The 60,948-nt window shown below is 34.6% G+C and overlaps 4 protein-coding genes across 6 annotated transcripts in view; 3 read left to right on the top strand and 1 right to left on the bottom strand.

Annotated features, from left to right (window-relative positions):
* The first annotated feature begins 526 nt into the window (after nt 1-526).
* LOC128999958 (ankyrin-1-like) lies at nt 527-14,007 on the top strand. Of its 2 annotated transcripts, none has more exons than XM_054426757.1 (8): nt 527-660; nt 2,827-2,944; nt 4,139-4,708; nt 7,685-8,011; nt 8,664-8,918; nt 9,811-9,954; nt 10,615-10,807; nt 12,524-14,006. In XM_054426757.1, the coding sequence occupies exons 2-8, from the start codon at nt 2,866-2,868 to the stop codon at nt 12,828-12,830; spliced, it is 1,875 nt and encodes a 624-aa protein (XP_054282732.1). In that variant the 5' UTR covers nt 527-660; nt 2,827-2,865; the 3' UTR covers nt 12,831-14,006. The 2 variants fall into 2 exon arrangements, with proteins under 2 accessions (XP_054282732.1, XP_054282733.1); XM_054426758.1 differs by having other exon boundaries at nt 589-610; nt 12,524-14,007.
* A 5,986-nt stretch (nt 14,008-19,993) lies between these two features.
* LOC128999817 (porphobilinogen deaminase-like) lies at nt 19,994-36,720 on the top strand. Its single transcript, XM_054426509.1, has 8 exons — nt 19,994-20,369; nt 23,129-23,201; nt 23,925-24,108; nt 24,789-24,874; nt 25,211-25,395; nt 28,831-28,990; nt 29,557-29,719; nt 36,329-36,720. The coding sequence occupies exons 1-8, from the start codon at nt 20,322-20,324 to the stop codon at nt 36,504-36,506; spliced, it is 1,077 nt and encodes a 358-aa protein (XP_054282484.1). The 5' UTR covers nt 19,994-20,321; the 3' UTR covers nt 36,507-36,720.
* A 2,445-nt stretch (nt 36,721-39,165) lies between these two features.
* Nucleotides 39,166-47,113, top strand: LOC128999816 (UDP-glycosyltransferase UGT5-like). 2 transcript variants are annotated; one of them, XM_054426508.1, is made up of 6 exons: nt 39,166-39,251; nt 41,727-41,974; nt 42,214-42,821; nt 44,905-45,127; nt 45,619-45,838; nt 46,811-47,113. In XM_054426508.1, exons 2-6 carry the CDS (start codon nt 41,737-41,739, stop codon nt 47,100-47,102), a joined length of 1,581 nt encoding a protein of 526 aa, XP_054282483.1. In that variant the 5' UTR covers nt 39,166-39,251; nt 41,727-41,736; the 3' UTR covers nt 47,103-47,113. The 2 variants fall into 2 exon arrangements, with proteins under 2 accessions (XP_054282483.1, XP_054282482.1); XM_054426507.1 differs by lacking the exon at nt 39,166-39,251 and adding an exon at nt 39,377-39,395.
* Nucleotides 47,114-48,332: 1,219 nt separating this feature from the next.
* LOC129000410 (tyrosine aminotransferase-like) overlaps nt 48,333-60,948 on the bottom strand; it is a 15,221-nt gene continuing 2,605 nt past the window's right edge. The window contains exons 2-11 of the mRNA XM_054427374.1: nt 54,265-54,369; nt 53,798-53,865; nt 53,142-53,300; nt 52,420-52,611; nt 51,847-51,929; nt 51,278-51,347; nt 50,415-50,543; nt 49,812-49,895; nt 49,336-49,434; nt 48,333-48,864 (exon numbers count right to left, since the gene is read on the bottom strand). Coding sequence (XP_054283349.1) covers nt 48,694-48,864; nt 49,336-49,434; nt 49,812-49,895; nt 50,415-50,543; nt 51,278-51,347; nt 51,847-51,929; nt 52,420-52,611; nt 53,142-53,300; nt 53,798-53,865; nt 54,265-54,369 — 1,160 coding nt within the window. The 3' untranslated portion in view covers nt 48,333-48,693. The remainder of the gene's footprint in view (nt 48,865-49,335; nt 49,435-49,811; nt 49,896-50,414; nt 50,544-51,277; nt 51,348-51,846; nt 51,930-52,419; nt 52,612-53,141; nt 53,301-53,797; nt 53,866-54,264; nt 54,370-60,948) is intronic.

The raw sequence follows: 60,948 nt of genomic DNA, 5'->3' as shown, positions 1-60,948 counted from the left end.
ACTGTACCATTGGGGGGGGGGGGGGCGAGCTGGTCTAGTTCTAGAGTGTGGGCCTCCAGTCCCAGGGGTCCCGGGTTAAAATACTGCCAAACTACCAATATGGATTTTATCTAAATGATAATACCGCTAAACAAGTTGGAGGTCGTTTTGAGAGGTTATCTTTACATGACAATTATTTTCTTAGGTCATATAAAATGACACCTAGCGATTATGTGATCGATTTTATCAGGAGAGAGAACTCAACATGTAATTATAGACTGAATAGCAACAATGCAGATGAAGTAATATAATATTCTATTATTAATTCATCTATATGGTTTAATCCATAGCATAGATAAAACATAGTTGAATAAAAAGGTATATAAGGTATATCTTTTAAAAGGTATAGGCCTATAAGGTTTCATGGCTTTTAATACAGCCTGCGACTTTGTTTTGTTTTCTACAGTATCTGAGTCTCTGTTTCTGCACTGCACTGCACTCTGCCTCTGCGTCTGTGGTCTGTCTAGTCTACTGTCAATGTCAAAATCACAAGCACAAGAAAGAGGTATACTGTTAGTTGTAGTGTAAACTTACAAACGAAAACAGAAAACTACAATAATGTAAAATTTTAGTGAGTGTGGTGTATAATGGAATCAATATCCAAACAGATGATATACTAAGGTAGATTATAACAATATTAAAAACTATCAGCATTAAACCTAAGGCCTAGGCCTAGCCCTATAATGTTTTGTTTATGGAGTTAAGTTTAGGAGATCAGTTGTTGGGAAGTACTAGATTTGTTTAAGCTATTATCAAATCAAAATTATTGCTTGATTTATGCAGGTTTATAGACATAATAACAAGTGCTGAATGTAAATTACAGTGTTATCTTGAACCTGGACTCATAGCCTTTAGGTAGGCTTAAATTAGTTTCTGTTAGGGGTACAGTTTCTTAACCGGGCTATGCTAATATCGATTGAAACTATCGAATTGAAAATATTGTATAATAATCGATATTTTTAAATATATCTAGGTACTATAAAATTACTATCATAACCTAACCTAACCAACCAAACTTGCTGATGGTGAAAAAATCGCATGAAAGTTTATTAATCGAATCAATAGTTTCAATCAATCAATAATCAATCAATAAATCAATAATCAATCATTAAGGTGCGTATTTTAACCCAAATATGAGCGAAGGATGAGTGTAGAATGGTGTGAGATGATCTGTGTAGCTTTGTTACTGACTAAGATCAGCTGTTTCATTAGCCAGGATCATTTATTTAAAGCCCAATGATCAGGAACAGCTGGGTCCAGTTTCGAACCATCAAAAAGCTACTGACTTTTCTCAGGATCTTTTAATCTTTTAACGATCTTTTAATTAGTAGGCGAGCACTATAACCACTCAGCTACCCAGCCAGTTCGATATTAGCATAGCCCAGTTAAGAAACTGTACCCTCTGTTAGTTGTAAACACTTGTTCCTAACTCTGTAGGGATGACCGATTGTCAATAGTCCCTTACAATCGATTGTCCCGATAGTATCTAGAATAACAATCGATAGTATCGATAGATAATCAACATTTTAAGTACAACCATTGAGTATACACGTATACTCGCATGAAGGTTTACTAATCGAATCGATAGTTTCAATCAATATTAGCGTAGCCCAGTTAAAAAACTGTACCCCGTGTATACTCAATGGTACTACTTTAAAATCAAACTTAAATCAAGGAAATTGCATGAATGAAACAAATGCTTAACTTAATAATAAGGAACTAACATTCTTTATTAATATGTATCATGGTAAAAATATTTTCGTTTAATTTATGTTTTTAAAAATCAGCATTAAGTTATAGAAATAAAAATTACAAATGCTTTGTCGCTTTGCGTAAGAAAAGAACCACTTGACTTATTTTTAGTCTTCTTATTTTATTTTCATTTCCTTACTCCTTTAATAAATGCTTTAGTTGTGTTGCTTCTTACTCATTATGTCTAGCTAATAAATTAGCTAACACTATTTTTATTCTCTCACTATTCCTAAAAATAATAATAAAAAAAAAAAAAAAATAAATAAATAAAAATAAAAAATAATAAATAATAATAAAATAAAATAAAAATAATAAAAATAGACCTTCCCAGCAGGAACACCGACACTCACCGCCCCCACGCCCCCACACTCACCCTTCACCGCGCCGGAATACAATAGATTGTTGAAAAAACTATCGATAGCTTATCGATTGTTGAAAAAACTATCGATAGCTTATCGATTGTTGAAAAAACTATCGATAGCTTATCGATTGTTGAAAAAACTATCGATAGCTTATCGATTGTTAAAAACAATCGATTCTATTGATTGTACAATCGATAATCGGCCATCCCTATAACTCCGTAGTAAACGCGACTTAAGTAGTTAAACAGATCGATTATATGGGCCACTATAGGCCTACCAAAATCACAAATAACTTAGGCTACTCCCCTAAAGATGAGTTTGGAAAATCTATAGTTTTTGAGACAAAAATCTGGAAATATTGTCCATCACGATGTTTCTGCTATGGCAGAAGATAATCATGGATTTAGCCACGATTAAAAGAGATCTGGCTTAATCACAATGTTGCTGTGTTCTGATTTTAACAAATTTGAAATCAAATCATTGGTTTTGTTCCTATAGGCTATTTTATTTATGATATTTTTCTTGAATTCAAGATTTTCAGCTTAATATTTGGATTTCAAACTTCCAGTCTTAACCATCCATACTTAACTCGCTTGTTCTGTTAAAATTTAGGAAAGACTACTCTACAAGTTTACTTCTTTAGTTGCTAAAACTAATTTGTTCTTTATTCCAGTGATGTTGTTGGCTCTCCTTTGTGGTCACTACTTAGACGATGGACTCCCTAGAAGCTCAGCTTATTGAAGCTGTTAGGTGCGGAAATATTGATGCTGTCCAAACACTACTTGACAAAGGTAACAAATAACATGTAAAAAACGTGTAGGCCCCTACCTTAGGCCTATTAAGTTTAATGGTAAGGCGTAGTTCTATAAACTGTACAATATTATAAAGTATTTGTTAATTTATCTTAATATTCAAAACAAAGTAGGCTTACTTAAATTGTATTTGACCTAGGCCTTATGATAGGCTACTGACTCTTAATGCTATTATTTTTTAACAGTGCATATGGGTTATGTGATTTTATGATTATCTCTGTTATGATTAGCTGCTCCTTTAAAGCCGAGTTAACACCGGAGTTAGGAACACGTGTTTACTACAGAAATTTTGTTTCCCACCAGAAGTTGGTAACGATCAAAAGGGTGTTCCAAACATGATGAAATATATGTTTGGAACACAATGTTTCTGCACTTCTATGCTGTTTACATAACTTCGCCGCTGCTCTCCGCCAATGAATACACAAACTATATACATATATATATGTGCTTTTTCATAATATTCAGTTACCCACGCTCTGCTCGGCACCTACCCTGGTCATCATACTTAGAGCAAGAGAGAGGGGACAATCACAGTGAATTCCATTCTCTCTCGCTCTTCACTGTGCCCCAAACTAGATGCCAGCGCTGCATGGTGGTTCAGTGCAGAACTACAACTCTATATCACGCCAAGTTTGAAAAAACCTGTTAGAATATTATCTGTAGGACCTGTTCTTCTTGATAGTTTGTGTATTCATGAGCCCCGTGCCTACCCCCATCAGGTGACTATGAGCTGCGCCCTCAGCTTCAGTTCTTCCCATGCTGACATTAGCTTGATTAAATTGTTTCCAACAAAGTCAAAGAAAAGTGCATTATCTGTTGTAAACTTTTGTTACAAACAAATTGTATATTGGAGTAAACTTAATAAAATTGATTCTGTATAGCATCCTTTTATAAAATATGTAAATTTTAGAATAATTCCAAGATAGGCTACCAGATATCTTATTAAGGGTATGGTCCAAATCACGGTGATGTTACTTTTAATTCTTCTCTTTTTAGCCCACTTCTAGTAGTGGAAGTCCAATGATTAAACAGTTGATGGATTTAATCATGACGGTGGTTTTTGACGTTTCTGTAGGAATTTTATTAAAAAATTCACCTAGACCTATATTTTTTGCTGATGTATTTTCAAAAAAGAAGTCAATATTCAGTTTCAGATCACATTATTTTTTCCAGGAGCGCGTGTAAATTACTTGCCAAGTAGGGGTAAATCAGCCCTTTCCACTGCTGCTGTATTGGGTAGTGTTCCCTTGATACAAGTCTTACTGGGTGCTGGGAAAACCGAGAAACCATTAAAAGACGATTGCCCACCTAGAATAAAACTAGAAAAAAAACCTAGCAGCTTTGACGATGATAAGGAAAACTGTAACGGTTGCTACCAAAGTGTTCGACCGAGTGAGAAACAGAATTTAGGATATTACATATTTGTCCATAATGACGACCACAGTCACGGAACGTACGACAGTGATAGAAACAAAAACGAAAATTTGGACGCTGAAACGCCTGACGGGATGGATGGTTTGGAATGGGACGTAGAAGTGGAAGGGTTTGAGGAGGATGATTCAGACGATGTGTGGTCTAATCAGTATCGGTGGTACGCGAACATTCTGGATAAAACTGGAGGCATTACGGCAGGTGAGGATCCAGAGTGTGATGTGAACCTGCAAGACTACATAGGACGCACTGCAGTACACTATGCTGTTGAGTATTGTCAAACAGACACACTGCGATTCCTCTTAGCATCAGGTATGATTACAAACAGACTTGTAACTCGTGTTTGTTGTTGTTGTTTGAATTGATTTGCTTTCACTTTTGGACTTGATAGAGTCTTGAGGCTAGGGCCACACTTGGCGACTTTGTCGCAGTGACATTTTTTGCGCAACTTTGTCGCGATGACAAAGTTGCTGGGGGTGGCCACACTAGGCGACAATTTCAACCTTTCAGTTGACTTTTTTACCATACCAGTAAATAGAGTTTTGTACCTCTGTATATTTCGTACTAGGGCGCAATAGTTTTAACCAATTACCTGCATTAAAAAACAAAAAACATTTTAACTAAATAAATTTGGTTAGGTTAAATTATGTTTCTAAAACCAATGTGGACGTCCAAATCGTCAAATGACAGTTTAATGCTTTCTGTTGCTATTAATTGGATATCTAAATACCCCCACCGCAACAAACCTGCCGAATAAGTGAATTGACATTTATCTGAGTAGATTTCCACTAAAATATTCCCTTAAAATTGTCGAGTGCTTAGGCTTGCTGCTACAGAGAAGATAATGAGGTGTGCTTTTTAATTTAAATTTTGATAGCTTTTGTAAGTAGTTAACAATATTGCCAAATTTTATTAAAATATATCCATAAACAAGCAAACTACAACAGTTTACTCTCCATAAAAATATCATGGGCACTTAAAATTTACAATTGTTTATGTTATCTCCGTAACCATTAAAAAGCATTAAAAAAACGCTTATTATTTTTTAGCTTGACAAAATAGTTTGGAAATATTATGTATTTAGGTTCAAAAATGGTGAAAACAAAATTTTTCACCCCATTAAAGCCCCTTAGGCCTAACCCCCCCCCCCCCCCGTTCCCATAGGCCGATCATACAAATTAACGTTGGTTTTAATATATCATTAAATTACAACTTTTTTTGTGTGTTCACCCTCGCCTTAATTTTGGACTAATTTTTATGATTAAAGTGTCAAATTACTGGATGTTTTCCATATTTAACAATTGCCAGTCCAAAACCGAACAATATAGCATGAACAACAAGCAGTAGTGGGTGTGTGAGCGAGCGACTTGTTGCCTAGTGTGGCTGGTGCCGTAAGATAACATGGGGAGCGTATTTGTCGCTGCGATAAAAAAACTCTTCCGGTCGTGTTTATTTTTCTGTTCGCAATTGTCACTGGTCGTGAGTTGCTTAGTGTGGCTGCCTCCGTTTAATTTAATGCTACGTACTTTCATTCATTGTCACCACGACAATGTCGCCAAGTGTGGCCCTAGCCTAAGAATGGAAATATTAGTAGAACAGATAGTATTTTTTTGTTTATGTGCATGCAGTTTCTTTTGATTCTAATTTCAATTCATTATCGTTTAATGGGTGATTCACGAGCTCGGGATCTTATAGACCATGGTTATTGATAATTGCGGACCTGATAGCCACCGGCAGATAAAAAATGACTTCACGAGACATAGCGTAATGATGTAAAAGCCAAAATTAAAAACAGCAATAGCTTAATAGCAGTCACTAGGAATGTTTAATGTTACCAACAGCAGCTTGGAAACACGTGTCAAGCCACTGCTACTGGCCAACACAATCCCAAATAATGAGATGGCAATGAAATATGTCTGAACCAAAGTAGGCTAATTATTATTACTCGCGTATTTTACTATTTACCTCAAAGTGCACTTATAACAGTTTACACTAGGTAAACCTTTATTAATAATACACACACGCACACATACAAAAAACACAACCTATAATTGGGGAATGTTTTTATGAAACCTGCAGGGCAATGGATGATTGCAGTATAACAATATAGGTATGTCTGTTCCCATTATTGTTATTCAATGTGGATTTGTATGATGTTAAATAGCCGGCTATTTATAACTGCATGAATATCCCTTTATCATAAATACATGGGGTATTTATTTAGTTTAGTTAATTTAGCTACACAAAAGTTTCAATTTAGTATTTCCTGTTTAGGGCCTAATCATTAAAATGTGTTTATTATCGTTCATCAAATTATTAGTCAGTACATTTTACAAACATTCTAGTATTATTTTGATATATGATCTGATATACTCTAATTCCCTAATACTTTTATAAATACCGTGCCCACACTTGTTTGTACTTGCCCAAGGCTCCAAGGAAATTACCCTTTTAGTACCCTACCCACTGGTTAACCAGCACAATTCCTAATCTGATATTGAGTGATATTCATATTTTTCTGGAGAGGTTTTATTAGGGTACATTTTTATAAACATTATTTTATGTTTTGCAATTAGGTTGTAAAGAATTCATGCTCAAAACCGGTGTCTAATTGTAATTGAACTCCTGAAACTAACTTTTAAAACTAGGGTTTACCCCTGTTCTAAAAGCATCTTATCAGTTTACTCTGCAGCTTTGGTAATCTTGAGCTCGTAAAGCCGGTTTTTTAAACTGTGGTTTTTGTATTTTAATCTCGGGTTACAATAAACTCGAGCTGATTAGCCCTAAATAATACAGTACCTTGAGACTTCTTAATGGATATAACAGTATATCCAGTATATAACAGTATCCAGTATATAACTGTATCTTATTCTTAGATGATACTTAATGAAAGTAACAAGACCAAGATATGGACCATTCCCATTTTACCCATTTGCATCGTCTTACCAAAAATCCCAGTATCACTGAAACATTAAAAAGAAACTAAATATATTAGACTTTTTTATGCTGTTTTATGTTATTTTATAACTGAAAATGATAATAAATGTATGTACTGTATATATAATTATTTATTTATTACCAAACAATTACTATGTCTTTTACGAATCCAAACATTTGTTTTTAAACATGTTTATTAATTTTATGGTGCCAGGTCTTAGAAGTAGATTTTACCAATTCTCATCAATTTACTCACTGATGAAGTCTCATACAAGTACCATATAACAGTGGTATACCATGTATAGTATAGTATATCTATATATCTATTAATAATGTGAATTTTAATTTAAGGCTGCAAACCTGATGTGGGAGATGCTGATAATGTTACTCCTCTTCACATCGCTGCGATGCGTGGCCATCGAGAGATTGCCAACCTACTGATCAGCAGGGGTGCCAACGTAAACAGCAAAACCACAGACAAGATGGCCGCTCTGCACTATGCAGCGGTGCGTGGCTTTGTCTTCATTGTGGAGCTACTGGTACAGGCTGGGGCTGCTGTTGATGCCTTAGACTCCAACGACCGGACACCACTCATGCTAGCCGTCACTAGGGACCATTACGAGGTTGTGGAATTGTTAATCTCATGTGGGGCGAAAGTCAACTTCGAGGAAATACATGGTAACTTATGTAGTTTCAGTTTGTCACTGTGTTAAAGCTGTAGTAAAATAATTTATAAAGAGAATAATGTAAAGATTCACTCAGTAACCTTGTATGCCATTAGATATGTGTCGTTATAATTGTCAGTGTATGGGCTTTTAAAACTTTTTGAGCAACCAGATAAGAAAATTAGTTAAATGAAATAGTAAAATAATCTTTTGAAAAGGTTAAGATCGTTTTATTTCCTGGGTAGTTTGTGTATATTTTGGCGTTCAATCTTCAGTTCATATTCCTACCTGCTTGTAATTTAAGAGCTGTTTCATTTTTGTATGAAAAAAAATAGATTGACCAAAGTGTGTGCAACGAACCTATGTTTTTGATTAAATAGGCTATGGTACATGTTACCTTTTGAGCGCATTGGCGTCAACTCAATGTTTCACTCTTATTTTAAAATTTGTATGCACTCTTTTTCATAGTTTCCTCAATTTGGACAGCTGTATCCATAATAAATATTAAAATTCCACTGGAACTTAAAAAATAATAACCTAAATTAGTCGTAAAAACGTGAGTATCCTTTATATTGCTTTACAATCAAAATAAACTATTCTGAGCCATGGCTCAGTCCCCTGGTACTTGTTCTGAAACAACAAGAATAAAAAAAAATGCTTTGTAGGATACACACCGTTGTGTGAGGCAGTTTGGAAAAAATCAGTGGAGATGACAAGTTTGCTACTGCGATCGGGTGCCAAGATGACACAAAGTCCATGTTTGTTGCACTACGCAGTGCTGCATCGGCACACAAGCATGGTTGAGCTGCTGCTGAAGAACGATGCATATGTGAACCTGAGGGATGAGGGTGGAGACAGTCCTTTGCTGGTAGCTGTTGGCTGTGGCCACCTGGAGACCATCAGGATACTGCTACTGTACGGTGAGTAGAAGAACCAGTGAACCAGAATTGCACGTGAATTTTGATAACTGGGAAAAAGCTGTGAATTGTCCTAAACAGGGTGTCTAACTGTCTCGGAACTCACAGAAAAGTCACTGATTTTACTAGGGGTCACAAATTAATAATCACCGTTTGTCCTCTTTTTGCATTGTCAAGTTAACTAAAAAGATTGCAAAATTGCTTTGATTGTGTCACAGATGATGGTGCAACTACCTCCAATAATTGCTATGCTGCCGAGGACGATAGCGGGTTTTATCGTGGTCTCAGGTGATGACCAAGAATTTTGCCGCTGTCATGAAAAGAACAATCATTACGGATGTTGCTGTGATCATGTGAAATAATGACAGGTGAGACTGAGGTCTCGGAAAATCAACATGGATGTGTCTGCGATCGCGGATGTGCAGATGATGCTTTGAATCACCTGAGATGATCTTGATTGTTGCCATGAATCAGTAGAGATGATCATGAATTTTGCCTTGATCGCAGGAAATAACCATGTTTGTGTTACAAATGTTGCCCTATCGCTCTAGATTATCCTGAATGTTGTTGTGAGTTATGATTACTGGAAATTATCATGGATGTTATCACAATTGTTGGAAATCCTCAGAGATATTGCTATAACAGTGAGATATATTATTGCAAATAGCTGACTAGTGACTTTTGGTAAAAGAAAACTCTTTAGTATCCCCGTGGCAGCAAACCTAAGCACTTGTTAAATCTAATGCAATTTAAATTGGGAATAAATATGTCTTATTAATGAAAATATTTTATATCCAATCAGACAAATTGAAATACGCTTAGTCTGCAGGTTTGCTGCGGCAGGGGTATTTCTTTCTTAATCAGTTATGCCTTTTTCATGTGCAATTTTTTCCAGGAGCAATCCCTAACTTGCCGAACAGCCTGACTAATATTACTCCTCTTCATAAAGCCATAGACCTAAGTCATGTTCGTGGTCGATTCGATGAAATACTGAAGCTACTATGCTCGTACAATGCGGACTTAGATTTTCCAGGAGGTGGTATGTAACATTAAATTGAACAGATATTTTTTGTAAGTTGGTGCACGTAAGCAATAAAAAGATTAAGATAAAAATGAAGAATTAATCAAGTATTATAATATCAGAAAGTATGAGAGAGGGATGGATGATCATAAACTATCTCTGGAAAAAAGAAATAAGGCATTGTTTGGGACATAATATTTCTAAAATCTTAAAGGTTATGTATAGCAGACTGTTATCTACAACGAAGTTAAAAATAAAAGTTGTTTCTCTGAGTGCTTTTCAATCCCTTTTTTTCACTCATAGTTGTATCAGCAATAGCAAGATAGAATGTAGTTCCAGCTTTTAAGCAATTTAATTAAAATTCTGGTTATGTTTCAAGAGTCATTTTATGAGCCAGAACTGACTATGTCAAACATGGGTAGTTAAGGATTACAGTCCAGACAAATTGCAGATTTTTCTTGATCCATTAAGAATGGTGCCATCTCCTAAGATGTATTGTATTAGTCTAATAATTTTTATAGTCCAATAATTATAAATTCTGAAGTTGGATTACTTTGGTTAAATACAGTAGGTAGGCCCTAGTAAATAAATAAAATAACCCCATTAATATCGATGAAATATTCAAGATTCAAGCATTAATTATGAACCACCTTGTTCTATATTGTCGTGTGTTTTCAGGCGTGGTGAGCACACCTCTGGTTCACGCTCTGCTGTCACACAACCTAACCTGTGCGGTGTCTCTGATACGAGCCGGAGCTGACGTCAACAAGTCAGGGGACACCCGCTGCATGTGGCCTGCACACCGCAGGTTCACACTGGACTACCTCAATGAATCTGATTTAGATGTTGCACAACTAATAGTAGCGGCTGGGTTAGTTTTTATTTATTTACCATTTGTAGAATTTAAGATATGTCCTCTCCAAGGACGTCAGCAGTGGAAGAGGTCTCTATCTCCTGATATAGAGAGAGATGGAGAGCAGTAGTTGGTGCGACCAAATCCCTCCTTGGGCATAATTAGCCGTGTGAGTGAGAATTTAAGACATAGAATGCTATTGGGGCTACAATCCTAAAACTCATTGTAGGCCTACTAGACTCAGTGTTGTAAAGGTGACCACTATGAACTTATACCTTAACAACAGTTCTAATTATTGTAGTACAGTGTTGGATGTTACAGTTCCAGCAGATTTTCAAAAACTTGCAAAAAGGAAATAAATAAACTTGAGTAGTTCAGTTGGTGATTCAAGATACAAACAAATATATTTCACAAGAAGGGGATGGCATAAAACTAATGATATAATAACTATTGACTGGGACCGTGGCGTCGTCCTGTAATCTAGCTACTTGGAGCTTACGGATTGTGGATATTTATAGGCATGATTTGTGAATGTGATACTCCCTGGTGTGGATTAACGTCTGCACTAGTGAATACTACAACTATCAGCAGTACTATCCTGATAATTAGACAGATTTGTAAATTACAAGGCAAAAATGTGGTTCGGATTCTACTATAAACTGTAGGTCCCTTAGTTGCCATTGGCTGTATGGGCTATTAATTAACAGTCCTGTCCAAGGATCATGTCAGCATTAGTTATTATCAAGACTACAAGATCGGGCCACTCATCCTACACTCATCTCCATTCATACTTGGTTTAAAATACCCACCTTTATATGGTCGACATTTCAATTAAAAGTATTAATGTATCTAGGACTAATAACCAATAATCACGGGAAAAAACACTGGCATGTCCATGAGCTGGAATATACTATCAGGCTAAAATTTGCGCTATCTGATTTAAATATCTAAATGATCAATGTGGCAGTAATTAGCTGATCCAGATGTGCTTCAATGTTAAAGTAGTGCGTTTAAATTAATTTGTTATGAAATGGAGTTTGCCAGGCTTTTTTTAATTAATTATATTAATTACTTCACACTCCAAGATTTCCATTTCATATCCGTTATGATAATATGGTAATTTAAAACTTATAGACCTGTGCTGATGTAGCATACATTATAATTACAAAACAAATCTAAAAGTAAATCTGATTACTGTGCAAATGAGTATAGCCGTTGGTTTTGTGATACTAACCAGAAGAGAAATAAAATATAAGATCACTAGCAGATAACCCGTCCTTCGTACGAGGCTGGCGTATAAGTATAAATTGCTTATTGCAGTTATACTGATGATTTGTGTTTGCAATGGAAGAGGACGTCAACAAGACCAACATACCCTTTGTTAGTGACGGTCGTACGACCTTGTAATGGACTACAGGGGGTGTTCCACACTCCTGAAGAAAGGAGGGGGTTCCCCCAGAAAATGTTGTGTTTTTAAAGCCATTTGGCGACTTTCTAAAGCCATTTTAACGTCTAGAACTGTGTCTGAAAACCTCCGTTACATTTTTATGACTAAATGTATGTTTAAATGTATTTTTACAGGGCCTGATTGGGGTGGGGGTTGCCTGTTGCCCCCCTACCTTGATACCGCCACTGCATATAATCATAATTTTAATTGAAAATAAATATAATATAAGTAATACATTGCTATTTAAATGGCCTCAATAAAATTTAGCATCTCATGTAATTTTCTAGGTTTAAACTGGAAAACTATCCACTAGAATATCCCAAGGACTTTTCAAATGTTCCGATGGACAGTTTCAAAGGATGGCTGACTCATATGAAGTTCAGCCCCAGAAGACTTGACGACCTGTGTAGGCTCAACATCCGCAGACAATTGGGAAACAAAGCTCTCATTGAGATTCCCCAGATGGAGATACCGCACATGCTGAAGAGGTTTCTGTTGTTTGAAGACATTTACATAAAAAAGAGAAATAGAGGTTTAAGCGAGCCCAGAGAAGTGTCCTCCTTCCCCCTTCATTATCTAAATGTATTAGAATAAATACTAGTAGTGCTGGGGACTAAAATTTTGTTCGATACGGGACATTTTTTCCTCAGAACTTCTAGAAAATATTTGGAAATATAATTTTTAGCGTGTGAAATTGGGTGAGACTGTACAACACCAGAATAAGATTAATAAGTTATTTATTTACTGGGCAAGGTGTCGTTGAATAGATCTTGGCACGTAGATTTGCCATCAAACAAAACATTTTGAAATTCCATCAGGTCTCTGCCCCGCTGGCCTTCAAAGTGATTATATCGAATAGGTAAGGATGATTGGGTTCAGGTATTTGCCGCGATCACAGAAGACTATGATAACATTTCCGTGACCGCGGGAGGCGACTATAATCTCTACAAAACGCAGGAGATGCTCAGGATTTTGCCATGATCGCGGTTGACGATGCCAATTTTCGAATCAACGGTTACTTTCAAGGCTTGTTAATTCATCTAACTGCGATAAATTGGGTCAAATATACATATGTTGAGCATTTAGCATTGTTTAAAGAGTAATAAGTGTAAAAACAATAATGATATTAATTGCGTTAGTTGCCATTCATCATTGATCATTCAATGAATAAAATATTCCCCATACTGTACGTCATCGGAGTTATTATTAGTATGTTATGTGGTGTATCTTCCTTTGGAAGAACGTTTAAATAGTATCAAAATCGTATTGATGGATCTTTTGTAGGTACACACTTTCCTGATTTCATCAGTGTAATATGATTTTATTTCAAAAGAAAATATTTTTTTGGGAAGACATATTCTAACTTTAAAGGGAGGTATATCCGTTACAGCGTAAGTTTGATTTTTCCTTTGTCACGTCGCGTCAGTTCATATCGTACCTCTGTGCCAATGAATGAACCCTCTAGCATAGTTTTGAGAAATTATTGATTGTGGGGTTACTGTTAAAGCTGGAATTCCTTGACATGGGGGATGTCAGTTAGTTGTCTCAGCCTTATCAATAACATAAAGTTGTCAATATAATCTCTCTACGGAATATTAGGTGTAGTGGAATACTTGAAGTGAAGTTGGCTTTTATTCTTGTACTGTTAGGGGCCTCCTCGTTTATTTGGTCGTGCGGCTTCATAGGCAACAAATAATGCAAATTACATAGCAATGGGACATTTCCAAAAGCAAAAATACTGTAAATTGGCTGTTACGTATATATTGACGTTTACATATTGTTAATCAACGTATCTTATAAAGGATTATGTGATCTAGTTTAAAAGGAATATGACCTTTCTGTCATGACAGTAGCTGATTAAATAGCATTTTCTCTTTGTACCTTTGCATCTTTTACAGCCAAAATGTCGTGTTATTTTCAATAATAATACCAAACCAGTGCGCCAAAGTCCGTAATATAGGCAGGTGCAAATAATTTGTCAAGATGGGTACCATTTTAGACAAAGTTTCTATGTTTGGATTTTATTAGACACGATAAGAGCAGATATTTCTACATAAATATTTGATATGTGTAGAATAAAATAATATGATAAAATGTAGGCAAAAGTAGTGAAAAAGGCAGACACCAACCCGTACAATGTTCAATAAGAAATAATTTAAGAATTGCTGTGATAAAAGGATTTCCACTGATTTCGTAATGGAACGTTATATTGCAAAACATGACATGATAAAGAAGAAAATCAATTTTAAAATCAGAAAATAACATTGCAAATACTTATTTGGTAGAATTCAGTAACTCCCAATAAATGTACGTGTTGTTTGAAATACAATTTAAAAATGAACAGCTGTTTTATTAAAAAGTATTATTCACATGGCCAAAATGTAAACAACTCTGTGGAGGGATCTTTAAAGGCTTCTGGGGCAGAGTCCTAAGGGATTTTGATTAGTTTTTTCTTTTGATAACTCATCTACAGACCAAGACATTTCTTTGGACACCTCTACCAAGTTTCTACGCCCAGCCGTTCTCTCAAATTAGTGGGGACAAAGATTCCAATTAATATTTAGATTCCCCCATGGGAGAATAAGAACTGGGAGAATAAGAAATATTTAATATTATGGGAGAAACTCCAACTTTGATGGCCTCTGAGACAAAGCCCGAGGATTTGTATTACAGGAATTGGTGAAAGGAGTGGTCTACACAAAAAATACTTTATTTTGACACGTCGTTTGTAAAAATCCGTTAATTATTAACGGGGGAGTATTGTTTCGTAGAAATCGCCTTCACGTATTATATATAAGGATATATGATGTGTTTCAAGTTTTTTGTTTGTTAAAAATGCCAGTGCATAGACGTTAAATCATGTGGCTGTGGGGACGAAATAAGTTTTACACTCATGTAAAAATAAAAACACCTGAAAGTTATGTAACAACTACAAATTCAAATGTGAGCATCTGATTTTCAAATAGGAAGGCACTTCTGAAGGACACTACATTTCTATTCTATCTACAATGTTATACTCTATTCACAAACTTCAGGCGGTTTTAGGGGAAGAAATCTATCACCTCCACTTGATCCTACCTTTTAAAAATAGCTATTTTTCACGTTTTACAAGGGTTTACTAGATCATGTGCGGATTGAAATCCATAAAAGATAATTGATAACTTTTTCTTTCTAAGTGTTTCTTTAAGTATGCTCTATGATCTGTAGGATGGGTTTTGTTTGAATACAACAATTAATGGTCCTATAAAATTTGTAATGTTTTAATTAGGTTTTTGAAGAAAATTAACAAAAAACAAAATAACCAAAGGTTGAAAAAAATAGCCATACATTATTAACATTAAAAATAACAATATTTTTCTAGGCAAATAAAAATCTTTTGTTCTTATATTTTGTGTTTTTTAGATACAGAATTTAATGGAGAACAAAAATATGTCAAAATGGCGTTTAAAAAAATATCAATTTTTCATAAACTCCCCCCTTTAATTGGCTAAATTTTGTAAACAAACTATTATAGATGACATAAAGTTAGCTCATAAGTTTTTAGATTTATAATAAAAAAGCACACTTTAAGACTTGTCTAAAGGGAGATTCCCTTATTTTGTAACCAAGTTGGAACAAGTATCAAACAGTCCAACACGACACAGGTTGTTTTAAACACATACATAGTGATGAAAAGATTTTTTTAAATTAATTTAATAGTTGCATTGCACTTTGGGACATCCATGTAGAAATTCACAACTACATGGTTCAAAAGGTCGTCAAAATGTTTGATCAAACTCTAAGTTGAAAAAAAATCTTCATTAAAGTTTACTTCAATAAAAAATGTGGTTTTGAGAAAGTTATTTCATAATTTCAACAACTCGCTATTAAATTAGTTGACAGCTCCTGCTTAGCTATGTAATAGAAAAATACTGAAGTTAAATATTCTAACTTTACTCACTTGCAAACATGTAATAAGTACGGTACAGAAGAAACATTTAAGGAAGCAGGAATTTAATATTTAGGAAGGTGTCTCAATTATTTATGGTTAAAATTTTTATAAAAGATCAGTGCTCCTCCCTCACACTTTTTACATAGGTATCCCTTACTTTTTTACCAGTTTAGTTTGCTGTTCGACCAACTGTAAAAAAAAATGTATAATTTAACTTCTGAAAACTGTAGAGAAGTTTTTAAAATAATCTATAGAAAATGTAATTTGTAGCGTGGATAATTCTGTTTGAGAAGTCCATGATAATGTGTAGGACGTACAAAATCAGGTTGACAGTTTTAAGTTTAGATTATAGCTTAGTATGAAAATAGATATTGATTTTACTCAATACAAAAATTTTGTAAATATGTATAAGATAATTATTATTTTGTAGATATAATGTACAGCAAAATAATAAAATTATTACATAGCACTGTTTTAAGTGTTGTATTAAATTGTTGTGATTGTAGTTTTATTTTTTGCCCCTGCCAATATCAAGTGCCATATTTATATACCCCCACCCCAGCAAATCTGCAGACTAAGCAAAATTTCAATTTGTCTGATTGGATTTTTACTAAAATATTTCCATAAACAATCTATATTGCTTATATGCAAGCAAGTTTTTTTGTGTGACAATTACTCCTCCGAAACTACTGAACCGCTTGACATGTTTTTGTTGTCATTGGAAAGACCGTAACGTGAAGTTGTGCAGGAAACTTTCTTTTTAGGGAAATAATTTAGAGAGTGAGGCCCTGGGGCCCTTTAATGTTTTGTATTTCTCCATAAGATTAAATACATGGGAAACGAAACAAACATTGTTATGAAACTCGAGCTGTTGTCAGAAAGTGAGAAGAAGAACATATTATGTTTATTGTAAACCATAAATAAGTTTGCTAATTTAACAGTTTGCTACAAACATTTACTGACTTGGTTAGGTTGAAATGAAATATTAACTATTGAATTTGGGTTTGCGTAAATATTACAGTGGAAAAACAAGAGAGAGCCTGAATTTGACATACTAAAAAAAACTGAATTAACACTGTGCTACATTTCTTAGTATTCATTGAAAGAGCCGATTTGCAAGCTATGGAAACATAGGAAAGTCATAGAACACCACTAAGGCACAGGAGGCTGTAACCAAGGAGAAGAAATAGAAATAATGTTTTTTTTATTCATAATCATTATGGACAACCTAATGCGGCTATGAGTAAGGCTATTTGTAGAAAACACTAAAAAACAAGATCAGCTTTTGAAAAATTAAAGATATTTACAAGAAATGTTTATATCTATCTGTTATGTACATCTTGAGTATTTCCATAATCTTTGAGTCGAATATTTTAAGGTAATCAGAAATTATGACTGTTATACGTTTTAAAATATCGCCTGTAATACTTCAGCAATTGCTCGAATTCGAGCAACAGGGACACTAGTAAATATTATTTCCCATTTAAATAAAATTAGATTTAAGTACCTAGGTTTGCAGCTACAGGCAAGGAAAATGTGTTTTCCCCACCAAATGTTAATAGAATAGGAATAAATAAATCCTAAATCAGCCAAATTTGATCAACAACTATAAGCAAATTATATGACTAACTGGTTTCGACTTTCCTCCATAAGAATGACATGGGAAATATATGGTACAGATTTTGAGAATTTTCCTGTAACTTTTAATTTTACATCAACACTTCAATATACAAAATTATTTGGTTTTTTTTTAATTCTACAATATGGCTGTAATAGAAATTGGAATTGTACTATATTAAGGGTAAACATTTGAAAAAAAAAAAAAAAAACTAATGTCTATACAGTCTGCATCGATCCCTAAATAAATAGAGATCATGATAGTCTGTGGCTTAACCTAACCTAAAAACGTGTTGTATAGTGTTCGGAAAACTAAAATTATTTCTATGCTTTATAGTGACTGTAGGAAAAATATATGTGTCTAGGGAGTGCAAAGTGCCACTTCGCACACTCGGTACACAATAACCTATTTACAGACTTCCTTGAACAACGCGATAATTCTCAAGTCTGTAACTTTATATTTTGAAATATTTGTTAATAACTTTTCTATAAAATCTATTTTTTTATTGTTTATAGTCTAACCTTGTAAAAAGTACCGTATTTGGACTCAATCATAAGCAATGAACATGGTTATTTTTTGTTCTGCGTACTGACAATGATCTCAATACACAGAAATGTCCATGACAATGATTTGTCTGATTCGTTATGTTACACCATATATTACTCCTTTAATCTATGGTTACACTGCACAGTGCACAGAGGAGGTGGGGAGGGGCTTGCCATATGCAGCGTCACAGGGTGGGAGGGAGGGTTTAAAAATGAAGAAAACGCGTTACTTATAGACGGCCCGGGCCCCTAGGAGTTGTAGGCTATACTTGTTATTCTAAGTACTCAATATTCAAAGTCAATGAGCATAGATTAACAAAGCTTTATCTATATATTAATTTGAAACTGTTTTTCTTTGTGACAGCTAATTTGAGAGAACGGCTGGGCGTAGAAGCTCGGTAGAGGTGTCTAAAGAAAGGACTTGGTCTGTAGATGATCCATCAAAAGAGAAACGTGGTAAATTCCCTTGGGGCTCTGCCCCAGTGGCCTTTAAATTCCCATCCCATGTTATTCTTATGGGGGAAAAACGGGATTTTGTCACAGCTAATTTCAGAGAACGGCTGGGCGTAGAAACTTGGTAGGGGTCTCTAAAGAAAGGTCTTGGTCTGTAGATGAGTCATCAACAGAGAAACGAGTTAAATTCCCTTGGGGCTCTGCCCCAGAGGCCTTTAATAACAAGTGACAGTAGTCCCCTCAGCAGATTTGTTTACATTATGACCATATGTATAATTTTACACTACTTTTTAATGAAACAGCTGTTAATATTTAAATTGTGATTTACTAAATTTGTCAAAATGAAGTATTTGCAAAGTTTTTTTCTGATTTTAAAATCGATTTTCTTCTGCATCGTGTCATGTTTTGCGATATGATGTTGTAATGTTGTAATGTTATAATGTGCAATCCAAATCAGTGGAAAATCCTAATATCACAGTACCGGTAACTCTTAAAATTATTTCTTATGGAGTTAACTTATGTCTATTGTATGGGTTGGTTTCTGCCTTTTTTACCACTTCTTGGAGATTGTACGTAGGCGTGTTGCACGTATGTTCTTTGGCGTATTGCATCTATAGACGATACTTGGGTTGGTTGGTGTAATTATTACAATGGAAACAAGCGAGAAATCCTGGACAATTTGATATAGGCATACTAAAAATAAAACTGAATTAGAATAAAAAGAAATAATGTTTTTTTTCTTCATTTATAATCGTTATTATAGAGAATCTAATGCGGCTATGAGTGGGAAACATTTGTGGAAAACTCTAAAAACAAGATCAGCTTTTGAAAAAAAGATAAGATATTTACAAACAATTTTGATTATATCTAACTGTTGTGTACATCCTGAGTATTTCCATAATCTTTGAGTCGACTTATATAAAGTCATCGGAAATTATGACCGTTATTCGTTTTAAAATAACGCCTGTAATGCTTTGCAATTGCTCGAATTCGAGCAACAGGTACACTAGTATGATTGAATACAAAAACTGGTGCGCGATGATAGTTTACTGTTTGTAGTCAGTACAGAAATGTCAAGCGTCCAGCTGACTGATGACATATGATTTAGTTTGTCTTGTCTGCTACCACTGCTACTCTACCACTCTGCTTTCTGCTTGGATTGAAACAGAAAACTGTACTGATCGAGATCGAGATGTGGAAGTGGAGTGGAGTTTCCCTTCTAGTTTACTTTCTTCCTTCTTTCAAATTTTGTTCAAGTACAAGATGTATGCCTTTAGGGGGTTGTTTAGATTTAATAGCAAATGTAGCTAATGCAATTTAATTGACCCTCAAACAATCTGCTGCAGTGTCAGTAATTGTTTACCATTCATGTGATATTCAAAATTACAATTCCTAGTTTTTAAAAAGTGTTCCCTTAGCCCAATTTTATTTTTACTATATCTTCATGACGTCTTAACCTTACTTTCATGCTCAGTGATTACCTCTCATAATTTAAATATTTATAATTTTACGGTAGTGTAAAACGGCCAGCACTGAAAATGGGTGATCAGGAAAAAGTTATCAAAGTTGGATCAAGAAAAAGTGAGGTAGGCCTAGGTTTAAGACTTCTGGATTTAATGATATGGTAACCTACATTTGAAAAGTGAAAGTAAGGTTATATCAGGGTTATCTTTTGTATCCTATGTATTTAGGCCTACTGTAGGTCCTTCTAGAATCATTCCAAACATAGGCTACCCTATGTGTAGCCTATATTTTACATTTTAGTAATTCGGTATTTAACAGAGCAGATGCATTCTAAGTTTGTTCACAATATTCATTTTGCATTGCAAATATAGATCAGGCTAAGTCTTCTTAAAACTGCTTTGATATTGTTTAATTTTTATAGGCCTAAGCCTCATTAGGCCTATCTTGTGATACCATATTTAATTTAACATGCCCGAACTTAACTTAAATTAACAGTAGTTAATTAATTATCATTCCAAGTTATTTGACATCAGTTACTTAATGATATGAATTAAGTAAAAACATATTGACGTGTCCTGTTGTACTTATTTCCATGTGCTTGAAATGGAATAGTTTTATATTTGAAATCTTTCTCCGGTTAAAGTTAAATATAGGGTTTATTCAATTGGGGTACACTTCCATATCTGTTGGCACAAACAACCGAATGAGTAATAGCATGATTATTCGATTGTTTAATTCGTTATATCGTTTGGTTAGTTAGGTTAGGTTAACCTTATCTAACTAACCGAACGATATATTGAATAATCGATATATCGATCGATATTTACATCTGGTTGTTTGTGCCAATATTATGGAAGTGTACCTTTCAAGTAATTAAACGGCTGCACTTTAGTTTACGTCCTACATTTACTCACATAGGCCTAGGCCTAAACTTACTGCAGTTTGGTTAAGGATAGGCCTATAGGTTTAGCTTAGAACAGTTTCATTTTGTAATCAGCAGCTGGTAGTTAATGTAACTTATAATGTACAGTACCGGTATAATAGTAAATGTAGGACGTAAACTAAAGTGCAACCAATTAAACATTAGATTTTTATGTTCCTACTTTTAGTGTTATTCATGCTGACCAACTTACACTTAATAACTTAAATGGTATCAGTTTTTGACCGAAAGTGTCTGAAAGGGTACGGTACTGGTACAGTCCTTCATTATAGCCTATTATCAGATTAAATATACTTGTATATCGATTATAATTCGGTTCGGTAATATTGCTTCAAATTTAATTTTACCATAGCCTACAGATAATATAAATAAAAACGGTACTTTGCTATTAGGCCTATACAGAGGCCGGGACCCTTATACAGCGCGCTGTGGCGGAATAGGTTGGGTTATCAAAAATAAAATTGAAAGTATGACTCATCCGGTATTGTTCGATTCATAATCAAACGAGGATAATCCTACAAACATAGCCTAGGCTAAGTTATTTATAACCCCAAACTAACATAACTTAACATGACCTCCGCAGTGCGCTGTGAAATGTGTGGCCTCCGTTTAATACCAAAGTAGGATCAGAGCAATAACAAAACATCAACAATTGTTTTTTTATACTTGCTTTTATAGCCTACTAAATTTGTAGTCTACGACTAAAATTCGAAGAAAGTATGTTATACATTTCTGAACCCTTGTGGTCATATCATCTTATCAATAAGTTTTGGAACCTTAAGCTTAAGTTAACCTTAAAAGTTATTGTTTGTTTTGTTAACCTTCATAAAATTCTTACATTTCTATAGGCTAGATATTTTGATTTGATCGAATAGCTTTTAAATTGATAAGTTAGTTTCATTTATTAAACATCATTAAAAACGCAAACAGACCAGTAACTTACTCAATTCTATGTTTACATTTATTAAACACCAAAAATGTAACAGATCATACTGGTAACTCTATTTGATGTTTACATCGGAAAAAAATTTAGAAGCGATATATTTAACTGAATAATTGCTACCTAACAAAAGAAAATTTCATTTTACAATAACTGCATCCAAAATTGTGCAAATAAATCCTTTTATTTTAATCCATGCGGTGATACCATATTTTAATTACAGTTACTGTTTGATTCTATAAGAAATCCTTAAGTTTTTATTGAAAATAAACATTAAAAAGGCTACCTTTATAATTAACAACTAGCTGTACCCGCGGGCTTTGCCCTGTTTAACTTCATAAGTGAGCTCGTTCGCATGGCTCAATCACATCCTGGTTGAAGTTCGTTCGCTACGCTCACTCACCTTTAGGTTGGAGCTCGTTCGCTGCGCTCACTTTCCTTCAGGTTAGCTCGTTCGCTACGCTAACTCGCCTCCAGGTTGAAGTTCGTACGCTATGCTCACTCACCTTTTGGTTGCAAATTAGCTGTTGTCATAAATTTAAAAATAATACAGTAGTGCTGCACCCTGTTGGTAAATCTATTAACTTTTTATGCTATTGAACATCACAGAATCAAATAGTTTAGTTGAACCAGCTGTTAAGATTCTTTAATTCAATTTAAATATGAGTACTCATAAGGTTAACATGGGAAACTCCAGAGCCACTGGGGCAGAGCCCGAGAGTCCGATCAGAATAAAAACAACTTAGTTTTCCTATTTAATGCCTAAAGAATCAGTGTACCAAATTTCAGCCTCCTAGGTAAATGGGAAGTGGGAGAATTAGTGATGCCTGATGAGTGAGTGTGAGTGAGTGAGTGAGTCAGTGAGGGCTTTGCCTTATATATATATATATAGATGACTAGGTCTACCTTTTTGGTTCATTAATAGGCCTCATATAAGTTAGGGTAAAATAATTATCCATCAATAATTTTGCCATGTTTTATACTTTGTATTTTTGTTGCAGCTGGCACTGATTCAAACCCGTTCAATTATAAGAAGTTTAGAAGAAATTTATCCTAGTAAGAAGTTTGAAATAGGTAAGGAGAAATGAGCTTAGGCTGTAGGGAGTAATGTTTGGTTGGTTTATGTTGTTTTGAAAAAATCAATGTATAGCTAAGTTTCATACCATCTGAAATTTGATACTAATCCAATATGGACATTAACTTAAATTATTTTAAAAACTTGAAGTAGATAGTTATCTAGTTAAAAAACACATAAAATAAAACAAATTAAAATTAAAATCTGGTCGACCGTTATTTAGCATCGTTTTTCTTTCGTAACGCGTGCACTGGCGTGTGTCGAGACTCCATATCGTCCATAATGGTCAACCAGTGTTTTTTTTATGTTTAACCTGTGTTTTATTTGTGAACTTTCAACGCACCTCTTGAGGGAAGATTAGTTCTTATACGGATTTGATGATGGTGTTTGCGCCAAAATGTGCATAATCCATTAAGGACAAGACTTGGACAATAAGGCAACACAGGTAACTTCACCTTTTTTATACGTCAAACATTTGGTCCGAAAACACCAGCAACAAAAATGAAGAATTACCTGTCTGGTCTTTTAGAAGTTTTAAAAATCAATAATTTGTTCAATGCTTATAATTTCTTTTAAAATTTGATTTAAATTAAATATATCTTGCTCTTAAAATGTCCGTCAAAGTCAGTAAAATTAAGTGAACTGATACCATTATTCTGTGAACTGTTAGAAAACATTACCATACTTAATAAATCCTAAGTTCAGTAAAACCTCTTTTTCAGTTACCATGTCAACCCTAGGCGATCAAATTCTGGATAAACCTCTTCCGAAAATTGGTGAGAAGAGTTTATTCACAAAAGAGCTTGAAATAGCACTGGAAAGAAGTGATGTAGATTTTGTAGTTCATTCCCTCAAAGATCTCCCTACAGTGTTACCTGACGGAATGGCGATCGGAGCTATTTGCAAGTAAGTGTTTTTTTTTTAACCACGAGCAGGTTATTTAATTATTTTTTTTAGCCTTTATAATTAGTTTTTACATGTAAATTTATTATCATTTCAGTTACTGGTACTAAAGTTATAAATAAAATCCACTGCAATTGAAGGCTGCTAAGCTTAACCGTGATAGTATTAAAATTATTTAGAGAAATATTGATGAGAATAAATACATAATGAAATATATAAAGCCTATGATGATATCACTACTAATAATTGGCCCTACTAATATCACTGGCTAGATAATTGTCCACAGAATAAAACCCATTCCTTTACCCTGGGTTTAGAACAGAATCAAATCGTTTAAAGGATACAATCCATGCAATTTTGGAAGTGAATTGAATAGTTTTTTCTAGTAAAAATACTTTATGGCTTATCTTGGGTTTTTATAAGCTAGTAAATCAAATGGATTGTTATTCCTAATCCTAGTATAATATGGATGTGTTTTGTTTCCAGTTGTAAAATGTTTCAAAGACTCCTCAACATATCAGACAGCGAGACAGCAAAATATAGGCTAAATAGAGATTAGTCAAAGTCATTATATGTAATTCTATAAATATTGGTTTACATGACTGTCTTTGTAAATCCTCATCAACAATATTTAGCAGGCCTACCTTAATTAATTTTGTTAATTCATTTTCAAATGTTACCAGGAGAGAAGATCCAAGAGATGCCGTGATTTTCAACGCAAAATTTAAGGATAAAACCTTAGCAACGTTACCAGAAAATAGCGTAATTGGTAAGCTATTATTAAATTATCTTGACAATCTTGTGCCTTCTACATATGTGTGTTTAGCTAAATAAAAAAGTTCTGGATCAATGAAGTTTCTATAAATTTTTAACTTATTTTTACATACATGTAGCCTTAGTTGATGCTGTTTTGTTTGTTTTTTATTCTGTGGGTTTTGTGTTTTTACATCATTGGCATGTTTTGTAAGGTAATGGTCCCTGGTGCTTTACTACCTAAAATCAACATTTTAGATAGCATAATTAATTGATAGCCCACAGACAAATGGTACCTAAGTCCAGAACTTATCTTGCTTGAGATTAAATTGACAGTCCCATCATTGTTCAGGAACCAGCTCCCTGAGAAGAACTGCCCAGCTGTCCCGACATTTCCCACACCTCAAAGTTGAGAACATCCGAGGCAACTTGAACACTCGACTACGCAAGCTAGACACCGAGGACTCTCAGTACGCAGCAATCATACTAGCCCTTGCTGGGATCACTAGGATGGGCTGGCAGGACCGGGTTGGACAGGTAAATACAACATTTATTCCTGAGTAGCTGAGTCTTTTGAATGCTTGCTTAGCTATCAAGAGGCTGCTTGTTCACTATCACTATTCACTATTTATATTTTCTCTGTGATTTATGTAAATGGTGAATCCGTGAATGAAATTTTAAAATTAAATCAAATCTTTGTGCTTTTTTTAAGTTACCTAGGACATGTAAATAAATGGCAAAGAAATTGTCATGATATCAATTCTCATACATCCTTGGTTTATCTTTGTTTTTAAAAATTTAAACATGTCCTGGGCGTGTCAATTTTGCAACATCCTTTATATCTGTGCTTTTAAAAATTTAAACATGTCCTGGGCGTGTCAATTTTGCAACATCATTTGTTTATCTTTGCTTTTAAAGCTTTAAACATGTCCCAGGCGTGTCAATTTTGCAGTGTACAATAATTTTTAGTTCTTTGTCTCCAATAAGTATTCTATTACCATAAAGTTGTAGCAAGTTTTAAAATTAATTTGATCGTAGCTAATTGAGCCATGGGCAGAGTGCACTGCTATCATTAATGACTTTTCTTAATCACACAAATATTTTAACCAACACAATACCGAAAGGTTAATTTATTGTAAATACTATAGCATATTTCATATCAAACCTTTTTCAATTTTGATCTAATGGTGATTATCATAGTACCAAGAGGAAAATACCATAATGTTAATAGCACACTTTGTGGAAGACTTATTTAACTAAGTTCTTTTTCAATTGGAGATTAGCTAAATACATCTGGTTGATATGGATGAGATTTATACTTATGTATCCAAAAGGTGATTTGTAATTAAGAGGGTTCCCTACCCCCATTGAAAAACGTCAGAAAACCGCTTCGCGCGGTATCATATAGCGATTCTAGTTTTAACATTTAAATTGTGAACCAAACACCATTTTGTACATAAAGAGTGGTTATACTAAGTTTGCTTTTTAAAAAAGTGGTTATACTAACTTTGACAAGTCGTTGCCCTTGATTGCGTAAGCATAGACATTTTTTAAAAAGCAAACTTAGTATAACCACTCTTTATGTACAAAATGGTGTTTGGTTCACAATTTAAATGTTAAAACTAGAATCGCTATATGATACCGCGCGAAGCGGTTTTCTGACGTTTTTCAATGGGGGTAGGGAACCCTCTTAAGTAGTAGGCAGTAGTCTGTTATTTTCAGATTGTTTCATTTATCCAAAAGCTTTTAAGGCCACTCACATGGCAAGGTAAGGTGTTGTAATTTTTATTTCAAACAGTTAAAGTATGTCTGCCAGATACTTGGGTTTTTAAACCTTTTATGTGGTTTTTTGATTTGTTACTGTACCATTCTTGTAAATAAAATATGATTTTCACGTAATGCAAAAATTCTATTTTGAATCAGATTGTTGTAAGAAAAATATACTTGTTGGTGGTTCTGTGCATATAAATTATTATTTTTGCTTGCCATTAAAAAAGCAGGTGCTAAATAACCTAAAGTGCATTTAATGTACAAAATTAAATACCCCAAAAAAATATATTTGAAATTGTAAAAATATCCTCATGGTGTGTAAATTTAATTATTAAAAAAAGGAGCTTAGCTTTTTTCCAAATGTTTCAAATAAAGGAGAACAATTTTCAAATTTAAAGGTAAAATTGTTTACCTCTACAAAATTTTATGTGAATACTGTACTAAAAGACAGGTGCAGCTTAATGAATTATATATTGGTTGTTAAATAGTTTATTTCTATTTCTAATATAATAAATAATCTACTGGCATAATATGATCAGCATAAACAATTTACCGAGTTCAAATTCTTCAAACGCTAGACAGGTTTCTGGGGAAGCCTTTTAGGCTATCAAATATCGATATATGATCCTTTATAACAGGGGACTGGGTATTCTAAACCCTACCTAAACCTCTCTGCCAAGTGGGTACACTCAGTTCCACTTGATTAAAGAGTCAGTCTATCTGAGAAAAATATCTTAGATAGTCAATAATACCTTTAAATACTATTTAGTATATTTTTGATATGTCTTTATGAAAAACAATTGGAATATTCATTATTATAAAAATCACTACATACTATTGCTGTAAAAGCCTAAGTATGGCTTGTCTTTAGCTCACTAACTTAAAAAACAAGTAGAAAACCTTGTAACTTCCCTTGGTCAGTATTTATGATGTTTGTGTTCTCCTTATCTCTCCAGTCCTGTTATCTACTGTATCACCATTATCACTGTAATAACTCTAACAAATCTACTATGTTACTTAAACAATTTACACTATTCTTTTTAAAATAGTACATTTCTCAACAAGAGTAGAAAGTGAGCTCCATAAATCTCGCTACGTCTCTAAATATTTGTAATGACCCTCTTTCACTTACTTTTTGCTGCCTACAAAGACTAATTAAATACAAATATTCAGTTATCGCTTTATTTCAGTTAGGAACATTTCACTAATAGCATTTTTTTATAGGCCTTCTATTTAAAACAATGAGTTGGCAACCCATTTCAGTTAATGAAACAATAACAAATGTTTGTTTATGTCGGAAAAATCCCAAAAAGATAGTAAACATTACTTTTGCAAAGTAAACATTCTTTTTTCCTCGTAAACAATTTAATGATGAATTTTTGAAGGTGATAAACATATAATGAAAACAGATGATTTTACAGTAGCGTAACCAAATAGTAGTTTTCATCACTAGGAGCGAAAGTGGATCTTTTTGGTACACTTCGTGTTTTACAAGCGAGGTGCGGCGGAGCTTGGAAATACGACTAAGTACCAAAGAGACACTTTGACTCCTTGTGATGAACAACTATTTTTATCATACTGTCGGAATAATATTACAAAATTACACCACATAATTTTGGGTTGTACAAAGTTGTCATCAATGACATTTCTGTTGTTTACAAACATAACTTAAAATTAAGTGTGATTAGCACCGTTTTTATAACATTTATAATGTGCCATTAACAAATTTTGAGGTTAGCAAACCAAAACATTTACCATATGTTTTTTTCTTTTCCCTATTTTAAGTTAACCGAAAACGATGATTTTGCGGACGATTGAGAGAACTTAAAACTGCTGTTTTCCGGACATTATGGTGAAACATTTCCTACAGATACCAGACAGTTGCTTTTCCTGCACTGAAAATAACACACAAAGTAGCTGATTCCTGTATTTACTTACTTTCCCACACTCAAAATATTTTCCATAGTATTAGGAACGTAATACGTGTACGCATGAAAACAAGTTAGCAACACTACTAAATTGATCAGATGTTGCAGTGTTTAGTTGTCGCTCAACTTTTTGGACTTAACTAATGTTACTGTGGGACTAAACAACACTAGTAGTCAGCCATGCTTCCAATACTATGGTGTATGGGCCTAAGCATTTGTTATTAGCCAAACTGATATTTTCCAAGTTTGTAATTGTAAGAGTGTCTGTCCGCAGGTGCTTGATGGTGAGGAGATGTTGTATGCTGTAGGTCAGGGTGCTCTGGCAGTGGAGTGTAGGGAGAATGACTTAGCCACCATGTCACTGCTACATCCTCTACATCACCAGGCGACCACTGCCAGGGTAGTGGCGGAGCGTAGCTTCCTCTGTACTCTAGGTATGTTACTACCTAGAGCTGCCTAAACGCTCAACTGTATGATCACTTGGGAAAATTTACAATTCTTTTAACATGTTATGATAAAGTAGCATAGATTAAACAGTATTTTGATTATCTGTATGGGTAGTGTTTTTACTCGCCCTGTATTTGTTGCTGTGTGGTAAAAAGTATGTAACTCACTTTACAAAATGTCAGTTACCATGGAATCCTGTGCTCAGCAAGCCTCTTGTAGGAACTATCATGCTCGTGCCATAAACACCCACTTCTCATATTTGTGGCGTAAATACACTACAACACTTTAGAACATAATATTTGTAAAACTAGCCGCAGGACTATTTTTCCAATCTTTCATTTTCGGAAACCAATTCAGGCACAAGCCTATCTAGACATGCTCTAAAAAAATACAAGATTTAAGATTTTTTTACTTTTGCATTTAACCTATGGTTTTCATGAATTAAAAATTGAGAGTCTGATGGTTGGAGCATAGAAAAGTAAATATAAGAGTCCCTGCTGTTATTTTAAGACTTGTAGACTCAAAGAATGTATTTTTGTACTGTATGTAACAGGTGGAGGGTGTTCAGCCCCAGTTGCAGTCGAGAGCAGTGTGAGAGGTGCATCACTGGCACTCACTGGCGCAGTGTGGAGTCTGGATGGTACTGAAACCTTGCGCCAGTCCAGTGAATGTCGTCTGCACTCTGACCCTGACAGTGACGAGTATGAACCAGCCAGGTGGGTTGGATTTTATCTCACTGAATATGTTTTTAAGATGTTACTATATAAACTTCAAACTTTGTTTAACTTCAAAACATCTATTTTCTATAAGTACATGTTTGCTTACCAATAAACTTGACACCGGAATTTTATTTACCCCCAGAAATCTACCCCCAGTGGTCAAATCAGAAATGTCCGATCTGAAATGAACCCCCTGTGGTCGGCTACGCTACGCATCGGCCAAATTTAAAACATATCATTCAAGGAGGCCATTTTCTAATTACTAGAGAGGTTAAACTACAATGCAATTAATTGTTGATAAAGAAGCCTGCCACTGGTTGATTAATAAATTAATAGGGATGGACGGGTCCCGAAATTTCGGGAATTTTTCGGGAAAAAAATATTCCCGATTATCGGGACGGGATTACATTAAACTCGGGAATTTTTCGGGACGGGATTTGGTCCGATCGTCGGCGATTTTTCCGCTTCGCGAGTGCCGATAACGCCGTTATTGCGAGCGATAGGTCCGCGAACGCAGGACCCGAAGTCATTTCGACGATTACGCCGTGACCGCGGAGTCATAACGATGATCGCGCCGTGGCCGCGATTATTGAACCGACGATCGCACCGTGACCGCGAGTCATAACGATGATCGGGCTGTGACCGCGGAGTCATACCGACAGTCACGCCGTGACCGCGGAGTGATAACGACGATCGCGCTGTGACCACGAGTCATACCGACTATCACGTTGTGACCGCGAGTCATACCGACGATCGCGCCGTGACCGCGAGTCATACCCACGATTGCGCCGTGACCGCGAGTCATGTCGACGATCGCGCCGTGACCGTGGGGTCATACCGACGATAACCCCGTGACCGCGAGTCATGACGACGATCGTGCCGTGACCGCGGGTCATGACGACGATCGCCCCGTGACCGCGAGTCATGCTGACGATCGCGCCGTGACCGTGAGTCATATCGACGATCGCGCCGTGACCGCGAGTCATGACGACAATCGCGCCGTGACCGTGGAGTCATACCGACGATAAGCCCGTGACCGCGGAGTCATACCGACGATCGCGCCGTGACCGCGGAGTCATACCGACGATCGCGCCGTGACCGCAAGTCATGACGACGATCGTGCCGTGACCGTGGAGTCATACCGACGATAACCCCGTGACCGGAGTCATACCGAAGATCGCGCCGTGACCGCGAGTCATGACGACGATCGCGCCGTGACCGTGAGTCATACAGACGAATACCCCGTGACCGCGGAGTCATACCGACGATCTCGCCGTGACCGCGAGTCATGACGACGATCGCGCCGTGACCGTGAGTCATATAGACGATCACCCCGTGAACCGCGAGTCACAAGTTTCTATAGGTACCTGTAAATTGTTACCCATTTTTTGGTTTTTATAGATCATTGCCACAAATGGTAAAAATTGATTTTGTATGTCTTTTTTGGTAACTGCAATACAGTACTTTCTTTTTATGCACAGAAAAAAATCCCGTCCCGTCCCGTCCCGAAAATCGGGAAGGAAATAAAAATCCCGTCCCGTCCCGTCCCGAACTAAAAATTCAATCCCGTCCATCCCTATAAATTAATGAATTATTTTATTATTAATTCCTTTTAAATTACCATTTTGCGCTGCGCTACATCTTAAGCTTTGAAATGACACCTCAATCGTAAAAATCTGCAAAGTAGGTCAGGTGAAAAAGGACTGATACAGCTTATTGAACAGGGTGTCCACATTCTGGAAAGTCAGGGAAAGTCAGGGAAAGTCAGGGAAAAAAATTTTGGTCATGGAAAGTCAGGGAAATGGGTAAAAAGTCATGGAAAGTCATGGAAATCCCCAATGATGGATTTGAGGGGACTCTTCGATGCTCTAGTCGGCCGTAACCCCGACTATTGTAGCATTTTTCAGGATTTTTCACAAATGTACGACAATTCAATTTATTGTCTTACATTTGTGCTTGGATTATTTTAAATTATTAATATTTTTCTTGTTTGTTCTAGGATGTTGATTAGTTGCTAGATGCTAAGTGTAACAATGACTGCTAAACAGTGCAAATTTAATAAACTATGGCTCGATGCCAAACTATATCCGGAATTTAGTGGTTGGTTAGATTTGGTGGTTGCTGATGCCACTTCGGCTTATTGTAAAGTGTGTCGCAAGTCATTCAAGCTCAGTAACATGGGTAAAAATGCGGTTGTTTCTCATTCTAAAGGACCTAATCACTTAAAATACATGCAGGCCAAAAATTCCCAGCCAACAATCTCCTTTTTCACTAAGAAAAAAGTGTCAGAACCTACATCAGCAGAAGATGTACATCCTGTACCGAGTACTTCAACTACACCAGATGTAAGAACTTCAAAGCAAGAAACTTCTCAAACAAGTTTAAAGACTTTCAGTGTCAATGAAGATGATGTAACATCTGCGGAAGCAATTTGGGCTCTTGAAGTTGTCACTGGAAAAATGTCTCTTAACTCCTGTGATGATACTTCGGCTGCTTTCAAAAGGATGTTTCCAGATAGCAAAATTGCTCAGAGTTTTAGTATGGGAAAAACTAAGGCTTCTTATTTAATAAACCATGGACTGGCACCATATTTTCAGGAACTGTTACAAAAGGAAATTAAAGAGTGTTCTGACTATGTGGTGTCTTTTGACGAATCCCTAAACAAAGTTGTTCAGAGAGGTCAAATGGACCTTTGTGTTAGATTTTGGGATGTCAACCTTCAAAGAGTGTCTACAAGATATTGGAACAGTGTATTTCTTGGTAGGGCATCAGCTAACCATTTACTAGACGCATTTATTGATGGATTAGCCTTGCCGTTGCAAAATATCTTGCAAGTGAGTATGGACGGACCAAACGTTAACCTCAGTTTTTTAAAGAAACTAGAAAGCCACTTGCAAGTCTTGAATCCGGACGGAAAATCCATTTTAGACATCGGTATATGCAGCCTTCATACAGTGAATGGAGCTATTAAAACGGGAGTTAACAAATGTGAGTGGAATCTTTTTCAGTTTTTTCGATCTCTTTATAATTTTTTCAAAGGTAGCCCTGCTCGACGTGCCAAATATACTGAAATAACTTCCAGCAAATCATTCCCTTTCAAGTTTACTTCAGTAAGGTGGTTAGAAAATGGGCCTTGTGTGGACCAAACTATCAAAATTTTTGATCACGTTAGCCAATTTATTCAAGAATACACTGAAGAAAAGGAAAATAAAAACTTGCAGTACCTAAGGGAAACCATGAAAGACCCTTTTCTTAAGGCAAAACTTTGTGCTTTCAGGAGCATCTTATCAGATATTGAACCATTCTTAAGAAGGTTCCAAAGTCAGAAGCCTATGGTTCCGTATCTGTTTTCATCAATTGAGGAATTGGTAAGAAAAGAAATGATGAGATTTGTTAAGCCAGAGAAGTTAAGGGAAGCAAGTACGTCTCAAAAATTAATAAATCTAGATTTGCACCTATTTGAAAATTTGGTCCCAGTAGAGAAAATAAGTGTTGGGTATGCAGCAAAAACCATCTTAAGACAACTTAAAAGCTCAGAGAAAGATAAATTAGCATTTAGAAAAGATTTTAGGACTCTGCTGATAACTATGATCAATAAACTTAAAGAGAAAAGTCCTTTGAAATGTCATTTGGCTCGAGGGCTAACTGCATTAGACCCTAAAACAATATTGCTCAAACCTGATCTGGCAATAACACGGATTGACACAGTGTTAGAAAACATGTATAGCCGTAAAAGAATTCCCGATCAAGTTGCTGATAAAGCTAAACTTCAGTTTTCTTCTTTGATTGAAGAAGTTCAGAAAAATGAAAATCTTAAACACAAATTTGATAACTTTATTTTAGAAAAGACTGATGAGGTTGGACTTGATGAATTTTATTATTCACTTTTAGGTGAAGACAAGAAGTATGTTGAACTGTGGTCAGTGATGAAACTGTGTCTAATTTTGTCTCATGGAAACGCTTTTGTTGAATCTGGCTTTTCGATTAACAAAAATTTACTGGTAGAAAACCTTCTAGAAGAATCACTTGTTTCACAAAGAATAATTATTGATAGTGTAAAACATCTTGGTGGTGTGAAAAATATAACAATTAACAGAAGTATGCTTACTTCAGTAAGGTCTTCAAGAAGAAGATACCAGTTATATCTAGATAAGAAAAAAGAAAAGACAAGTGAAGAAGAAAAAGAGAAAATAGAGAAAAGAAAGATTCAATTGGAGCTAAAGGAACTAGAAGAAAGTAGGAAAAAGTTGAAAATAGAAAGAGAAAAGGAAGATGCTGAGATTGAGAAAAAGAAACAAATGTTGGAGGCCATGAAAAAACAACATTAAAGATTTGTCAAAAGAGGTTCTTAAAATATATTGTTAAGATAAGAATACTCTAATTATATTTTTTACATAATCATGTAAGAATCATTTGATTTGTCAGTAAAGGTTATTAAAATATATCGTTAAGATGACAATACTCTAATTAGATTTACCTAATCTTGTAAGAATTATTTGATTCGTCAATGGAGGTTCTTAAAATATATTGTTAAGGTAACAATACTATAATTATATTTACATAATCTTGTAAGAATTATTTGATTTGTCAATGGAGGTTCTTAAAATATATTGTTAAGATAACAATACTATAATTATATTTACATAATCTTGTAAGAATCATTTGATTTGTCAATAACGGTTCTTAAAATATATTGTTAAGATGACAATACTCTAATTAGATTTACATAATTTTGGAAGATTCATTTTATTTTGGTTTTAATTAGTATTATATCTGTTGTGGTTGTGTACAGTTTTTTCACTTAAATAACAATAATAAATATTTATTAGAACAGAACTCAAATGTCAATACAAATACAAATATTGTTATAATGTGTTGAGTTGTCGTAAGTTAAGTATTTTCTAAGCTAAGCTAATTTTGTAAACCCTGTAAACTCAATAAAAAAATAAAAATAAAAAGTATATAGGAAGGAAAAAAGAAAGTGGAGAGAGAACTTGGCCAGCTATGGGGACGGAGGAGGCTGGGTTTTCTTTTTTCCTTCCTTATTTTGAATATCATATTTTTGCAAAATTTATTACAACATTGTTATAATTTAATACATATTTCAGTATTTTCTGTGAAATAATTTGTCCAGGCAGCATTATTTATGTGTGTATGTTATATTATAATTTCCGAGTAAAGTTCGTGAGTCATGGAAATCAATGGTAAATGGTCATGGAAAGTCAGGGAAATTAATGAAAAATTTTCTGTGGACACCCTGATTGAATTAGGAAGGTAAATAATGTTAAACAAGACAACGTCATATCGCATGCTTAATACTGGATATTAGAAGGTAATGATTAACCGAAGAGCCATTGATTTACATAAACCAATTAATAAAATCAATTACAACAACGAATCTTGCTGATAAGTAGCCTAGTGTAGACGACCACTGGGGGTAGATTTCCAGGAGTAGATTTCTGGGTGTAGATTTTCAGAGTTAGATTTCCGGGGGTGAAATTCCGTGGTTTGGGAAATCACTAAAAATAAGCAAACAATTACATTTTGATTATTTAGTAATATATTGGGGGTAAATTTCCAGTTGCGGTCTGTTTCTCAACCGTGTACATGCCCCGCCCCTCGTGACGTCAAAATGACGTAGGCGCTTTTTCTTTGGGGTAAATATCGGGGGGTATAAATCCGCTACCCCATCCTTGCAATTTGGGATTCCCAATTCCAGGCCAATATTTCAATCCCGGGATCTATGGTTGAAATTACATTTTAAACAGTTAGGCTAGCTTTATGCTACTATATAGTCACTTAAAAAAATATTCATTTTACCAACTATATCAAGTTAATATACGCTAAATATTAATTATATACCCAATTTGTCACTATTTCATATTGTAGTGTGTAGATTATCTGAATCCTACCTTCAATTATCCAGCATCCAGTGTCAAGTACCTTTATGTGTGGTATTACTGTACACCGTAGCATGTTGTGTCGGGAAAACCTCTTTTGTATCCCTGCACATCACTGTATTTTCATATTACTTTAGACGAGGGTATGTTGCTAGCCAAGTGGTTAGCGTCTTTGACTTCAGTGCTGGAGGGACGGATTCAATTCCCGTATTCATAAAACTTTTCTCACGTTTACCTCTTGTGAAATGCCACTGGTGTAAAAAAAAGACATTGCATACCACTCAGTCCGCCAACTTCTCATAACTGCACATTTCTCTGCTGCTCCTCATATCTTAGTCTCTGTTTGGTTGAGTGGATGAGTTTATTTCCATGATAATTTTAGTTACAGTAGTCGTGTTTTTACTTTTTCAGTTATTTTTTATGTTTTGTGATGATGGCTTCAAAATAGAGAAAGGCAGTGGTTTGATGAAATACAGACTCATATCATTAGGTTTGCTGAAGGAGAAATAGTATTCATTCATAGGTTTTTAACATGTTAACAATTTTCTTAAGTTATCCAACACTTTTGCTTAGACAACCTCATTATGACTGGAGGCCGCTTTAGCAAAAGACTCAACAATGTAGACGTAACATAACACATACAAAATTCCTATTACAAGTTAGTTTGTCTTTGCCATGACACTAAAAATGTTGGTCGATTTCACAGGAAGTGTCCGTACCGGGAACCCCGTCTGTTTGTGGGAGTCGCCCAGGGTCTTCTAAGTCCCAAGGATCTGGAGACGGCAGAAAAACTGGGTTCGGACCTTGCAGCGAACCTTATACACGATGGTGCCTTAAAAATCATGTCAGCTGCTAAAAAAGAAGTGGTTTCATCGATCAATTAGAATTTATAAATTTTTTTATCCAATTGGATGATTTACCAGGTGTAGGAAGTTTGTACAGCGGTTGTTGATTTTGCTCATTGTAGCTATAGTTTATATCTTATACAATTTGTTAATAATTTTATTTCAATGGGACTTGTTATGTATATGTTGTTGATCCGTTGGTTTTTTGTATAGATATTATATTCGTAAAAAATAAACAAGTTTTAACATGCTACTCTTTGGTTTTCTATAACCTTACAACCTACAACGGGCTACAAGAAAAGAAGCATACTTTGAGTAAACTATCATTGACAAGCCTGTATGAATAATAAATTGTAAGATTGTTAATATTGTAAAATTTTGGGGAGCGAGCTGGTCTAGTGGTAGAGCACAGGACTTTAATCCCTGAGGTGCCAGGTTCAAACCTCCTCAGATATAACCAATGGATTTTATCTGTCGTAATGCCGCAACCCCTACAAGGTCTATCCTGAAGTAATGTGAAAAACGATCCCAGACTTGTGCCTAGCATCCTGAGACAACAAAATAATATTGTTAAGTTATATCATTCCATAAAATGTTCTAATTTTTTTTTTTAAACTTATTTGCATCCAAAAAGTGCAAATCAGTACAAATGGCTTGTCTGCAGCAATTAATAATAAACAATTATATTATTTCACATTGCTTTTTTCTTCAATCAGCCTTTTGTCATTTTGTTTTCTTGTTTATCTTTAAATAATTTATAACATTATGAAATATATACAGAATATAAAAAATACTCAAACTAATATCAGAGAAATCATAGAATTTAAATTAGGCAGTATTCAACAATTTATAACCTGAAAAAAGTAATTCAAATTGTACTTGGAAACCTTGCTCTTTCTAATATAGGCTAAGGCTACTACCATTGACTTTCTATTGGTTTTCTATAACCTTACAACTTAATTCAAATAAGAACATCCTACATCTAGTAGGTATAGGTCTGGCTTGGGAGTTCACGTGATACATTTGTGATATATTGCAAAACTGTGAAAAAAAAAACTATTCCGTTGGTCACCCCAACTATTTATCACATTTTAAATACATCAATACTGTAATCATCAAACGGACTACTTGGGGAGCGAGCTGGCGTAGAGGTTAGAGTGCGGGACATAAGTCCCTGGGGTCCCGGGTTCGATCCCCGCCAAGTCACCAATGGATTTTATCTAAGTGATAATGCCGCAACCCCTAGGTCTAGCCTGAAGTAATGTGAAAAACAATCCCAGGCTCGTGCCTAGCGTCCTAGGACAAAAAAAAAAAAAAAAAAAACAACCACCATTGACTTTGATGCTGAAGTTGTAATACTAGTCAAAGCTACTTATTAATCACATTTTATGATTATTTAATTATATTTCAGTATTGTTTATCTCCAGCATTTAAGTGATTAATGTTAAACACCACTTTAAGTTAACGACCTCTCCGTTTCACTTTGTGCAGATATTACATGGTAACTGTTTTGAAATACTATGATAAAACAGCTCGGTGATCACTTTGTCTCACGTTAAATTATATAGTTTGAATTATTACTTAATAATTCAGTTGGATGTTGGATGATTTAAAATGTGCTACAACAAAGGTCGTAATAATTTCTTATCAATAATCAATATATTTTAAATATATACGAGCTGTTGGCCCGTCCTACGTACGGGATTGAGAAGTCAACAAAAACTGAAATTATATTAATATTTCCATTTCTAATCCAAGCAAAGTTCAAGCAGTTAACCATTTCCTGAAAACAAAAAGCTGCCAAGATGAACTAAAACATGTACACATTTTCCTATTCTTTCCTCAAAAAGTCGAGCAGAAAAATAATTTGCGTAATTTTTCCTTTGAATACTCGGGGGCAGAGCCTCGATTTGTATACATCAGTCTTTATAGAATCTTCAATCTTACTTATTTGCTATATTCAATGCCAACATCACAGAATAATAAACTAACCTGTTAGTTTGAAAGACAACTTTTATATTCAACCAGCTGTTAGTTAAAACAAATTATATTGCACTAAAACAAACTTAAAAATTTAAAGATTGCTCTAAAAAATAAAATAGAACATCTATCATTAAACCATGAATATTTAAATAGTCTGTCATCCTCTTACCCATAAAATGGACGTACAATGAGCATAGCATTACACATAGTATAAATAAGTCAACCCTAAGCATGTAATTATTATCCAAATGCTGAATTTGTGACACAAAAGCTGAATGTTTACAGCTGTTATGTTAAGCAAATTATTTTATGCCAAAAGCTAGTTTAGAATCAAAGCGTCGGCTGCTAGACTTTTTAAAAATTAAAACGTAATTTCTAAAAAACTGGGACCCTAAACTAAATTTATGGCTTCGACATTCCCTAGTTCTCAAAATTATCTTTCTTTCAACACAAAAATCATGAAAATCCGTCGAGTGGTTGATTCAGAATCGTGAAATAAAAAAACACTGTTTCGTTTTAATATTATAGATATATATATTTTATAAATAGAAAATCAGGTTTCTGGAATTATTTAGTCTCTATGCTGACTAAAAGTTTTAAAATGCTATGAAAAACTGTATCTTAACTGGTTTTAGAGGAAAGATCAATATTATCTAGTCTACAAGGTCAACCAAACAAGAGTTCATGAGTCTTATATAATCTTGTAGTCACAGTCAGTGGATGGAAGATAGAAGGGAACCTAAGACTGTGAGATAACGGAGAATTCTTGGTTATCAGACTGTATTCCGGCTTGCTTATCAGGTAAAGTTTATTCCTCTTACTTTTTCATAGTTTCACTTATAAAATTATGTTAAAGTGTGTTTATTTACAGGTTTAACGAGTATGTATAGGTTTGCTGCTACAGGTTGGATAACAAAGTGTTTTTAGTGAAATTTTAATATCTTAGTAAGTTCGATTTTATTAATAGGCTATATCCATAAACAAGCAACAAATAATTCAATAATAGTTCACTTTTTATCTCCATAAGAATAACATGAGAATTTGAAATTTACAGTTTTATTTATTTTCTCTGTAACTATTAAGAACACTGTTTAAAATATTTTTTTTAAGCTCTTCTAAATAATGTAGGAAAAATTTTTCAAAATTTTACGTTTAGAAAGTCAACAATTGGAGAAACAATCTTTACTTCGGCAAAAAACTCAAACAAACCATATAAAACCCCATTCCTATGGTCTTATCATACTGGTTCGCAAATTAGTTGAATATTGTAGGTTTACATGATTGTAACAAATTTGATCAAAATCGGGTGATTTTTATGGGAAATTCGCTTAGTCTGCAGGTTTGCTGCGACGGGGTTATTAACATACACAACTATACACTACTAATAGCTGTGGTGGTTGTGTGGTATTGAGTATGATTCTATATTGTGGAAGTACTGTTATTACACTCTTTCTTAATCCTGAATACTTTTTCTCCTACTACATTATTATATTGACCTCTTATTCCTGTTATCAGTAGGTTTAAATTTAAACTACATTACGGTAATTTTATGGAAAATGTACCAGTCTTAATGTCAAACACCTCTTAGACTCTCCCTAGCTCTAGTTTTATTGGAGGATTAATTCATGAATGTTTGTCGACAAACAGCATCTAAATAACTTCTTGATCAGCATTATAAGTGTTATTAAATTTATGGAAAGTAAATAAAAGAAACGTCTTATAACACTTAAAACATGTATTTACGCTTATACTGTTACTCACAAAACGGTAAATATACCAAAAAGATGGTAAGTGGTGATCGATTTTGATTGGACACTCCAATCATCATCATCAGACCTATCACCTAATGGGTCTGATGTTGATTGTAATGTCCAATCGAAATCAATCACCACTTACCATCTTTTAGCGAATTTCCCATATAGGGAATAAGCTATTACTGTAGTATTCATGGTAAGACCTGGACCCGGGACCAATTAAATTTTTCGTTTTGAGGTCCCTAGAGGCCAAAAACACCATCTGTTCAAATTCATATAAAATGGGGTTTTCCCATTTTTGACCCTAAAACAAAAAATTTTGGAATTTTTTTAAACCGTTTTGTAGAGCTAAAAAAAGAAATAATTTAGTATATTGAAGCGCTGTTGTATGCCTAAACGGTCACGGAGAAAATTCAAAGATAGTGTAATTTAAAATTCCCATGTTATTCTTATGGAGAAAATGAGAACTGTTGTAGTTTACTAGATTATGGATATATATTGATAACATTTGGCATATTCATGTATTTGACGTATGGTCAAAAAACACTTTTTACCTTCCCCGTAGCAGCAAACCTAAGCACTCGTTAATTCTAATGTTATTTAAATTAAATTGGGGGAGCGAGCTGGTCTAGTAGTTAGAGCGCGGGACTCCGTGTTATTGTTATAAGACATTTCTTTTATTGTCTTTCTGTTCTGTAAACAGCATCTCTTAGATACTAGTGACAGCTATTTGAAACACCGTCTAATTATATAGAGTCAAAGGAGAGGGAGTTCCTGCAGCCTGTCTGTATTACGAACAATAAATTACTATAATATCTGGCTCGTCATGTCACTACCTAAGTTCTGAGAATGTTTTATCGGCACAATTAATTAAGTCCCACACCTTGCATTAAAACACACCTCGCAAAACACAATATATCAAACCTAAGGCAAAGGCGAGGTCGGGAAATGAGCGAGGGTTGAAAAGACACCTTTTGCCCATGAGATGAACTATATTTTTCCTCATTGCACCATTGTTTGAACAAACTATGTTACAAAACTAAAGTAGTTTTCATTTAAAGATAACCTCTGAAAACTACTTCTAACTTGTTTTCAATTTAATTTGCTAATGGAAACAAGCAGCTGTTTTGTAAGTGATTCAATCGTTTCACTATTGTGTTTGTGTAATTTATACTATCGATATGTCAAACTATTTACAATAACGCAACAATAAGATACAATCGATTAAACATTCGATACAAACTTTCAATCCATGTGATTGTTTACAATCAAAATTTACCAGTGAGTTTACAGCTGCTGATTTTTACCCCATAGAGAGTAAAAATGCTACTTAAGATCCGCAAGGCATGCATTTAAAACGGCTAATTTTACTGCAGTGTGATGAAAACAATAATCTTTTGCAGTGTTGAGTATAGGCCTACAATTTGTATGCAATATTGAAAGTGAATTAAATGTGGAACATTTTTTACTTGTAAGCATGTTATGAACTCTCCAAATTTATTTTAATAACATTTTATTTCAGAATAACGACTATGAAGATACATTTATTGCTGACATGTTTGCTGAGCTGTGTAAGCTACATCCACTCAGCCAAAATTCTAGCAATCCTCCCGTTCCCAGGGAAAAGCCACTACATTTTTGAGAGTTCTATTGTAAAAGCCCTTGCCCAAAGAGGGCACCAAGTTGTAGAATACAGCCCCTTTCCTCCAAAGAAGCCCATTCCAAATCTGACTCATGTAAAGGTTTACACATTCTATGAAGAAATGTTTGGTAAGTTCAATAAATATTGTGTATACACTTTGTGTGCTGTTAATAAACAAACAATATTAATGAAAGTACATAATATTTAAATGTACATGAAATGTAAGGTGGGAGTCAATGAGTCAAATTAATCAAGCAATTTGAATACATAGGTAAGATAAGTTATTTGTGAATCATGAACACATTAGGCATTAGAAGTTAGCAATAATATTTTACTTAACTAGGTACCCATATTCTTTATTTTTCAGCCAATTGGGACTTCAAAGAGATGATAAAACATTCAGATTCCATGGACAACTTCTTCGGTCTTGCCTGGCTGCATATTTGGAACTTCATGTTGCCCATTTGTGATGAAATTTTGAAGAGTGATAGTATTAAGAATCTGCTAAACTCAAATGATCATTATGACCTGGTACTAACAACAGCTACTTTTGGACAAGAATCTATGTTAGTGTTTGGTCACAAATTCAAAGCTCCAACAATCACACTACAAGCCTTTCGACACTCGACCTTTCTCAATAGAGATGCCGGTAATGATTTGATGATTGCCTCTATTCCCGACTCTATGTCCTTTGCTTTCACAGACAAAATGACGTTTTTGGAAAGATTCCGTAATTTTTGCTCTTCTTTCTCAACTCTGTTTTTGTACTACTTTTGGTACCTTCCTTCTCAGGAAAGTGTTGTCAAGAAGTATTACAATTCTCCAGATCTGCCATCGTTATCTGAAATGACAGCAAACGTATCGTTAACTCTCATTAACACACATCCCGCTGTCTCATACCCTCAACCATTTACACCTAACACCGTTCCTATCGGTGGAATCACCATAAGTCCAGAAAGAATACCTCTGCCACAGGTAAGAGTACAATCAATATTTGTAGGCTATTAATTTAATAGGCCAACATGAATTTTGTGATAATTGTTTTGAAGCTGAACCACAACCGATCACCATTTCCAAGGTGTCGTTGGATAAGTTGTGGCACATAGATTTGACATCAAATAAATAATATTTGAAATTACATCAGAGCTCTGCCCCTGTCGCCTTCTAAGTTCCCATGTTATATTGAGAAAATGTTTGGTTACATTTGAACATACTTTGAAATTTATATGAACATACACAATCATATTTCAAACAGCTGATTGTAAATAGTAATTGATGGAAATACTAGCTGTTTTGCCCGCTCTTCGCTTGAATAAACTTTTCCATTGTAAAATAAATTCATCACATGTGAAAGCTGTTGGAGTTATCATTGGATGATGGAAATAATTACCAATTGAATAGATTTCTCGTTATAAATGGACCATCAAAAAAATAATAGTGAATTTGCATATTTAGATTTATTTTAGAAATCCCAATTTGATTAAACTCAATTTTAATTTATTGGAAGTACTATTGTGTAGCACTTATTAATATGTACTTATTAGATGGGTATGTAGCTAGAAGTATTTGAAAAATAGATATAGAACTAAGCATAAATTTATAGATGGAGTGTGGTATAGGTGATTTACCTTGGTAACTTCATTAGTTTAAGATCATCTCTTCCTGTTGGTAGATTTGTTATTGAAAGACTTCTCCTGTGTAATAGCTTTGTAATAGTATATTTCATCTCTAGAGCCTAAAATTACTCTTTTCAACCCGAGGCCAAGCCGAGGTCAGAAAATGAGCTAGGGTTGAAAAGAAACTATTTGCCCGTGTCATGAACTATATTTTTCATCAAATTGCACCACTATTTGAACAAACTATGTTACAAAAATAAATAGTTTTCATTTAAAGTAACCTCTCAAAAATACTTATTGTTTTCAATTTAATTTGCTAATGGAAACAAGCAGCTGTTTTGTAAGTCATTCAACAATTTCACCTATTACGATTATGTTAGTGTACTATATTGATATGTAATAGTATATTACGTAACTAGTCCTGAAAATAGGTGTTTACAGGACGAGTGACGTACCGGTACGACATTTTACGCCATACTACTAAATCCGTACAAATCCTTATATATTACCACCGGCTAAAGGACTAACAATCACGAGTCATATCCTCTAAGAGAGGTTATGTTTTTGTTTATAAACTAACCACTCTCACTCATTGCCAAATACAGACAATACAGTATATAATCAGCTGGTTGGTTGGTGTCCGGTAAAACTCATTACAGTACAGTAGTACGCAATGAAACCCTATTTGATTAAGCTGATGGCAAACAGCTGTTTTCTGGACTAAATCCTTGTGTGGGAAGTTCGTCAAAACAGTGTAGTGTGGCGTAAAACTATTTACCCCACACTACATTATTTTGACGCACTTTCCACGAAAGGATTTAGTCCAGAAAACAGCTGTTTGCCGCCAGCTTATTCAAATGGGGTTTCATTGCGTACTACTGTTCTGCAATGAGTTTTACCGGACACCAATCAGCTGATTATACTTGTATTTGCGTGACAATGAGTGGTTATAAACAAAAATATAACCTCTCTTAGAGGTTATGACTAGTGATATTTAGTCCTTTAGTTGGTGGAAATAGATATAAGGATTTGTACGGATTAAGTAGTATGGCGTAAACTATCGTACGTAACTCGTCCAAAATATGTGTACCGGACTCGTATGGTAATCCCGTACTCGACTTCGTCTCGCACGGGAACGACCACACTCGTCCGGTAATCACTTATTTTCAGGACTAGTAACGTAATATACTATTACAATAAGGCAACAATAAACTGCAATCGATACATACTTTTGATAAATGTAATTGTTTACAATAGAAATTTACCACTTAGTTGACAACAGCCGATTTTTACTCACTAGGGGCTTAAAACAATTTCTACTCCCTAGAGAGTAAAATGCCACTTTAGACCCGCACATGCATGCATTAAAAACGGCTGTTTTTGCTACAGTATGTTGAAAAATTGTTTTGTATTCCTATTTTTTGACACACTTGTGTTTCCAGGATATAAAAAAGTTCATGGATGACGCCAAAGAAGGAGTGATCTACTTCAGCTTCGGCACAGTCGTCTCTACCCACACAATGCCTCCAGAAACACTTCAATTGTTTGTCAATGTGTTCAAGAAACTTCCGCAAAAGGTCTTGTGGAAGATAGAAGCTGACACTCTGCCTGGATTGTCTAAAAATGTGAAACTTGTGAAATGGGTTCCACAGCCAGGGGTTTTAGGTACGTTTGAGAGCTTTTACCTAAGACAATAACAGATTATACCCTGACAAATATCACCTTTTGGTTTTTTGCGAATGCAGCATTTTTGAAGCTTACAACTTTCCCAAGTCATTATGAAAAACCCCAAAACACAAATAGAAAAACAGAATTACCCACATTTTGATTTTAGTGCAAAGCATCAAAATAGTGAAATGAAAATGATCTATTTTAATAAGAACATTAGGCAGTTTGATTTGATCAAAGTCTGTACACTTTCACTTATACTAGACTACGATGGTGTCATTTGACCTTTAATCAGGCTATGGTCAATAATAAAGCTTCCTTTAGTAGTAAAATAGTCAAAACAAATACTCCAAAAAATACCTTACACCGTCAATCTTAACTTATAGTTAAGTGGTTGATTTTGCGTATTTGGGTCACCAATTTCAGTGTTTTCGTTAAATTTTAAATTTACATTATTTTTTAAATATCAATCACAAAATGTATTCCAGGTCATCCCAACTGTGCTGCCTTCATCACTCATGGTGGAGTCTTCAGCCAGTTGGAGGCTTATCACGCTGGGGTCCCAGTTGTTGGTATTCCATTCTTCGCTGACCAGTTTTTCAACATAAGATTCAATGAAGAGCAAGGCTTTGGTGTGAAAGTTGATTTTAATACGCTTTCAGTAGAAAGTCTCTTATCTGCATTAACCAAAGTTTTAAAGGAGCCAAAGTAAGTATGCACTAGGAAAAAATGGCTAAGTTATGTGCATCTTAAGACAGTTGAACTTGGTCACACAAGCAATGAAGTGGTGACCACGGGGATGAAATTAATAGTCAAGGCTAGAGTTGAAAAGGAAAAGCAATGCCTGCCTTATATGCTCTCAACTACAATGCCTGGCTTATGCTCTAAACAATAAACAGCAATGCCTGCCTTATGCTCTAAACAGCAATGCCTGGCTTATTCTCTTAACAGAAATGCCTGCCTTATGCTCTAAACACTACTTCTGAGCTACTGTATTTGGTGTCAGTATTTAATCTGTAAGTTTAAAACTTTATATGACTAAATGTTTGTGTGAAGATTGAACCGATATATACAGGGTGGTGCAAAAACAATAGGCAGTTTGTCTGAAGGTGAGGCAGTAGAAGGCCTCACCTCACCAACAGAATTGTGCAGTGGAGCATTTCTAGGAAAGGGTGGATTCTACGTTGCTAGATATTGAATTATGTTGTCAGTTGTTACATCAATACAGTTGTCACATTAATTTCTCCCTGATACTTGATCTTAAATCAACCATTTGTTTCAAACTAAAAGGGTTTGAATGTAGGGCATAAATATCAAATCCCAAATGCTCACTGATGAGTCAAGAAAACCTTAACAATTTTTGAACATCAATACTTTAGTCTTTGTTGCTGTAGGAGACAACGTATAGACAGTCTGCTAGAGACTATCCTTAACCTACTTTAATTAATCTAGTATTAACACATTTGCTACCATAATCATCACATATATGCGACGATACGGTTATTGCCACGGACAAAGGTATACATTTTAATATTACACATCTAGACTGGGTGTCCCTTGGTTGACAGTACACTCAGACCACGGGCCAGTGATGCAGCAAAGTAAAAAACCGATTGGCCGAAAAGCTGTGTTTGGTGTTTCTGGACCTTCTCGTCAGTCAATACGTATTTTTTCATTCAGGTACAAAGAAAACGCAGCTCGAATCTCACGTGTATTCCGAGATGTGCCAATGTCTGCGGCAGATACAGCTGTGTTCTGGACGGAGTACGTTTTACGACATGCAGGAGCGCCACACCTCCAACCAGCTTCCTCCTCTCTGCCTCTCTATCAGCTGATGTTGTTGGACGTTGCAGTTGTCGTGTTGGCAGCATGTGTCATTATTATTGCACTTCCTCTCTTTGTCATAAAGAAAGTAATTTCTCTGTTATGTAGAGGGAAAAAGAAAGTAATCGGTGAAAAGAAATATAAATGATTTTTCTCAAATTGTTTTTTGATTTGCCCCGAACTTAAGTGGTTTTAATTTGAAATCTGTAAAAAATGAGAAATTTATTTGGTCAGAACTAAACATAACATACGGTATTGAAAGCATTAAAAAAAAGTTTTGTTTGGTTACAGGTTGTGGGTTGATTAATTTGTTTGATTTTTTAGGTTTCAGTATGGTAACAGTGATGGTAGTTAAGAAGTCCTTTGATGCCTTACATTTTTTAACAGAATAGCCTACATTTTGAATGAAATAATAAAACACGTCAACTCTATTTCACACCTTAAATTATTTTATTGTTGATGTTTTCAATTCATGTTCCAGTACATATATTGTAAAATAAACTTATCAACTAAATCACATTATAAAAATTACTCTGCTTACTCCAAATGATTGCACTATGCATGTTTTTCAAACACATATTCTTTTTAAATTAAAAACACCCTTTATATATCCTAGTTCTGTACATTTACACTGTATTTACAATGCTAAATTCTACCTACGTAATCTAATACAGACTAAATTACACACAATTAATACAAATCCTTAATAAAATTTGGTTTAAATATATCACAATACATAATACATAATAAGCTCAGAGTGAGGAGTTCAATCACACTTGACTTTATTTCAGTTAAACATTTTAGCGCAACAAACAATGCAAATGTTGAAAAGTAAATTTTTGCATTTCCTAATTGAAAGGTAAAACAATATCAATCAACATATTTTAAAGCACACTGACATTATTAATTGTCACTAACTTATACAGAATCTACTTGTTCTAGCAGCTTCAACCCAAACTACAGCAAGTTATGACATCTAAAATATGAATACTGTACTAATTTTATGTTAAAAAATTAATTAGATTCAACTAGCCTATAGCATTCATTATGGCAGATAAATGCTTGGGGTTGAAATAGTCCAAAATTTAAACTTCAGGCTACAATATTTTCCTCAGATAAATTAACCTAAGTTGTACGAGATAGAAATCACAAAGTTTTCAGAATGTATTTTTTATAGATACCTAACTTAGCAAGAAACTTTTATACCAAATAGGTAAAAATCCTAGGAGGAGAGAAGTTCAGAGTATAGCTGTATCCCCATCCTAATCATTGGAGAACTATTTATACAATGGAGTTTAAATTTTCATTTCTACATATTTTGTGTGATAAACAGTATAAGCAGATTTTTTACTTTCATCAGTTTTACCCCTCTTCATTTTCTCGTCTCCATAATTATCTTACAATCGTAGGAATGACAAAATGTGTGAAAAAGGTATTAAATGATGAAAAATGTGCTAAAGGCATACATTTGTAATGTACTGTAATGTACATTTGTAATGATACTGTTTGTCACAAACCAAAGAAAAACAACAACGTCACCTTGGTGATTCACTAAATAAATCCCCATCAGTAAATAATGCAATTCAACTACTTTCATAGCAAAAAATCATTCTCTAAAAGATGTATTAACTGCTGCAAAACAGTAATTTAATAGCCAAACCATACCGGGGTGTCTTTGAAAACTAATTTAAATTTCAAGAAATATATCAACCTCATACCGGTATATTACATGGGTATTCTCAGGCAGAGGTTGGTTGCCGCAGAAGACTAAACGATGGGTGGAATAAGACAATTTCCCTTTTCTCATTGACGTGTCTGGTGCAGAACATTTGAATACGATAGCAAGCCTCAATGATCTGTGGTTGTGGAACAGTCAGAACTAGCCGTATGTAACCGGGATATCCAAAACACTGAAACAAACAATTTTATCTCATATCGCTAAAAGTAAAATTTAATTTTCAATACGGTAAAAAAAATTCTGTAGTCATTTTTTAAACACTGAAACAAACAATTTTATCTCATATCGCTAAAAGTAAAATTTAATTTTCAATACGGTAAAAAAAATCCTGTAGTCATTTTTTGTGGTGACTGCATTTAACACAATGCAAAACATACCATGCCTGTTACGATACTTAATGAATATCGGTAACATATAGGTTGATATGTGCAGGTGTGTTGAACGTTAGAACAGTGAACACCCAACCCAACTGCAAAAGTAGATGAAACATAACTTCCTTAGAAACAATGGACTCATCTCAATTGTCATCAACATGGTATGAGTAATTATTAGTTTAAATTAGGACAAAAGTCATACCGGTACAGTTGTTGTATTGATAGTCAAAGGTCATACACAGACTATCCCTATATTTAAGTTCTCCTACCTCTCCTGGTAAACAAAACACTGACTCTTCAGATACTAATTTCTCCACAAATTCGAGGGTTGAAGAAATCAATGGAAACTGACACAGGTTTACTCCAACCTGTAACAAAATAAGTAATGCAAATAAGTTGATGATTTATAATTTATTCAAATGTATATTCATTGTATATTGATATTGTACCAGCCACAAATTATCTTGAAGAATGAATTCCAAAGCCAAAATGTTGATCTAATTAAAACAGCTAAGCTAACTAAACATAATACAATCTAAAATTGATTTGGCATTCACTCCTCAGCTACTTGGTATTCAATTACTCTGTGGAAAGGAATCCTTTGGAAAAAATACATTCTATTACCCCAAATAAAGGTCACAATGAAGAAACTAGAATAGCAAAACAATTAAATTTGTATCCTGGAAAATCAAATGAAAATGGAAGCAGTCACCAAACACTACAGATGATATAATGTATTACTCACCATCATATACATTGCACCCTGAGGCATAGTAGGTTGTATTCCAGGAACTTCAGACAACATCTTAAAAGCAATCATAGCATGTGTCTAAAACATTAAAAAGATCATTTATGGCACAATGTCAACAATCTTTTTTTATAATTTGAAAGAAGTTTCCTTATCAAAGGTGTAATTCTCAAAATAATCCGACCATTTTGTTCAATTCCGACCAAGCGTTAACCATTTTGCTATGCAGCCTAGTTTGAAATTCTAGAGTATATTTTAATGACCTCAAACAAATTATGACCAATCAACGTACGAGTATATTTTTGTATGTAAATGTAGCCTTTATTTTAATTCCTCTTATTTATTCTACCAAAGCAAGTCCTTGGTATAGTTTTATCGTCTTATCAATCACAAGGTAAGCTATAGCATCTTTTAAAACAACTATCTCTCATCAAAATAAGGTAAAAAATAAATTTTAGACCACTAGCGGTGTCGAGATCTGTAACTGGATCACACAACTATGTTTGTTTTGTTTTTTTTCTTTTTTTTTTTAATGGCTACAGCTGGTCCATATAGATAGGATGCCTACTTCAGTATCCAAAAGTCAATGCTTTAACTCACATGTATCGTTTTTATCGTCTTGTCAAAGAACTGTTGCGGAGTGTGTTTGAGTATCCGAGGCAGAGCTCCCTGGACCAGAGTGTTGCTGCCAATGGTCCTCATACTCAAGTTCTGGAGGCCTCGGCGAATCTGTCGGGTTCAGATGTATTTATACGACATTGCATTAATACGACATAATTACGACAATTACAAGAACCTAATGTTGTAAACACGTGTTGCAACCTTAGTAATAATCAAAGTTCATGGCACTAACGTGGTAGTTTTAGGGAGTTTTGATTTATTGTTTGACTGTAAAAGTATTAACTTAGTTGCAAGTGTGTATGTATAGTTTAATCTACCCCTTCCTCTTTACCCTGGTATGCTGTTTGACCATTCCCCTTTCACCAGATTTGCTTACCAGTTTGATTAGAGTAGCAACAGTTTTTCATTTATTTTCAAAGAACTTTAGCTGTATAGTGGTGGACAAGGTAACGTTGATTAAAAGGTTGGGCCCATGCCCCGAGTTGGCTATCATTCAAGTTTGGGGATTGCTACCATATTACTCCTGCTTGACTGAGCTTGCACTAAAGAGTACTAGGGAGCCTAATAGCAAAAGTTAATTACTTTCTTCAAATAAAAAATGAAAATACAACAGTATGGGTTATTGTGGGGTCTCTAAAACTTTTGTTAGTTTGATAAAAAAATTTCACACAATTGGAAAATTTTTACATATTTGAATCTTGTATTAAGTATGATTATGTAAGAGTATAATATCCTTTACACGTTGTGAGAAGAGCACTGAGAGAAAACTAAAAATGTTTTTTTCCAAACAAGGGCAGTAATGTATGAATGGTTCTAAATTTATATCACAATCAACAACTTACCTCTTCTCCGAAGATATGTTGTCCATCATGGATGATTATCCAGCCCATTCTCCACCCAGGAATCAAAAATCTGCAAACAGTTGAAAGTGTTAAAACTTGTTAAAGTATATATACATTTTGAAGGGGCTATTTTTATCTACGGCCTCTCCTATGACTTTTGTCAATTTGTAGAAAATTTACTGAAAACTATGGTACTTAACAAAGGTACCTACCTAATAATTTTATACAGAATATCTATTTGCAAGCTACATTCAAGAAACAGTGGTTTAATTCACTTCCAATGCAACAGGTCTCACTTCCATAGTTAACCATCCGTAGAAATATAAGATATAAGAAGTATTAAAAACTAACTACTCTAATCAAATCATATTTTACCAACTTTCAGTATTAGTAATACCCCGCCGCAGTAAACCTGCAGACTAAGCAAATTTCGTTGTTTTTGGCCTCTAGGGACCTCAAAACGAAAAAAGTAAATCGGTCCCGGGTACAGACCTTACCATGAGTACTACGGTAATAGTTTATTCCCTATATGGGAAATTCGCTAAAAATTTGCTTATGAATTAAATTACCTTTTAGTGAGTCCACTGCAAGACAATATTGGTACATTACTACCAAGGGAGGCCAGTGGATGGTATTTGTTGCCAGGGAAAACCTGAAATGAAAAAGCGATTGAGTAGTTTTATTAGATATTGTTACAATAATTCAAAGTTCAAAGCAATTGCGACAAAAGGCGTTTAAGTTTCTTCCTATATAGCGAAATTCTTTATTATAGTGAAATTCTTCCTATATAGCGTTGCTTTTTTCTGTTTTTTTTACTAGGTCACAGTCCAAAGGTTGGTCATGATAAAGAGAGTAACAACTTTATCTAAAACTAACATTTGTTAGATAGCATAATTAATTAATAGCTCAGCTCAATTACAGATTGCATCTAGAATAATTGATTCTCCTCGGGATCAAAACAGCAACCCTCAGATTTGATGGCCATCACCAGGATCATTAGGTACCTACCTATCTTACCCTTGTCTTCATTATACCCACAATAATAATAAATCTCTTAGTATTAAACCTATATCCATCCAGTATGTGTTAGTTTACTACTCAGAAGTCTTCGATAAGCTAAGTAAACTGTAAGCTCTCTTTACCAGATGTTCGTAGATCTCGTCTGCTATGATAGGTACCCTCTGCCGCTCTGCCACTCGCAGCACTGACTCCAGATGTTGCACTGTGTAGACAGATCCGCACGGGTTTGACGGGTTGTTGACCACAATAGCCACTGTGTCTCGGTCTATCTGTCTCTCCAAGTCTTGTGTGTCTATCTCCCAGTTGCGATCTGGCTGCAGCGTCAAAATCATTAGATGGTGTATAACAAATTGTACAAAAACTTTTAATAATTGCCGTTCTTTACTGTAAATGAATCTATTGTAGGATATAATATATGCAATTAGCGACACATTTTGTGTACCTATATTATCTGGATATGAATGCTGAGTGAGTATAGAATGGAATAAGATTACCTATAGAGCTGTGTTAGTATTATCAATTATCGATCAATTATAATAAAGTAATTGTCAACTATTGAGATGGGGACGCCACCTAAGTAAGGCTAACATAGGTGCATATTTTAACCCAAATATGAACATAGGATGGTGTGAGATGATCTGTGTAGCTTTGACTAAGATCAGCTGTTTCATTAGTCAGGATCATTTATTTAAAGCCCAATGATCAGGAAGGAACAGCCAAGTAGAGTTTCGAACCATCAAAAAGCTACTGACTTTTCTCAGGATCTTGATCAAGGATTAATCGCCTCAATTTAAATAGCATTAGAAAATAAACTGAGACTTAGCATTTTACTAGGGGTTCTCACCATCAATTTGTAAGTCTTGACGTTGATGCCCAGCCCCTCGGCCAAGGTGCGGTAGATGGAGAAGCCTGGACAAGGCACCAGGATAGTCTGGCCTGGGTTGGCCAACACTGTTATACACAGGTCTATAGCACTGGAACACCCACTGCACAGCACTACGTCCTGGGTAGAACAAACGTTATCAGAAACTGACTGTACTATCTACCAAATATATAAAGTACATGGCTGTATCTTTTTTTCTCAACACTTTCACTAAATATGACTAAATGTACATATGAATGGGCCTACGTCAAACAATTGCTAGATTGATTTTAATTTGTTTGTTTTGTAGTATTGGCTTTTCCAAACCAATTACTTTGAATACTGTAGTAATTTCCTGAAAGATGTGCAATTGGATATGGTTTTCATTGTAGATAGAAAGTGATCCCTACATAAATTTTAAATTTGATAACAATTTTAGAGATCGGTTTAGTAAATTTATTTTACCATGACTTTAAAATGTTACCCATTTAAATTTATTAATGTGGTACGGCCAAATAAAAAATTAAAATGCTATGTAACATTGATTAAACTATTATAAATCTGGCTAAGGTGCTGTAATATAAATACCTATTTTGCATTTTTAAATGTTTAAGAATAAATTTACAATAGCAACCTACCTCAGGTTTAACAGTCAGGCCTGAATGAGAGGAATAATCAGCAACAGCCTGTTTTGCTTCCTGGTATCCTGAAAATTAATTCATAGATTAAAAACTAACAAGCTTCACCCCCTTTGGGTTGGGTAAAAATGTCAATATACTACTTAGTAATAGCAGGATTTAGATCATAACCTTCCTCAGAAACATTGCAGTAATACACAATGGCTTGAATACACAATAATACAAGAAGTAAGTTAAATTTGTTCACTGAGGAGTTTTAACTACCCAGCAGTAAAATTACAGTATTGGTTCAAATTCAATTATTGAAAAAAGTCAATATTTTTATCTTTAAATATCAATTAATGTAACTTAATTGTTAAAATACGCACATAGTGGGGTCCCCAGCTTAAATGATTGATTTATTGATAAGTGTGTTCTTACTCTTTCGCTGAATACACCCTCTGTGCTGACATGATGGTATCTCTCACCTGATGCAGGAGCGTACCCGTTGTATCTCTGACTATGTAGACTCTCCTCCACTGCCTCTATCACCTCCGTCGGCGGAACTAAGTTCCCGAATACCGTTGGGTCACCTACATCAATACAAGAACAAAATTTAATATGTATTAAATCATTGGTTAAATCATTGGCCAGAAAGAATAAACTGAGATTTGGATATTACAGTATTAGCCAAAATAAACAGTACTTAAATACTTTTAATGGTAATACTTTTATTTTATGTATAAATTTTAACAATACATATAAGCCAAAGGAAGCAAAATCGGCTAAACACGGGTAATAACATGTTCAATATGAGCCCCGTTCAGTTTGAGGCAACACTCGTACCGTTCTTGTAGGTTTTGCACCATTTTTATGAATAGGGGTTTTTCCATTCTCCTAATACACATGGTTATTTTTTCTTTGAGTTGAACGATGGTAGATGGTGGGTCCTCACGGAAGATGTTTTCTTTCAACATTCCCCACACTTAAGCATCCGGTGTTGTAAGATCGGGGGAGTGGGCTGGGTAAGGAAAGTTTGTTCTAAGGGAGATGAGACGGTTGCCAAAGGTTTGTCGGAGGAAAGCAATGTTGTTAACGGCAGTGTGACTGGTTGCGCCATCCTGCTGGAACCACTGTGAACCTAACGGCAGGTTTCGTGCACGACAAAATCTCCTGAAGTCACTCACAAAACGATCAAGAATGGCCCTATATCGATCCCTATTCACAGTAACAGTCTCTCCATTATTGCCTTCAAAAAAGTATGGTCCCACTATACCCCTCCCTGACACAGTGCACCAAATGGTTACACGTTTACTATGCTGTGGCCTCTCTACAACAATGTCAGGACGTTCAAATTCAAGGAAACGTGTTGTCTGCTTGTTTATGTAACCATTAAGGTGCACATGACATTCATCTGTAAACCATACATCACTCAGAAAATCAGGTTCTTCATAGCATATTGCTAACATTGAAGCACAGTACTGAACTCTGGCTAGTTTGTTTATACGATCCAATGGTTGTCCAGTTTGTATCCTGTAGGGAAAACCACCAATATTTTTGAACATTCTTCTCATTGACGTATTGCTAATATTCAGTTTAAGAGAAGCTCGCATTAGACTTCTTTTCGGTGACTGTAACACTTGCTGCAACACTCTTCCGTGGTTTTCATTTGTACAGACAGTAACTGGGCGACCTGAAAAGCAATTTCGCTGTGTCAAAACACTACCAGTTCTTCGAAATTTTTCGACAACACTAAGAATCACAGCATTACTAGTCGGGTTTTTGTGGAAATGTTCCTGAAAACGTAAAGCAACAAGCTTGGACCACCCGCACGTCCAATTCCGTATGAGCGAAAATAATGCTCTACGATAAAAGTTTTTTCTAAAGTTGTTAGCACCATGTTAACAAAAACTAACCTCAAATAAGAAAGAAGTAATGAACGCAAAGCCGTGGCAACAATCACCTATTGGATCAGCTGATCGAGAAGTCAACTACAGCTGATTCAGTTTCAGTACTGTTTATTTTGGCTAATACTGTAAAAGGTAAGGTAGATTGTCCACAAGTTGAGAAGACCCAACCACACTGACATCATCAAAAGACAAGGACTTACGATAAGAAGCCAACCGCAAGAATTGAAATTAGATCAAGTAAACTTTGCAAACAAAACATTTAAGGTTCTTGGGAGGGGATTGATGGTAGCCCCCCCCCCCCAAGGGAATACATCAAATAGGGCAAGTAATAGATACCACCATCTTTAGGCGAAGTGTGGTGCCTTTCGCAACTTTGTGATGGTAACAAAATAGCTTGAAACTTAAGAATGAATGTAAGATTCAAAATAATTTCAAAATATTCAAAATAACTATTACCATATAGTCAATGCTATTACGCGCTAACTCCAGTTGTAAGGACAGGATAGCATCTCACTGTCCTCCAGTTATAAATTAAAAACCTTTATAAACAAACCTTAAGCCAAAGGAGTTTTTTTATTTACAACTATTAATTTATATTTATACTTATAAATTATTTATAGTTATAGTATAGTTATAATTATAAATTATGTTTTATTTAGTTACCTATAATTTATAAGGTTTATAATAAATATAACAGCTGGCTCATCAGCTGTTATATTTATTTCTTTTCTTTTTTTGATGTTAACGATTTTCGTTGCCAAAGTGACCCACAAGGCTCACTGTTAAAAGTGTTTGACATTTAATTTCATTGTTTTTTGTAATTCGATTTTTGTTGGCAATTTTAACTGCATGAAAACAGGGTTTAGGCCAGAAATAAATAATTCACAACATTTGAAGAAAATAGTCCAAGCAGTTTTCGTGATCTTTGTGCAAGCAAGGATACATACAAGCAAATATTGCTCATATAAGAGTAAAAGTAAAAGAGAATATGATTTATTATTATTATTATAACAACATATTGTAGAAGAAAAAAAACACTTTCTAGTTTTTTTTTTATACTTTTAAATGGTGAAACAGTCTTTTATTTTGATAGTGATGTTATTGCCTGCACTTAAATGGTTGAAAATTCAGTTTGAAATAGTATATTTATCACCAAGGGCCGAAAATAAGTTTTACAAGGCTCCGAAATCGAATTTCAGACGAATGTTAAGAACGTAAAAAGACCGAGAGCTGTTGAAACGTTTTTTTAAGCTTGTTATGAAATTGTTATTTGTGTTATTTGTTATATGTATTATAAAGTGTTATTTTCTAAGAACAAAATTATTAGGTTTGTCAGTTTTTGTGGGGAGGGGCTTGTAAACATCGACATCTGTAGACAATGTACCTATGTAGTATATCAGTGTAAAATTAGAATGTTTTAACTAAATAAATAAAAACGAACAGTTAGTTTAGACTATGGTCTGATGTACGATTATTTTGGCAATCAAACTACTTTAGTTGACAAAATTCCTCGGCAAACGAAATGTTATAGATGTTCAAAACCTAGTTGATTGCCAAAACTATCGTTTTGCAGGCGCACGAGACTGTGAATGGTTTAAATAAAAATTATTTCTAGCTCTCTACCAACACATGCAAATTCAATATGTTTGGATAACATTGCTCTTTCAACGTAATCCTAGGAAAATAGAAAATGTCAAAACCTTTTAAAAATCAATATCAGTAATGACTGTACCTATTATTTTTTTACAAAATGCCATATGACGTCAGGGAATTTCAAATTTAAATTACCACATACTTAACTATGCTTAAATACTTGTTTTGAAACTTGATTAGAAGTTTTTCATAATCAATGGTCTGTGTTTATTGTTTAAACCAGTATTACCATACTCCGTAGTCTGTTCTACCTGATTAAAACTAAAACACTATTAATAAGGATCTACATCAGTACTTACATACGGTATCATATTTTCATTATTAAAATCACATGCAATTTAATTGTTTATATTTATGTTGAATCTATTGTCATCTTAGGTAACCATTATTTCCTGCTTTTCTATAATAAATAGGTACTCTGATTTAAAAATGTCTCGAAGAAGATCGCTGTTAAGTCTAAAACGATTCTCAAAGTATGTAAGAGAACTTAGGAAAAGGAAAATAAAGAATTTTTTCTCCAGCAAAGATAGTAACTTAAAAAATGTTGTCAAATTACCATCAGGAGAAGGGAAGAATCTGAAGAATGGGTGCAAAGGGAACATCAAAATATTGGTGGAAACAAGAAGCTGTGGTATGAATAAATCATGAAACTGTTAATTGATGAATATTTAGTTCTTTTTGCTTTGCTTATTTGAACTCGTGAACTCTGTAATTAGTTTTGGCCTGAATGTCTTAAAATAATAAATTTATGTTAGTTCCCATAGTCTATAATTCATACAGTCTATATTAAATAGCCTATAAGACTATTAGACTTAATACCTCAAAATTAGACTTCTATTTAGGCTACAGTACTGGTACTTTAACTTGGGAGTAGAACTACTTTAGGCTTGAAAGTAGAATACTGTAGCCTATCTTGGATTTGAAAATTCGTAAATACACAGTATAGCCTTTACTTGAGGTTTTAAAATTTGTAAAGACGATGAAGGTGAAACTATATGTAAAGAAAACTCCTTTATCTGTTAAAACAATCGTCAAGTGAGTATATATGTCCGGTGAATCTATAGAATAGTGTGCTCTTTTAGGTGTAAAATAATTCCTCATTGAATATACTTTAGTATGAATGTAAGATTCAAAAGAATTTAGTGAAATAATAAAATAAAGTACCATGAGGACGGAGCGTTGCTCGGCTTTCCAACTCAATAAACTCAACGGTGCCGCCGGTTTACTAATTACGCACTAGCTCCAGTTGTAAGGCTAGCATCTCACTGTCCTCCAGTGATAAATTAAAAACCTCTTTTGGTTCTCTTTGGATCTATTAGTTAAAATTTTAGAATAAAATCCAGGGTTCTTGTAGCTTATATTTAAATGGTAAAGAAATAGAAACGGCGGTCATATATAATTCACTTATTCAGGTTGCTATCTTTTAGTGAATGGCTAGGTCGGCAAATTCCAATGGTACAGTTCCGTTATAAAGCACAGTAGTGGGAGGAAATTGTATCCTGTGTACTTAAAACTTGTTGTCAATATCCTTTATTAAAATTTATTTTAATTTTTTATACAGCAAAAATCGGGAAACTCAGCTCCCGCTCCTTAGCCATTTAATTTAAAAGTTCCAGGGCAAAAATTTGATAAAAATCCCCTCGATAAAAACAAAATCAGTACACGCTTAATGAACACTACACTCAACAACTATTTAAGGTGTAAGGTTCCTTTAACACTAATGTATGTGTTAAGTTAAGCAAATGTGTATTAGCAGACCGTTGCTTCTTGTGTGTATTAGCTTCTTAAAATTTACTTGCTTAGAATAAGTATGGCATTAAAAATCATGCCGAAAACAGCACCTTCGGTCAAAGGGTCAAATGTGCTTAATGAGTTTATCAATGAATACAAACTGTTGGTATTCATTGGCACAACGCACATTATACCACTACTTCCCTCTTCTCCTCTCCTCCCTGTGTATAATGTAACTTATTTTTCTCAGTAGAAGTGTTTCCCTACAGTCCTACTCTCTGCTTGATCTAGTTTATTTATCAGTCCAAGAATGTGTTTATCCTGTTCCTGCGGCTCGGTGACGATCCTGGTATATACTGGCAGATCGCCAGAGGAATCACGCCACCAACCTGTCTCAAAACTGGTCTTCTGCGAGTCATTTATACATTTAATTTGCCCCGATGTTTTCGCTGACTTCTGCAAACACTGCGTTTCAGCCTATTTCCACTTGGTTCCGTTTGTTGTTTACACTCAAAGTGTTATAACTTTGGAAATTCTTGACACCCCTTGGCAAATTAGTAATGTCAATCTCCATTTACAACTACGAGTTAACACTTTCTTAGAAGTGCTACCCTTTAAACCCCAGGGAAATTAAAAAATGAAATGAAGTTCCTTACGTTCAATGAAGTTCAAAATTAACTTAATTAAGTTCCTTAATTATTATTGGTTTAGATTGGTGTAGTTCTACTTTGGTGTTAAATTGTGGGTCTTTGCACTTGAGCATATTATTCTAGAGGCTTTGCATTATTAGCATATTATGATACGAGTCCACTGAACTCGAAAAGCCAAAAGTAAATCTTAAAAGCTGTTTCTAACTCCATCACATGGTTCTCTGCTTTCTGATAAAATTCTACAGGGCTTTTGTATCTTTGATCATATCTTTTCCTAATGATATCTTAAAAGGTTTAATTGAACCAAACGACAGTCAATAGTTCTTCACACTCGTTTTTAACATGGCTTGCAGAATATCATACACGCTGAATATCCAATGGCAGTACAGTTGTTCAAGTTTAATATACAATACAAACGCAGATAAACTATTCTGCTTTAGAAGGAGTGTAGAGAAGAACTCAAATCGTGGGATATCATTAGTATACGTAACTAGATTTGGATTCGAACATTTCCATTCGTCCGTTTACAAGATTTGGGAAGAATTTGATGAGACCGAATAGTGTATTGACCTTGGCAATGGACCAGGCCGACTCCGCTAGAATACCTTATCTTATGTAAGACTGGTGTTATTCCTAAATTTGTTTTCCACTCTTACTTAAATGTTTTCACTTCCTAACTAAGTTACATAATTCGTCTGTGTTAGGTAGTTTTTAAAGTGACCAAACTATAGATTAGATTGTAAAGATCTTGATATCTATCATTGAACGGGTTTCTTAACGCATCGATACTATTCCTCCCCAATGCGTATCTAGACAATCACCGAAATATATTGGGAAACGCGTATATGAGTAACCATATGATAATACCTACAACAAAATCATTCAATGAAAGTTTGTTTTTGTTAGGATTTATGTTTAAAAATTATTTTAAAAACACGTTTTCTATCAAAATACATTGAAAACGGGATTTTAACATTTTTTATTTGGGAGCAACTATTGGCTACCTTTGTTGAGTATTTTCAAGAAATGCGTAATAATAATTTGTTGGAGATTTTATTCTCTTTCAGAATATCACTTTCCACTTAAGTAGATTTCCTCACCATTTGTAAAATATCGAAGCAACCTTCGATTTTATAGTGGTAAAAAAAAATACTGAATTGGAGATTTTTTTAATTTACACAACTAAATCTACAGTTCTACTGGACATTTGTTATTAGTTATTATAAAT

The sequence above is a fragment of the Macrosteles quadrilineatus genome, unplaced genomic scaffold, assembly GCF_028750875.1.
Source record: "Macrosteles quadrilineatus isolate MER2022 unplaced genomic scaffold, UCM_ALF_1.0 Scaffold_8__2_contigs__length_117827958, whole genome shotgun sequence".
Classification (NCBI taxonomy): domain Eukaryota; kingdom Metazoa; phylum Arthropoda; class Insecta; order Hemiptera; family Cicadellidae; genus Macrosteles; species Macrosteles quadrilineatus.
Note: the sequence above shows the minus strand (reverse complement) of the source record. Positions and strands in the feature narration are given on the sequence as shown.

What these genes read in the sequence shown, in the direction of transcription:
- LOC128999817 (XM_054426509.1), top strand. Translation starts at nt 20,322, where the DNA reads ATGGGTGATCAGGAAAAAGTTATCAAAGTTGGATCAAGAAAAAGTGAG. An exon ending in GCGATCGGAGCTATTTGCAA is followed by an intron (nt 24,109 to 24,788) that starts GTAAGTGTTTTT and finishes AAATGTTACCAG; the next exon opens with GAGAGAAGATCCAAGAGATG. An exon ending in GACGAGTATGAACCAGCCAG is followed by an intron (nt 29,720 to 36,328) that starts GTGGGTTGGATT and finishes TCGATTTCACAG; the next exon opens with GAAGTGTCCGTACCGGGAAC.
- LOC128999816 (XM_054426508.1), top strand. Translation starts at nt 41,737, where the DNA reads ATGAAGATACATTTATTGCTGACATGTTTGCTGAGCTGTGTAAGCTAC. An exon ending in AAAGAATACCTCTGCCACAG is followed by an intron (nt 42,822 to 44,904) that starts GTAAGAGTACAA and finishes TTGTGTTTCCAG; the next exon opens with GATATAAAAAAGTTCATGGA. An exon ending in TCCACAGCCAGGGGTTTTAG is followed by an intron (nt 45,128 to 45,618) that starts GTACGTTTGAGA and finishes AATGTATTCCAG; the next exon opens with GTCATCCCAACTGTGCTGCC.
- LOC128999958 (XM_054426758.1), top strand. Translation starts at nt 2,866, where the DNA reads ATGGACTCCCTAGAAGCTCAGCTTATTGAAGCTGTTAGGTGCGGAAAT. An exon ending in CCAAACACTACTTGACAAAG is followed by an intron (nt 2,945 to 4,138) that starts GTAACAAATAAC and finishes TATTTTTTCCAG; the next exon opens with GAGCGCGTGTAAATTACTTG. An exon ending in GCGATTCCTCTTAGCATCAG is followed by an intron (nt 4,709 to 7,684) that starts GTATGATTACAA and finishes TTTTAATTTAAG; the next exon opens with GCTGCAAACCTGATGTGGGA.